The following is a 72,089-nucleotide window of genomic DNA, read 5'->3' as shown; positions in this document are numbered from 1 at the left end:
AACAAGTGTATGAAGATCAACTCAAAATGAGGAGTTCGATTGAAAAATCAAAAGAAATCGAGAGAGAGCAAAAAATTAAAAGAATAAAGAAAAGAGTGAAGAAAATAAGAAAAACAAAAAGATGAGTGATAAAAAAAGAGAGAGTGATTCAAAAGAAAAAGAAATGAGTGATGAGATTGAAAAAAAGAATTTGTTTGTAAAAGAGAGGGAAGTTCGAAAATCGATGCTATTGAAACAACCATTGTTGGTTCTTTTTGATGCAATCGAGCCCCATGAGTTACCAAGTGCGAACGATGTTTCCCTCGAGCTGCCTAAAGGACCTATTACCAGAGCTAGGGCTAAGAAGTTTAAAGACACAATTTTAGCTTTGGTTGATCGGGTTTGGGGTGAATCCGTGGCCAGTCTACTTGAAAACTCATGGACCAGCAAGATGAGCAAACCGTGCACTTTACTTCAAGCTCTTCCAGCTTAATTTTAACAAGCTCGTTTTTAGCTTGTTCATTTTTTTTTGAAATAATTAATTAAATTGTCTTAGTTGCTGTTGAGTTTAATTTGAGTCTTAGTTAAGTATTTCTTGGTTCAGCCGAATTAATGTGTGAGATTTAAGCTAAGTAAATTTGTTGAATTTGCTAGGACAACGTACATGGACGGCAAAGAAGAGGTGAACTGCAACATGCATAAAAGCCGAATTGATGTGGAGGTGAACGGCATGAAATTAAGGAAGCATTTGACCAACATCATGCATAATTCATGGGAGAATTTGAGGAAGCATTTGACCAACATCATGCATAATTCATGGAAGAATTTAAGGAAGCATTTGACCAACATCATGCATAATTCATGGAAGAATTTGAGGAAGCATTTGACCAACATCATGCATAATTCATGGAAGAATTTAAGGAAGCATTTGGCCAACATCATGCATAATTTATGGAACAAATTGAGGAAGCACCATGGCCGAATTTGGCTTCCAATTTTGCCCATTCGGCTACCCTTTTGTTTTGCCTATAAATATGTGTTAAATTTCATTGTAAAGCATCAAGAACCTTGAATTAATGTTTTTACATTTTGTGAGATTGTTTACAACTCTCATTGTTCTCCAAAGACTCGTTTGACTTATCAAGTAACCCTTGTGGCGTCAACCCATTCTTCTTATCCGAACTTATCACTTTGCACCCAAAGTGTGGCGTTCAAGTTATACCGAGGTTCCTATCATACTTGATAGTGGGTCAAGGTTCCATTCTATACTTCCGCAAATCCACCTTAACCAAATAGATATCGGGGTGATACTCTCTAGTGTTGAATCATTTCTAGAGTTAAGTCCATTTTTCTCCATTCCCACAAGTTACCGCAAAAATTAACTATCCATTTTATTCGTTTTTCTCTATCCTTTACTCCCATTCACGATCGGGCAATACGTGCGGCTCGACACATTCGTAACCGGGTTCGTATCACTTTTGTACAAGGAGAGCTTGCTTGGCACTAACGAATTTGATGACAAATTGCCTTCTTCTGTTTTGTCTGTGTTGCAGGAATTTCAAGACGTATTCCCTGAAGAAATCCCGAGTGGGTTACCACCTATTCGTGGAATTGAACACCAAATCGATCTTGTGCCGGGAGCCGCAATTCCAAACCGACCTGCTTACCGGAGCAATCCTGAAGAGACGAAAGAATTACAAAAGCAAGTAAATGAACTCCTTGAAAAGGGCTATGTGCGTGAAAGCCTTAGTCCATGCGCCGTGCCTGTTTTACTAGTTCCGAAGAAGGATGGAACGTGGAGGATGTGCGTGGACTGCCGTGCTATAAACAAAATAACTATCAAGTATCGTCATCCTATACCACGATTGGATGATATGCTTGACGAGCTAAGTGGCGCGAGTTTATTTTCAAAAATCGACCTTAAGAGCGGTTATCACCAAATACGGATGCGTGAGGGAGATGAGTGGAAGACTGCGTTCAAAACGAAGCATGAGCTTTACGAATGGCTCGTTATGCCATTTGGCTTAACGAACGCCCCAAGCACATTCATGAGGCTTATGAATCACGTTTTAAGACCTTTTATTGGTAGATTTTGCGTAGTATACTTCGACGATATATTGATCTATAGTAAAAATTTGGATGAACATGTTTTACATTTAAAATCTGTTTTGGAAGTATTGAGAAAAGAAACCTTGTATGCTAATTTGAAGAAATGTGATTTCTGCACTAACAAGGTTGTGTTTTTAGGTTTTGTTGTTAGCTCGGAGGGTCTTGAAGTCGATCAAGAGAAGATCAAGGCGATCCAAGAATGGCCCTGTCGACGAATGTCTCCCAAGTTCAAGTTTCCATGGACTAGCAAGTTTTACCGTCGATTCGTGCCAAATTTCAGACCTTAGCCGCACCTTTAACCGAGGTTATTCGTAAGAATTCCAACTTCATTTGGGGAGAGGAACAAGAAAATCCTTTTGAAAATTAAAGATTGTCTAACTCATGCACCGTTATTAGCTTTGCCTAACTTTGATAAAACTTTTGAGTTAGAATGTGATGCATCGAGTTTAGGTATTGGAGCCGTGTTGATGCAAGATGGTCGCCCCTATTGCCTATTTTAGCGAGAAACTCAATGGTACTTGTCTTAAACTATCCAACATATGACAAGGAGCTCTATTCGTTGATCCGAGCCTTAGAAACGTGGCAACACTATCTTTGGCCCAAGGAATTATACACACCGATCATGAGTCCTTGAAGTATTTAAAGGGCAACACAAGTTGAATAAGCGGCACGCTAAGTGGGTAGAATTTCTAATCTTTTCCCTACGTTATTAAATATAAGAAAGGTAAGGAAAACGTAGTGGTGATGCACTATCTCAAGGTATGCGTTGCTAAATATTTTGGATGCTAAGTTAATGGGGTTTGTATTTCTTAAAGATTTATATGTCAACGATGCTGACTTTGGTGAATTCTTTAGATTATGTGCAAAGGGAGCCTACGAGAAGTACTATCGACATGATGGGTACTTATTCCGAGAAGGAAAGCTTTGTATACCCCAAGGTTCCGTACGAGAAGTGTTGATCGAAGAAGCCCATAGCGAAGGATTAATGGTGCACTTTGGTGTCGCTAAGACATTAGCTACACTCCACGAACATTTCTTTTGGCCTAAGATGCGACGAGATGTCGAACGATTTTGTAATCGATGCATTGCGTGCAAACGGGCTAAGTCGCGAATAAAGCCCCACGGGTTGTATAAACCATTGCCCATTCCCGAAACCCCTTGGTCTGATATCTCAATGGATTTGTGCTAGGTTTACCAAGGAGTAAGAATGGCCGAGATTCAATATTTGTGGTTGTAGATAGGTTCTCAAAAATGGCCCATTTTATAGCATGTCATAAAACTGATGATGCCGTTAATATTGCTAACTTATTTTTCAAAGAGGTGGTCAGGTTGCATGGCATGCCTAGAACGATCGTGTCCGACCGTGACGCAAAATTCCTTAGCCATTTTTGGAGGACACTATGGGGGCGTCTTGGAATGAAGTTGATGTGCGCACGCTCACACCAACAAAGCAAACTGATCCGGAGGTCTTACCATTAGGACCTATTACTCGATCTAGGGCAAAAAAATTCAGGGAAGCCTTGTTCCTTACTTGTGCTACGATTCCAGATTTATTCGATCATGTTCATGCCTTAGAACATAGGCTTTATAAGATGTTGCATGCTAATATGTGACGTATTTAGGTTCTACTATGTATTATGTGTGTATTTAAGTATGTTTTGGTATTGATTTGATGTTGTTTGTGTTTTAATGAATAAGTTTGCATTATGTTTACAGCTTGTTAATAAGTTTTCAATAAGTTTGCATTACTTTAATGCATGTTTGTTTTGTTTACCATAAGGAACTGTAATGGACAGCAGCTTAAGATATCATTTCTAGCTTGGTTGAAGCTCAAATATGTGCATGCAGCTCATCTCAGCTCGAAATAGTTCTGAAAGATTGTTTCTAGCTCATTTCAGCTCAATACATTTCTAGCTAGCTCAAACACAGCTCCACCAGCTCAACTCCAAATGATTTAATCCGTAGCGGTGAAACGTGTCCTATGTAATGGCAAGTGTCCTATGCATTTGTGGCAGCCCATGAGGCATCCAAACATGTGAGGAGCACATGACCGCTTGTGCACAAGAGTGTGTGTGTGCATGTGTAGCCGAATATACAAGGATAAGAACAAGGGAGGTTGTCGTTAGAAATTTAAATGTATGGCTGTTATTAAAATGACGCCAAAAGGAGTTATAACTCTTTATTTTAAACCCTTTTGATTACAGCCACGAATTTCCATTCAACACCCCTCTTTTGTACTTATAAATACATATTAAAATGATGTATTCAGGTAAGATGATTTATGAAAACAATTACATTTGAGAATTTCTCTCAATTTTGGTTCTTCATTGAACTTTCCTTGGCATTTTAGACTTAGTTTGTTGTGTCAAATTTTCTTGATACTTCGGGTTCCTAGATCGCTATCTAGAGGGTCCAAGTCCTTTTTGACGTTGAACAGATTCGATTCGGGTTTGCTCAGTAGATTGTGCAAGTTCTTTCGAGTTTAACGTTATTCTATTCCAACGATTACTTTGCCATTGTTGAACACTCAAGTTGCTGCCTTGGCCGTTCATGAAGCGTTCAACTTCACCGATTGAATTTCTTTTTGTTTTAAACGCCAACAACTTCATTTTCCTTCCATTTTCGTTCTTTTATTTTACCCATATTTTACCATGATTATTTCTTTAATTCCTTGCTGTTTTCTTGTTGCAGGAACGTGCTTACAACATTCCTAGATCCGTAACATACGAAGATAGTCTGTTTCGTTAGGCTACATCGTATCAGAAGTTGTTGTTTTCAACCACTTGCCATCCGCAAACGGACGGCCAAACCGAAGTGGTCAATCGAATTTTGCCTACATTGCTTCGAGCTATCATTAGGAAAAATTTGAAGGCTTGGGAAGAATGTCTACCACATGTGGAGTTTGCGTATAATCGAGCTGTTCACTCAGCTACTAAATTTTCTCCTTTTGAAATCGTTTATGGTTTCAATCCATTAACACCACTTGATTTAATGCCATTGCCTTCTAACCAATTTGTGCATGTAGATGGAAAGCGTAAGGCTGATTTCGTCAAGCAATTGCACCAACGAGTTCGAGACAACATTGAGGCAAAGACCAAGAACTATGAACAACATGCTAACAAAGGTCGTAAATGAGTTGTGTTCGAGCCGGGAGATTGGGTGTGGTTGCATATGCGCAAGGAGAGATTTCCTATGCAACGACGATCTAAACTTCTTCCGAGAGGGGATGGACCGTTTCAAGTTCTTGAACGAATTAATGATAATTGCTATAAATTGGATTTTCCTGGAGATTATAATGTTAGTGCGACCTTTAATGTTTCTGATTTGTCTCCGTTTGATGCAGAATTCGATTTGAGGACAAATCGTTTTGAAGAGGAGGGGAATGATGTGAGCTTGCCTACAAACCAAATGGAGAACGAACAAGAAGCCATCAAGCTACCCATTGGTCCAATAACGTGAGCTAGAGCTAAACGATTCAAAGATGCTATTTTAGCGATGGTGGAACGGATTGAGGAAAATGATAGCAAGGAGTTTAAAAACGAGCTGAACATATTCAACTTCTTTGAAGCTGAATTTCGTTCTAGCTAATTAATTTGATGCTGGAATTTAGACCATTTAAATAAACATTTAAATAAGTTTCATTACAGCTTTTAAATATGTCTTAATTAATTTAAGTGTTTAATATGTCTTGATTTAGTTAAATTAAAGATGTCTTGATGTCATTTAGTTTGTCTAAATTATTACATGTTTTAAATTTGTCTAGCCGAATTTATGTGTTATGATTTGTTAATATTTAAGTTGTCTCAATGTTATTTAGGATGTTCACATTATATTTTAATTTAGTTCGATGAATTTGCTTGAAATTAATTAAGTTCATGTTTATTTTTAGGTGCAAATTAATTTGGAGATGAATTGGGCGATTCATGCATGGAGATTCAATTAATTTGAAGATGCATGTGCAATGAATTAATGCATTAAAAGCTGATTAATTTTGGTGTTCTTCAAGGCAACTATTCGGCCAAGAGTGATCAAGCTTTTCATCCTTTCAAGCTTGGCCGATTCTCTTCCCAAGGGCGTATAAAAGCTGTTCACACTTCAAGGCTCTTCAAAACCGTCCATTCACACTTCTAAATGGCTGTTCAAGTTGCCAATTAATGCTGGTAATTTTTCATCAATAGTTGCTTCATGAATGACCTCATTAAACTCCATTGGCCGAATGTAGCTGCTGCCATTTTTCCAAGTCCATTGAAAGCTCTTCCTTGGTCTCTATTCAGCCGAACCTTGATGCAAGCATATACATGAATTTAAGCTGAATTTTTGTTCAATTTTTGCTTAGAAATTAAGTCTAGAATATGTCCATTCGGCTACTAGACATTAGACTATAAATAGTTGCTCAATTTCTTGTAAAAGGACTTTTGACAAATTTCTGAATGAAATATCATTTTAGTGAGGCAATTCACTCTCTTTATTCTCCAAAGCTCAAATAGACTTATCTTCAACAAGTGGCGTCAATCTGACTTTGTTCCGAACTTATCACCATTGGTGTGGCGTTCTTCATACCATAGGTTCCTATTTTGCTAAATAGAGGGTCTCGGTTTTATCCCAAATTCTTTCTTTCTTTGAAACCTTAAGCCTCGGGTCCTTATTTGCTAATAAGGGTTCGACTTGTTTTCATTGAAATATCCAGCAAACAACACTCCATCAAACTCCCTTGTTTCCCCAAAGCCATTTAATTTTAAACACCAAGACTTGAATTTATTTTAAAGCCGACACTACCTAATTTCGATCGGGAAATATTACGACTCGTTATTTCATACGAAACGAGCTCGTATCACTTCTAGAACTCCCATTGAACCTTGGTCACTTTGAATGGTGCATGAAGGAGTTAGATTCGGCCAATGTACATAAATGAGCTTATTTAAGTTGTATCTTTTGCTGAAAAGTGACCAGCCATTAAGAGGGATTTGAATGGCCAAATGAAGTGTGAACACTCGGTTTCAAAGAGTCCTTGTGTGTGAACATTCCAAACCGAAAAGCCAAGAGTGTGAACTTCATTTGTGAACGGCAATATGCTGGTTCTTGAATCATTTAAAATCAGCTGAACATTCCTCATGCATGTAACTCCACATTCATTGAACCTATGATGCATGCACCTAGCTTAAATGCTTCCATCCACATTCGGCCAACCTACACAACATGAACAAATGAATTTAGTTGATCATTATTCAGCTGAATCATATTAAAAACGAAATTTAGACAACATTAATCCAAATAATTAAAACAAAACTCAATTAATTAAACTAAGTCTAATTAATTCGGTTTGGACAAGACACATTAAAAACATGTATTAAGACTTATATATAAGCTGTAGGAAATTAATTTGACTTAATAACATGTAGGAAAAACACAATTAATCATGCATAATTAAATCTGACCAGATTTGAGACAAATTAAATAGCAAAAATTATTTGAGCTGAATTTGCAAGTTTTGAGCTAAATTGAGCTGATTTGAGCTCATTGAGCTAAATTGGAAGTTAATTCAGCTCGTAGTAAAATGCATGGAGTGTTCTTCGAGTTGGTCCAAGCTTCTTCGATGTGCCCAACCAAAGTCTCGCCCCAAACTTTGTTAACTAGAGCCGAAACAGCCTCCTTGAATTGTTTGGCTCGTGATCGGGTGATGGGACCTTGAGGCAGCTCCAAAGGCCCCTTGCTCGAGCTAGATTGGACTTGAGGCGTGGCCGTATCAGAATAGCCCTTAGTGTGTGGAAGCTCTCAACCGAATGGTCATTAGTTTCAGCAAGTGTAAAAGCTTTTAAAACTGGTTGGAGATCGGGCCGGTTATTTTGGAATTAGGAAGCATCAGCTCCTTTGGTCTTTGAACTCCACGAGGAGATGCTTAGAAAATAGTAATCAGCAACCCATCTCTTTAATGCCGTCCTATGTCATGCACATATTAAATTCGCAGTAGCCTCCTCTTTAATGCATTTCATGCATCTTTTCTTCAAAAGCTCATTAAATGGCCGTCCATTGCATGTGGAATAGCCCATTTAATATCTGTCTTTGCTGCACATTAAATCCTTCCAGCATGCCTCCTTTAATGTCGTCCAAGGGAGTGTACCTGCAGACAATAAATACGGTCAAATAATTCATGCACATTACAATTAATTTCGGCAGCCCTTTTTTAACATAATTAATCTCATGCTTGAACCAAGACAAATTAATTAGCCATATTAATTCGGCTGGACATGAATTAATTTAACATTAAATTCGGCAGCCACAAGACACATTAAAGTGGTTCATTAATTCGGCTGAATTCAAGCATATTAAGTCAACAATAAGACATATTAAATTCGGCACTTTAAAGCACTTAAGACACATCAAACAACAGCAACAAAAACACATTAAGTAGCAGCATTAAATTCGACAAAACACATTAAATAGACTTAAGACAAATTAAAGCATGCATTAAAACAAATAAAACATATTTATCATGGAAATTAATATGTTCAGATTTTAAAACAAATTTATTAACTTAAACTAAGTAACTAATTTAACTAGCAGCAATATTTATTCTAGCAAATTAAATTAAATGAGCTAAAAAGCTAGTATCGAGCTTAATGAGTTGAATTGAGCTCGAATGAGCTGAATCGAAAATGTTTCCGGGGCGGGGTCGTATCAATGTGCTCACATCATTCCCCCTTCTTGAAAAGGATTTGTCCTCAAATCTGTAGAATCATCGTAAGGGGTTAAATCAGAAACATTAAATGTGGCACTCACATTGTATTCTCCTGGCAAGTCTAACTTGTAGGCATTGCAATTCACTTTCTCCAACACCTGAAAAGGACCATCTCCGCGCGGTAACAGCTTGGACCGCCTTTGGGCTGGAAAACGTTCCTTTCGAAAATGAACCCATACCCAATCACCAACATCAAAGGTGACTCGATTTCTACCCTTATTTGCATGCTTTTCGTACTGCTGAGTCCTTCGTTCGAGGTTCTCCTTAACCTGTTGATGCAATTTCTTTACGTATTCCTCTTTTGCTTTATCGTCCCTGTTCATCACCCGTTCTTGTGGCAAAGGCAACATATCTAGAGGCGTAATAGGGTTAAAGCCATAAACAACCTCAAAAGGTGACATCTTAGTAGCAGAATGTACAGCATGGTTATAAGCGAATTCAACATGTGGCAAACAATCTTCCTAAGTTTTGACGTTCTTTTTAATGATGGAACGAAGTAAAGTAGATAAAACTCTATTAACAACCTCAGTTTGTCCATCAGTCTGGGGATGACAAGTAGTAGAAAACATAAGTTTTGTACCTAATTTGCTCCAAAGAGTCCTCCAGAAATGACTCAAAAACTTCACATCCTTGTCAGAAACAATCGACCTAGGGATACCATGTAATCGTACAACATCTCTAAAGAACAAGTTAGCCACATTAACAGCATCATCAGTCTTATGGCATGAAAAGAAATGTGCCATCTTCGAGAACCTATCAACCACAACAAATATGCTATCCCTACCTGTTCTAGTTCGAGGCAATCCCAAAACAAAGTCCATTGAAATATCCGTCCAAGGGGATTCAAGAATAGGTAAAGGTAAGTACATACCATGTGGTGAAACATTCGATTTTGCTTTCCGACAAGTCACACAACGTTCACAATACCTTTCAACGTCCCTGCGCATCTTAGGCCAAAAAAGATGCTCTTTTAAGGTGTGTAACGTTTTAGTGACCCCAAAATGACCCATCAATCCACCTTCATGTGCTTCACGGATCAGTATATCACGCATTGAACCCTGTGGAATGCATATCCTATTTTCTTTGAAAAGATATCCATCATGCCTGTAGAATTTTCCATCTGCTCCTTTCTCACAAGCATTATACTTATCTCTAAAATCAGGATCTTCAGAATATAATTCTCTAATATATGCAAATCCGATCAACTGTGAATCAAGGTAACTCAAAAGGGTATATCTACGTGATAATGCATCAGCAACGACATTGTCTTTTCCCTTTTTGTAACGAATGACATAAGGAAAAGATTCCAAAAATTCAACCCATTTAGCATGCCGTTTATTCAATTTATGCTGACCTGTAATATACCGCAAAGCCTCATGGTCAGTGTGGATGACAAACTCTTTAGGCAACAAATAATGTTGCCACGTTTCCAAAGCCCGGATCAGTGCGTACATTTCCTTGTCATAAACAGGATAATTCAACGTTGCTCCGCTAAGTTTCTCACTAAAATATGCAACGGGCCTCTTTTCTTGTGACAAAACAGCACCTATACCAACTCCAGAAGCATCACATTTAATTTCAAACATTTTATCAAAATCAGGTAATGCTAAAACAGGGGCTTTTGTCAAATAATCTTTTATTTTTAAAAAGGCATCTTCTTGTTCTTTACCCCAAGAGAAGACGGAATTCTTCTTTATAATCTTGGTTAAGGGAGCGGTAATAGAACTGAATTGGGGAACAAACCGACGGTAAAAACTGGCTAAATGATGGAACGATCTAACCTGACTAATGGATGTAGGTCGTGGCCAATTTTGAATCGCCTTTATCTTCTCAGGATCAACCTCAACTCCCTGAGAACTAACAATATAACCAAGAAATGTAAGTTTGTTAGTACAAAACACACATTTCTCCAAGTTACCGAACAATTTCTCTTCTCGTAAAGTCTGTAAAATAGCTCGTAAATGTTCTATATGATCCTGCAAAGTCTTGCTATAAATTAGTATGTCATCAAAGTGTACAACACAAAATTTGCCTATAAAAGATCGCAGAACATGATTCATCAGTCTCATAAAAGTACTAGGTGCATTCGTTAATCCAAATGGCATCACTAACCATTCGTACAAACCTAGCTTCGTTTTGAAAGCTGTCTTCCACTCGTCGCCTTCTTTCATGCGAATCTGGTGATATCCACTCTTCAAATCAATTTTGGAGAAGATAGTCGCTCCGCATAATTCATCCAACATGTCATCGAGTCGAGGAATGGGGTGTCGATACTTGATTGTGATTTGATTTACTGCTCGACAATCAACACACATCCTCCAAGTCCCATCTTTCTTAGGTACCAATAGCACTTTGATGCAGTAGACGGCTTAAACTCTCTCGAATGTAACCTTTACCCAACAACTCTAAAATCTGTCTTTGAAGTTCCTTTGTCTCTTCGGGGTTACTTCGATAGGCTGGTCTATTTGGAATTGTGGCTCCAGGAATGAAATCAATCTGGTGCTCAATGCCACGAAGAGGGGGTAAACCCTTGGGTGTGTCATCCGGAAACACATCCTGAAATTCCTGCAAAAGAGATGAAATGGAAGTAGGCAAAACATTAGAAGTTTCAGACAATAAACAAGAATCTTTAAACAACAAAATGAGCAAAGATTGTTGAGAGGAAAGACATTTCCTGATTTCTTTGCTACTTGCATACACATTCATCTTGTTTTTCCCACGAATTTCTTCAGTATTCTTTCGCAATCTCTCCTGATCTTCTTGCACTTGACTCGGTGTCAAAGGTGCTAAGATGAACTTCTTTCCTTTGTGCATAAAAGAATATCTGTTTGTAAAACCATCATGCGTTGTCCTCTTATCAAACTGCCACGGACGACCTAATAGCAAATGGCTCGCATCCATTGAAACGACATCGCAAAGTACTTTATCCTTGTACTTTCCAATGGCAAACGGAACTAACACCTGCTTGTTTACTTTAATCTCTCCTCCATTATTCAGCCACTGCAATTTATAGGGATTGGGATGCTTTGTAGTCTTCAGTCCTAACTTTTCAACCATCACGGAACTAGCAACATTAGTGCAATTACCACCATCGATAATTACAACACATACCTTGTCATTGACGAGACATCTTGTATGAAAGATGTTCTCTCGCTGCTGTTCTTCTTGAGTTGGTTGAGTGTTCAAACTTCTCTTGATAACAAGTGCTTCACCGGTTGCAAATGTCTGCACGTTGTCATCATCTTCATCAACATCTGCTGTATGGAGTTCTGGCTCTTCTTCTTCTGTCTTGGACTCAATCTCGCCACTCTCTAATAGTATCATGGTCCTCCGATTTGGACATTGACTGGCAATATGTCCTCTGCCAAGGCACTTAAAGCACAAAATGTCTCTTGAACGTTCTGGTTGCATTTGTTGTTTCCCACGCCCAACATCAACAACTGGAGCCTTGGGTTTGCTCGTTTCACCCTTTTCTTTAATTTGGAATGGTGTTTGCCTCCTGAAATTGTTAGGAGTACCCAAAGGATTGGAAAATGATTTAAATGGAGTATTACCTCTATTAGAAGACTTTCTACGTTGCTGTCTTTCAACTTTAATCGCCATATGCACCATGTCCTCCAACTCAACATAATGTTGCAACTCAACAACGTTAGAAATTTCAGAGTTTAATCTTGCAAGGAATCGTGCCATAGTAGCCTCTCGATCCTCAACAATGTTGGCTCGCATCATGGACACCTCTATCTCCTTGTAGTAGTCTTCTACACTCCTATTTCCCTGTTTTATCGATTGTAATTTCTGGAATAAATCACGATGATAGTGAGAAGGAACAAATCTCTTGCGCATGATTTGCTTCATTTCTGCCCAAGTTCTCACGGACCTTCACCGGTACGTCTTCGACTTATCAATAATTGATCCCACCAAATCAAAGCGTAGTCTATGAATTCCATCACAGCCAAATGAACCTTCTTCTGTTCTGAGTAATTATAACACTCGAAAACATGTTCTACCCTGCTTTCCCAAGCAAGATATGCATCAGGATCTGTTCGTCCCTGAAAAGAAGGTATAGCAACTTTTATGTTAGAAATATTATCATCAACTGCGCGTCCTAATCATTGATTCACCCTTGGTGAATGTTCGACATCATTTTCATCATTCTGTTCATTATGGACAGATTGGGAACCACCCCCATCGATCTTGTCCAAACGAGAATGTATAGGCTCTAATGCATTTTCTAACAGACGTTGTAAGGTGCGAGTAAAAGCCTGTATTTGCAAATCTGGTGGCTAATTTTCATCACGAATACGATCTTCTGATCCCGTCATACTTAAACAACACAAAGAATACTGATAAAAAGTTAAGTAAAATAATAATAATAATAAAAATCCTCACAGCACACTCACAAAACCTCTCAGTTTTCACTCCAAAGAACGGTGCACTCAAAATACACTCAGCGCTCGTGTTTCACTTGAGAGAATGCTTGAATGGCTTTTTTTTGTCTCCCCTTCTATTCTCACAACGCTCAATGCCTTTTTCCGATCCTTTGGACTTATTAACTGTGTCAAACTTACAAGAGAAAGGGAAAAGAAAGAAAAAAAATAAAGGTTAAAGAAACAAATAGTTAAAGAAAGATATAAGACTGGCAAAGAAAGAGAAAAAAAATGAAGAAACGAGGATGACAACAAGAAAGAAAAAAACTCAACAACTTACTACAAAAGAAATGCTTACAATAATTCTATCACCGAATCAAATAAGAAAAGTTGTTTCAGATGATTTTCACGCAATTCAAGGTGTAATTTGAGCAGTTTCCAACATGTCACACACAATTCAACACTGTTCTTTTGTAATTTCCACAAAATGTCAAAAACTGATTTTATTATATATATTTTTCGAAATTTTTTTAAACTTTGATATTCGAAATTTTTTTTGTTTTTTTTTTGCTTTTTTTAAACTTTGATCAATATATAATTTTTTTATTTTTTTGTTTGTTTTCTTTTGGTGCAGAACGTGCCAAAATCCAACCTAAGCTCTGATTACCACTTGATAAGGCATTTCTTATCGAAACAACGAACCTTAAAGGATTGCGGATCTAGGATTATAGCAACATCCTTTCTGCGGCATAAACAGCACACAAACAAAACAAAAGAAAGGGAACAAAATTCAACATATAAAAAAATAAAATTGGAGACGAAAAACTCGAAAGAACCTGCACAATAGACTATGCAAACTCGAATCGAATATGTTTCACGTCGAAGGACTTGGACCCTCTAGATAGCAATCTAGGAAACCTAAGTATCAAGGAAGTTTTGACACGACAAACTAAGTCTGAAATGTCAAAAGAAAGTTCAATGAAGAACCGAAATTAAGAGAAAAATTCTCACAAGTATTTGTTTAATAAAAATCATCTAACCAGATTACATTATTTGAACATCTATTTATAAGTACAAGGAAGGGGTTGTCGAATTTGAATTAGTGGCTGTAAATAAAGAATTCAAATTTGAATATGAAGGAGTTATATCCTCTCTTGGCGCCATCAAATACCAGCCACACATTGAATATGTGTGAAACGTTTGAAATTCAAACATTTGAACTCTTGTTCTTATCCCTTTGAATTTGGCGTCATATGTAGAGAAGAGGGCTGATTTCGGCCACACATGCACACACATGTGTCAAGGCTGATACGTGTGTGCTGTTCATACTGGGATGCCACCTAGGCTACCTGATACGAGTCACAGAGGCCCAACCCAAATTCTTGAAGGCAAGGCCCAATAAGAAGATTCCAAGCCCAATCAAGAAATCCACCCATACTTAGTTAAAAATCAGGCCAAATTGTCAAAGTGGCCCAAGTTGTAAAGTTTTGTTTTTATTTTTATTTATTTATTTTTTTACTTTTACTTAGTTTAATTTTTATGTAAATATTCAGTCCCAGAGTCCCAAATAAAGACCCTTGGCTGAATTTCCATATTAAAATAATTAGGAGTTTTTTTATTTTAGTTTTCTAATTAGATTAGGACTAGTTATAAGGCCTATTTAAAGGCATGGCTAGCCACCTTGTAAACAACTTCCCAAATATATATTAAATTTCAGATTTGTTGAGTGCAGAATTTTCTTTGAGGTTTTCTCCAAGAATTCTCTCTTGAGCTTTCTTTAGAAGTTGTTTTAACAATCTTTTGATTGTGGGAGCCATCTTCAACCTTCTTCTTGCCATTGATATTCTTTGGAGGGGAGATTAGAGCCGTTTGAAGGGAGTTGTGAGATCTTTCGGGATTTCAAGGCTTCTTAGGACTTATCTTTTAATTTCTTACTGTCAATTCTTTCTTTATTTCTGCTTGTGCCGAATCTTTATCTAATTTATTTTCTGTTCTTATTGTGTTTTCAGCCTTTTTCTATCTTAAGGAATTAGCCCAAAAATCCCCAATTTCTAGGGTTCTTGCCGATTCATCCATACTCTTTTTGGGAGAAATTAGATTGCTGAAATTTAGGGAAAACTATCTGGGTGTTCAATTGGGCAGAATCGCAATCTCTTTTAGGGTTTCAAGAACCCTTATTAACACTTATTTCTATTCTCAATTTGATTCTTTGCTGATTTGGGGATTTTATTTCAGATCTGGAAATTCAAAATTCTAATCTTTTAATTTTCTGTTTCGTTTCAGATCTGATTGTTTAGGGTTTTTCGTAGGAGTTTCCCATGACTTGGCAACTCGATCTTGGTCCGCGCGCAACCCCCGTATCATTTGGTATCAGATTTTTGGTGGTTTATGTGTTCTTGGTTGATTTCTAAACTGATCTCTATTTTTTAAATTACAAATAGCAGTTTTACCCAGAAAAATTTTCAAAAAAAAATTCATTTGAGTGGGTAAACGTTTTCTAATTGATCTGAAATTTTACATACATATTTGTGGCACTGTTATTGAATATACAAAAATATTTCCCACAAAAAAATAAGTCGAAAAAGTCAAAAAATCGAAAAAAAACGAAATCCAATAAAAAAATTAAAAAAATATTCAGCGGGTTGAATTTGGTGCCCAAATTTTCCAGATAAAAAATTCAATATTTGAAGACATTCCAGATTTAATTTTGTGATTTTTTGAGATCGGGAACACCTCGAACGAAGTTGTCAAGTTACTCCGCAGTTTTTCGGGTTTTCTGTTTTCAACAATTTTTATTGATTCTTAGCTATAGGTTTTCATTTGTTTGCTTTTTATTCTCCCTTTACAATATCTAACACCTTCTTGTTTCTTGTGTTATTAGGATTTAAACGTGTGCACAATCCTTCCTCGGTGCAACACAAATCAATTGGTGTCTCGTCAGTTTTTGGCATCCTAGTGCAAATTAGGATTCTTTGGTAGTTTGGTTCACACTCTCTAATTGGTTGATATAAACTCCGATAAAGAACTCACAAGATTGAATTCTACCTCATTGAGAATTTGAATTTTTCTTTTTGAGTGATTAACGGTGAGGTTTGCTAATTTTTCTTTTTGAGTGTTGAGTGTTTGTTTTGCGGGTAGTCCAAAAAATAATAACAAGATGCTCCGCACCCTTAACATCCAAGTGGGAGACGATTGTGATAACCAAAGGACCAATATTTTCCATTCTAGGTGTTTTATAAAAGGTAACTTATGTTCACTTATGATTGATAGTGGGAGTTGTTCAAATGTAGTTAGCGTTATTTGGTGGATTCCTTAAAGTTACCTTGTATCGAGCGCCTAAGTCGTATCACCTTCAAAGTGGCTTAATGAATGCTCGAAGTTAAGGTTACAAAATAGTCCTTGATCACTTTTAAGCTCGGAATTACGAGGATGAGGTATGGTGTGATGTGGTCCCAATGCATGTGGCACACTTGCTCCTTGGACGGCCTTGGCAATTTGATCGTGATGTTACACACCAAGGCAAGCTCAATAGATACTCTCTTGTGTTTAAAGGCCGAAAATTCACTCTTGCTCCTTTAAATCCCAATGATGTATATAAAGATCAATTAAAAATGATGAAATTTTGTGAGGGGGTGAGGGAGAAAGGAAAAATAAAAAAAACAGAGAGAAAAGAGGCTAGTAGTGAAAAAAGTCAAAATTTAAATGGCCCAAAGGTGAGTGAATCCGCAAGTGGCAAAACTAGAGAGAAAAAATTGATTGCAGCAAAAAAAGATGTGCGGAGAGCCGTACTCAATAAACAACCTTGTATCCTTATGAGGTTTAGGCAAAACTATCTATCTCTATCTAACATTAATGGATATTTGCCTAGTGTGTTTCAATGTCTTTTGCAGGATTAAGTGGATGTTTTTAGTGAGTCCCCTAAAGGTTTACCACCTTTACGTGGGATAGAACACTTCCATTGGCCACATATGAAGAAGGATGTCGAAAAGGTATGTTCTAAGTGCATCAAATGTAAACAAGCAAAATCTAAGGTAACGCCTCATGGCCTTTACACTCCTTTGCCGATTCCTACTTCACCATGGGGAGACTTATCCATGGATTTTATTCTAGGATTGCCACGAACTAAGAAAGGAAGCGTGAGTTGTTATTCTCTTGATTTGCCTTGTGTAAAATCTACGAATTTGTGCAAATCTATTTTGGTGAATAAAAAAAGTTTTGAATGTAAGTTGGTACGTATGCGAAAACCCTCATGGTTTAACTTGATTGGTTTAATGAAATCTTTGTTACACTTTGGCATGACTAATCAAAATCAAGTTTTTAAACCTGGAATCTATTTTGGTATATTTTGTTGGAAAATCAAGCATCATCTATTGTGTGCAAATACTTTCTATTGTTTTGATACTTGGTTTTTGAATAAGGTAACGAAATTTACCAAATTTGTTTTCAATTTATATTCGTGCCTTAAACAGTTTCTGTGGTTATACATGAAGTTTGAGTTGCATTTGACAAAGGTTAACTCAACAACGGAGTTTCGACTACACTATGCCCCCGATGAGCGAAGGTTTGTATTAAATGGAAAAGGTAAAATCGACCCTTATTCTTCTCATTATAAAGGTAAGATGCTTGAAACTTTTGAAACACCTTTGTACTCCTCGGATAGTGACAAAGATCATGTTGATGATTTAATTTTTGTAAAACACTTAGATCGAAACATGCTTGACTGTCCTATTTTATTTATTGATGATCTATCTGTTTTGATGGTTGATAAAAAGATTATTGTTTTTGATAATTTTTATGATGCATGTGTGAGTGAATCTATAGTCCGTCAATTAATGCAAGGTATGATTGTGCAACTCTGTGAACCGTGTGAACCTTTTCAAATACCTACTTGTGACGATTACGTTTACCATTTGATTTATTACTCGCGATTTATTCATGGTTTGTGGAAACAATTTGAAAGGATTGAATGCTTTAAAACATGTCCATCTTTCAATGTGGCTGACTTGTCCCCATTTAATTTTTCAGATTCGAGGACAAATCTTTTTGAGGAAGGGGGGAATGATACGAGTCACAGAGGCCCAACCCAAATTCTTGAAGGCAAGGCCCAATAAGAAGATTCCAAGCCCAATCAAGAAATCCACCCATACTTAGTTGAAAATCAGGCCAAATTGTCAAAGTGGCCCAAGTTGTAAAGTTTTATTTTTATTTTTTTTTATTTATTTATTTATTTTTACTTAGTTTAATTTTTATGTAAACATTCAGTCCTAGAGTCCCAAATAAAGACCCTTGGCTGAATTTCCATATTAAAATAATTAGGAGTTTTTTTATTTTAGTTTTCTAATTAGATTAGGACTAGTTATAAGGCCTATTTAAAGGCATGGCTAGCCACCTTGTAAACAACTTCCCAAATATATATTAAATTTCAGATTTGTTGAGTGCAGAATTTTCTTTGAGGTTTTCTCCAAGAATTCTCTCTTGAGCTTTCTTTAGAAGTTGTTTTAACAATCTTTTGATTGTGGGAGCCATCTTCAACCTTCTTCTTGCCATTGATATTCTTTGGAGGGGAGATTAGAGCTGTTTGAAGGGAGTTGTGAGATCTTTCGGGATTTCAAGGCTTCCTAGGACTTATCTTTTAATTTCTTACTGTCAATTCTTTCTTTATTTCTGCTTGTGCCGAATCTTTATCTAATTTATTTTCTGTTCTTATTGTGTTTTCAGCCTTTTTCTATCTTTAGGAATTAGCCCAAAAATCCCCAATTTCTAAGTTCTTGCCGATTCATCCATACTCTTTTTGGGAGAAATTAGATTGCCGAAATTTGGGGAAAACTATCTGGGTGTTCAATTGGGCAGAATCGCAATCTCTTTTAGGGTTTCAAGAACCCTTATTAACACTTATTTCTATTCTCAATTTGATTCTTTGCTGATTTGGGGATTTTATTTCAGATCTGGAAATTAAAAATTCTAATCTTTTAATTTTCTGTTTCGTTTTAGATCTGATTGTTTAGGGTTTTTCGTAGGAGTTTCCCATGACTTGGCAACTCAATCTTGGTCCGCGCGCAACCCCCGTATCACTACCACATGTGTATAGGACACTCCCCGACATGTAGGACACCTTCTAGCTACATCTGGACTTGTTAGCTAGAGTTGAGCTGGTGGAGCTGAAATGAGCTGGAAACGAACTTCCAGAACTATTTCGAGCTGAGAGGAGCTGCACGCATGATATGAGCTCGCCCATGAAGATAGGTGCCGAATCCATGGAGTTGCCTTTGGGGCCAATTACTCGAGCACGTGCCAAGAAGTTCCAAGGTGCTGTAGCAAGCTATATTGCTCGATTGTGGAGTGATGGGTTGATTGCCCATAAAATGCCTAGCTCAACTAGCTTGATTCGCACCATCCTACAAGCTGATTTTAGCTCGTGTCAGCTTAATTCAGCTCAATTCGGCACTTAATTAGTTCAAGGAGCTGATTATATTTATTTTGAATAAATTTAATTAGTTGTGTTAGTTAGAATCACTCAAAATCATTTAATTAAATAAATGTGTCTTAATCGGACATTCTTAATTCAGCTTATTAAATATGTTTTATATTAATACATGCCTTTAATATGTCCATATTAAGTCATAAATTAAATGTGTTTAGTTTAATTACAAAGTTTTAATGTGTCTTGACTTAGACAAATTTATTAGTGGTCGCTAGTTAATTTGTCTTAGTTAAATTAATGTGAAGATTTTAATATGTCCATTGATGATTTCATGAGTATTAAACTTGTCTTAACCACATTTATTTGATGTTTTCAGCTAGCTTAATGGCAAAGGAAGCTCATAAAAAGGAGCATGTATTTGGGCACATGCATGGATGGCATTTAAAGTGCAGCTACCTTGTGTTTCCAATGATTTTTTGTGTAGCTCAATGGACTTCAAGATGATATATTGAGCTTCTCCAAGGGTCAATTTCGTGGAGAGCAATGGCCAAAAGGTGCTTCATAAATTCCAGCAACTAATTCACTTGGTGGCTACTCATATTCGGCCAAAGAAGCATAATTCTTGAAGCTGTCCATTTCTCTTCTCCATAGCAGCAATTAAGCTATTTTAAAACATTAGTTGAATGTGAATTATCATCCTTAAAGGGGCCAGCTGAATCATCTCTTCTAGAAGGTTATTATTCAGATTTTTTTTGTTGTTGTTTATGAATGCATCTAGGAAATTGTTAGGAAGTTTCCTAAAGAAGCTTAAGGCTTAAGAGTCTGATTAGACTATTCCGCTACCTTAGTCCATCCTATAAATAGGCCATGTAATTCACATTTTGAGGTTAATGAACAATTTGATAGCTTTGCTATATTGTGAGGTTGTTTTCAACTCTCGTTATTCTCCAAAAACTTGTGAGACTTATCAAACTTCTTTGTGGCGTCAAACTTGTTTTTGTTTCTACCCGAACTTATCACTTTAATCCCAAAAGTGTGGCATTCAATTCATACTAAGGTTCCTATCATTTTTGATAGCGGGTCGAAGTTTTTATCCATTCAACCAACTATCCATCCACACCTTACCAACCTAAGCATTCTCCTAAGTTACGGGTTAACACATTCCTATTGTGTTAGTTCGGCTTTCGAATCCTTAGCCAAATTGCTTCCATTGTTTTCTGATTCATTTCCTAAACCAACAAACTCTTTTGAGCCTAAATAAACCTCTTTCTTCTAGCCTATTTTGTAAAGCCTCAATTTACTCCTAATTCACGATCGAGCAATCTTTACGACTCAATTCAATCTCGAGGTGAGGGCATATCAAGTTGGTATCAAAGCTAGCTAAATCGGAGTAAGAATCGTCGTATTCGGTATTACGAGATTGTAAAAAAAATAAAAAAAAATTTTAAAAAAAAGTTTGTATTCAATTTATTTTTCCTTTGTGTATTCAGTATTGAAAAAAAAATCGGAATTAAAAAAAAAGTGATTGAAATTCATTTTGAGCTTGTAAAAGCATTGCTTGCTGCCCGAAGGACCACATCTATACAGCCACACTAATTTCCTTCTATTTTCTTTGTTTGTTACCCTACCCAATCCTAAAATATTACCCTACCAAGCCACATCTATTTTGTAAGCCGACCCCAAATGATTTTGATTTGTCAAACTTAGTTTGCGAAGAATTTTGAGAAGTGAAAACCGAGTGGTAAAAGGTAAGAGAGATTAGTGAGACTATTAGAGAGTAGAAAAGCCAAAGTGAGTGATTATTCTTTGTGAGTGATTGGTGAGTTCTTGCTGTGAGTCTTTAAAGAATTTAAAAATGTCACGAAGTCTGGAAAGGAATCTAAATGAGGTAGGTGGATTTCGTCCCATAAGAAATGTTGGAGAAGGAGTGCCGGATCTCACTTTGCAAGCCATTATGCGAGAAATGGAGCTATTGTTTGATCGCAAGCTTGAACCAATCGAAGACCGCTTATATCGAGTTGAAACCTGAGGACAACGCGAAGCGACTCTGGAAGATGCAAGGCGAGAACGAGAGCAACCAATTGACAACTTTGATGAAGGAGAATCCGAAGGTGACCACTTGTCTGAACAAGGAAACCCTCAACGGTTCCAACGAAATCAAGTCCCAAGAAATCGAGACCGTCCGGATGACAATCTCAAAAATATTAAGATGTCTATTCCGCCGTTTCAAGGGAAGAATGATCCCGAATCTTACTTGGAGTGGGAAAAGAAAATGGAACTCGTCTTTGAGTGCCATAACTACTCGGAAAATAAAAAGGTAAAGCTCGCTGCCATTGAATTCTCGGACTATGCGATCGTGTGGTGGGATCAATTGGTGACTAGCCGAAGGAGGAATGAGGAGAGGCCTATCTCTACGTGGGCCGAAATGAAGGCCGTTATGCGCAAGCGTTTTGTTCCCTCCTATTACCATCGGGAGTTGTACCAACGATTGCAAAATCTCACACAAGGCAACCGAAGTGTCGAGGACTACTATAAAGACATGGAAATTGCTATGATAAGAGCCGACGTGGAGGAGGATCGTGAAGCAACAATGGCGAGATTTTTAGCCGGCCTAAATCGGGATATTGCCAATATCGTCGAGCTTCAACACTATGTAGAAGTTATGGACATGGTGCATATGGCAATAAAAGTTGAAAAACAATTGAAACGGAAAGGACCCACGCGGACATATCCAATGACTTCTACCAACAAGTGGGCTCAAGGGACTAGCAAAGCCCCCAATCGGCCTAAGGAGCCTTTCGTTGCTGCCAAACCCAATCAAGTAAGTGCCGATGCTAGCAAAAATAAAAACGAGGCTGTCTCAAATCATTCTCGCGATATCAAGTGTTTCAAGTGTCAAGGAAGAGGCCACATTGCGAGTCAATGTCCTAATCGACGAGTGATGGTGGTTCGTTCAAATGGCGAGATTGAGTCTGAAGATGAACAAGAGGAGGAGCCTGAAATTCCCATGGAGGAAGGTGAAGAGCTCGAGCTACCCGTTGAAGGAGAATTACTTGTTGTCAAAAGGAGTTTGAATATCCAAGTAGCCGAGGAAGAACAACAACGAGACAACATCTTTCACACCCGTTGCCATGTTCAGGGCAAGGTGTGTAGTTTGATTATTGACGGAGGGAGTTGCACCAATGTCGCAAGCTCTTTGCTTGTTGAAAAACTTGGTTTAGCCACCACAAAGCATCCAACTCCTTACAAGCTACAATGGCTAAATGACGGAGGCGAACTCAAGGTGACGAAGCAAGCAAGGGTGGCGTTTTCCATAGGCAAGTACCAAGATGAGGTGGTTTGTGATGTCGTACCAATGCACGCGGGACATTTGCTATTGGGGCGTCCTTGGCAATTTGACCAGCGAGTAGTCCACGACGGCTATACAAACTGATATTCATTTAAGCACCTTGGAAGGAATGTTACATTAGCTCCTCTCACACCGAAGCAAGTGCATGAAGACCAACTCAAAATGAAGCAATCTATTGAGCGAGAAAAGAAAAGAGAAAACAAAAGAGTGAAAAGAAAAAGAAAGAAAAGAATGATGAGAGCGAGATAAAAACAAGAGTGACCAAAGAAAAAGAACAAGAGTGTGAAAATGAAAAAACAAGTGTTTTTGCTAGAAAAAGAGAGATTCGGAAATTGATGTTAGCGAGGCAACCCATCTTTGTACTTATGTACAAAGAGTGTTTATTTGAAACTAACGAACTTGAAAATACTTTGCCTACTCCTATCGTTTCTTTGTTGCAGGAATTTGGAGATATTTTTCCCGAAGAAGTGCCAAATGGCCTACCTCCCATTCGAGGAATCGAGCACCAAATCGACTTTGTGCCCGGTGCTGCAATTCCAAATAGGCCAGCATATAGAAGTAATCCTGAGGAAATGAAGGAATTGGAAAAACAAGTAGCCGAATTAATGGAGAAGGGCTACATCCGTGAAAGCTTAAGTCTGTGCGCGGTTCCGGTATTGTTGGTTCCTAAAAAGGATGGATCTTGGCGAATGTGCGTTGACTGCCGCGCTATCAACAAAATCACAATAAAATATCGCCATCCTATTCCCCGCCTCGACGACATGCTTGATGAACTTAGTGGAGCCCAATTGTTTTCGAAGATCGATTTAAAAAGTGGGTATCATCAAATCAGAATGCGGGAGGGAGACGAATGGAAAACTGCATTCAAAACGAAGTATGGTTTGTATGAATGGTTGGTAATGCCATTCGGACTTACCAACGCTCCTAGTACTTTCATGCGTCTCATGAATTATGTTTTACGTTTGTTCATTGGGAGATTTTGTGTTGTGTATTTTGATGATATTTTAGTATATAGCAAAAGTTTAGAAGATCATATTCAACATCTACGTGCGGTGCTTGAAGTGTTGCGAAAAGAGGTACTTTATGCCAATTTAAAAAAATGTTCTTTTTGCACTAATGAAGTTGTTTTCCTAGGTTTCGTTGTGAGTACTCGTGGTTTAGAAGTTGACCAAGAAAAGGTCAAGGCGATCAACAAATGGCCGCGTCCAACAAACATCAGCCAAGTGAGGAGTTTTCACGGGTTGGCAAGCTTCTACCGAAGGTTTGTGCCTAATTTTAGTTCTGTTGCTTTGCCTTGGCGGTATAATTAAGAAAAATTCTCCTTTTGTGTGGACTGATGAACAAGAAAATTCTTTTAATAAGCTTAAAGAATGTCTAACTAATGCACCATTGTTGTCTTTACCTGATTTTAACAAAACATTCGAGATAGAGTGTGACGCTTCAGGTATCGGCATTGGCGCTGCTTTGATGCAAGACGGACGGCCTATTGCATACTTTAGTGAAAAGCTTAACGGAGCTACGTTGAATTATCCAACGTATGATAAGGAACTATATGCGTTGGTCTGAGCTCTCGAAACATGGCAACACTATTTATGGCCGAAGGAATTCGTAATCCATTCGGACCACGAGGCTCTAAAGCATTTGAAGGGACAAACCAAGCTCAATAAACGTCATGCCAAGTGGGTGGAGTATTTGGAGTCATTTCCGTACGTGATCAAGTATAAAAAGGGTAAGGAAAATGTTGTAGCCGACGCCCTATCACGAAGGTACGCACTTGTCAATTTAATGGATTCTAAATTGCTTGGTTTTGAATTTATCAAAGATCTTTATAAATCCGATGCTGACTTTGGTGAAATTTATGAGTCTTGTTCGCATGGTGCTTGTGAAAAGTACTTTCAGCATGAGGGCTATTTATTTCGTGAAGGCAAGCTTTGTGTGCCTCAAAGTTTTATGAGAAACGTCCTTGTAGAAGAAGCTCATAGCGGAGGACTTATGGGCCACTTCGGAATTGCTAAAACTTTAGCAATATTGCATGAACATTTCTATTGGCCCAAAATGAGACGTGACATAATAAGGAAATGTGATCGTTGCATCACTTGTAAGAAGGTAAAGTCACGAATCAAACCGCATGGTTTATACACCCCGTTGCCTATTCCTGATGCTCCGTGGGTAGATATTTCAATGGACTTCGTTCTAGGCCTTCCAAGAACCAAAAGAGGGAGAGATTCAATATTTGTTGTTGTAGACCGTTTTTCAAAAATGGCCCATTTTATACCTTGTAATAAAATTGATGATGCTACTAACGTTGCTAATCTGTTTTTCAAGGAAGTTGTTAGGTTGCATGGAATCCCTCGAACCATTGTCTCCGATCGCGACACAAAGTTTCTAAGTCATTTTTGGAGGACGTTGTGGGGGAAATTGGGCACCAAACTTCTATTTTCGACGACATGCCACCCTCAAACGGATGGCCAAACCGAAGTAGTCAACCGTGTGTTATCAACATTGCTTCGAGCTATTTTGAAAAAGAATTTGAAGATGTGGGAAGATTGCTTACCTCATGTGGAGTTCGCATACAATCGAACCGTTCATTCTGCTACGAAATTTTCTCCTTTTGAGGTAGTATATGGTTTTAACCCCATTACTCCTTTTGATTTGATTCCTATGCCTTCTAATGAATTAGTACATGTAGATGGCAAAAAGAAGGCCAAATTTGTTAAACAATTGCACAAAAATGTTAAGGATAATATTGAGAGGAGAACCGAACAATATGTTCGAGGGGCAAATAAAGGGCGCAAACGAGTCGTGTTCGAACCCGGTGACTGGGTTTGGATCCACATGCGCAAAGAACGGTTTCCCGATCAAAGGAAATCCAAGCTTCAATCAAGGGGTGATGGCCCTTTTCAAGTATTGGAAAGGATCAATGACAACGTCTACAAGATTGACCTCTACGGGTGAGTATGGAGTGAGTGCAAGTTTTAACGTTCTTGATCTTTCTCCTTTTGATGTAGGTGACGATTCGAGGACTAATCGCTCAAGAGAGGAGGATGATATGAGCTCGCCCATGAAGATAGGTGCCGAATCCATGGAGTTGCCTTTGGGGCCAATTACTCGAGCACGTGCCAAGAAGTTCCAAGATGCTGTAGCAAGCTATATTGCTCGATTGTGGAGTGATGGGTTGATTGCCCATAAAATGCCCAGCTCAACTAGCTTGATTCGCACCATCCTACAAGCTAATTTTAGCTCGTGTCATCTTAATTCAGCTCAATTCAGCACTTAATTAGTTCAAGGAGCTGATTATATTTATTTTGAATAAATTTAACTAGTTGTGTTAGTTAGAATCAGCTCAAAATCATTTAATTAAATAAATGTGTCTTAATCTGGACATTCTTAATTCAGCTTATTAAATATGTTTTATATTAATACATGCCTTTAATATGTCCATATTAAGTCATAAATTAAATGTGTTTAGTTTAATTACAAAGTTTTAATGTGTCTTGACTTAGACAAATTTATTAGTGGTCGCTAGTTAATTTGTCTTAGTTAAATTAATGTGAAGATTTTTAATATGTCCATTGATGATTTCATGAGTATTAAACTTGTCTTAACCACATTTATTTGATGTTTTCAGCTAGCTTAATGGCAAAGGAAGCTCATAAAGAAGGAGCATGTATTTGGGCACATGCATGGACGGCATTTAAAGTGCAGCTACCTTGTGTTTCCAGCTGATTTTTTTTGTGTAGCTCAATGGACTTCAAGATGATATTTTGAGCTTCTCCAAGGGTCAATTTCGTGGAGAGCAATGGCCAAAAGGTGCTTCATAAATTCCAGCAACTAATTCACTTGGTGGCTACTCATATTCGGCCAAAGAAGCATAATTCTTGAAGCTGTCCATTTCTCTTCTCCATAGCAGCAATTAAGCTATTTTAAAACATTAGTTGAATGTGAATTATCATCCTTAAAGGGGCCAGCCGAATCATCTCTTCTAGAAGGTTATTATTCAGATTTTTTTTTGTTGTTGTTTATGAATGCATCTAGGAAATTGTTAGGAAGTTTCCTAAAGAAGAAGCTTAAGGCTTAAGAATCTGATTAGACTATTCCGCTACCTTAGTCCATCCTATAAATAGGCCATGTAATTCACATTTTGAGGTTAATGAACAATTTGATAGCTTTGCTATATTGTGAGGTTGTTTTCAACTCTCATTATTCTCCAAAAACTTGTGAGACTTATCAAACTTCTTTGTGGCGTCAAACTTGTTTTTGTTTCTACCCGAACTTATCACTTTAATCCCAAAAGTGTGGCGTTCGATTCATACTAAGGTTCCTATCATTTTTGATAATGGGTCGAAGTTTTTATCCATTCAACCAACTATCCATCCACACCTTACCAACCTAAGCATTCTCCTAAGTTACGGGTTAACACATTCCTATTGTGTTAGTTCGGCTTTCGAATCCTTAGCCAAATTGCTTCCATTGTTTTCTGATTCATTTCCTAAACCAACAAAATATTTTGAGCCTAAATAAACCTCTTTCTTCTAGCCTATTTTGTAAAGCCTCAATTTACTCCTAATTCACGATCGGGCAATCTTTACGACTCAATTCGATCTCGAGGTGAGGGCGTATCAACGCACATATTTGAGCTTCAACTGAGATAGAAATGAGGCCTTAAGCTGCTGTCCATTATTGTACCTATATCAAAACATATCAAACTTCCATCAAAGTCTTGTAAATTTAATGGAAATCACAATTACAAGCTGGACCACTTGCAATTCTTATTCTTTAACACACTTACAATTTAGAAAGAACTTAGAAACAATACAAATACTATCAACCCAATTGCAGAAACGTACTTAGCATAACATATACATACTTAAACGCATGAACTAGTAATATAACAGAGATATGTCACATATCAGCATGCAACATGTTATAAAGCCTATGTTCAAAGGCATGAACATGATCGAATGAATCTGGAATCGTTGCACAAGTAAGGAACAAGACTTCCTTGAATTTCTTTGCCTTAGAACGGGTAATAGGTCCTAATGGTAAGACCTCCGGATCGGTTTGCTTTGTTGGCGTAAATGTGCTCACATCACAAGATCATGAGTAGGATAATTTCTTTCATGCGGCTTTAACTGTCGAGAACCATAAGCTACTACTTTCTATGTCTGTATCAACACACAACCTTAAACATTGAGAGATGCATCACTATAAACAACATATGTCATTCCAGATTCAGGTTGAGTTAATACTGGAGCTTCTGTTAACATGTTTTTTAGATGATCAAAACTTTGTTGACATTTATCAGACCAAGCAAATTTGACATTTTTCTATAATAACCTTGTCATAGGTGATGTAACACTCCTAACCCATATCCATCGCCGAAATAAGGTTACGGAGCATTACCATGAAAACGTAACTTAAAACATTCATTTCCAAGCATTTCATTAACCATAGTATAAATCATTCATACATATGCATATCATCCCTTTTTCGAGCCCTCGAGGCCTTAGAAACACATTAGAAATAATTCGGGACTAAATCAGAAATAATTGAAACATTGAGGAAAAAGTTAGGAAAATTCACACTATAAGGGTCACACGGCTGAGACACACACCCGTGTCTCAGGTCGTGTAACATTCAAAATAAGGACACACGGTCGTGTCGCAGTCCCTGTCCGTGCTCGTGTAACTTTTAAAGTTTGGTCACACGACTGTGTCCTAGTCTGTTCTCATGTAACTTTCGAAATGGCCTCACACGGCCGTGTGCTAGGCCTTGTGCTAGGCTGTGTAACTTTCAAAAAGTAACCTTTAAAACCTACAGGGGACACAGGGTCGTGTAGCATGGTCGTGAGTCACACACAACTGGGACACACGTCCGTGTCTTAGGTAGTGTGGACAAGAAATTGGCCAAAATCAAGCCATTTCCATCACCTTTACAAGAAATTTGCATCCATAGTCATAAAAACATACCAAAATATGCATAAAACAACCAATTCAAATGACCAAACAACCAACATATATATATACCATATTTATTTCCATCATGCACATCTAATTCAAAACCTTTCCAAAGCAAACCATATCTTGACCATGTTGAGGTCCATTCATCACAAACTGATGCGATCCCGGTCGCATCATGTTACGACACAACTCGATGCTACAGAGATTGGCCCAAACTCGAGGGGCCCAAGTGCAAAATGAAGCTTTTAATTTTAGTTTGTTAATTTGGCTGCTGGAAAATACGGACTTTGATTCATTAATTTTTAGTTATTTTAGTTTGTGTTTTTAATTATGTCATAGTTTGCACATCATTAATATGTGTTCTGCATTTAATAAAGTCATGCATTATGTAACTTTCATGTTAGTTGATTTTTGCATCATTAAATTAAGTCAAGTTAGTTTAATTATGTAACTTTCATGTTAGTTAAATTTGCATTTCAAAACCATGCATTTAAGCATCTTAGTTTAATAAATGAGTTGCTGAACATTTATTCAACTCATCTTAGTTTTAATTAATAAGTGTTTTTGTTTAACTTTATTTAATAAGTGTTTTTCTTAATTAATCTAGTTCCTAGGATTATTTATTGATGCATGAGTTAAGTTCATTTAATTATGCTTCTTTAATTAAACTAGTTGCTGGAATAATTATTGCATATATGTTTTAGTTTATTTATTTAAGTTTAGTGTGAGTTATGATTAATAAGTGTTTTCATGTGTTTAATAAACTCATTTTAATGTGTTTATTGCAGGTGACTTTTTAGCTTATAGTGGTTACAATTCAAGGCTGTTACACATTTAATAAGTGGCTGTTCAAGTTCTTTTGAGTTACAATTAAAGGGGCTGTTAAAAAAAGGAGCTTAAAGATCATTAAAAGGAGATTTTAAAGAGCATTTTATGCCCTTTAAAATTCAGCAGCAACTCTTCCACTTCCAGCCGTTTTTGGAGCTTTCAAGAGAAATTAATCAAGCCTTTGAATGTCATTAAGGAGCTGGTTAAGAGATGGTGTCTATTCAACTAGCCAAGGACAACTCAAGAGTCATTTTTTTAGCCATTAAAGACATTCAAATCAGCTGAATTGAAGTGATTTTATGGAAGGAGTTACTTGACTCAAAGCATAAGAAAAGACATCAGTTTTTATGGAACATTTAGTTGGATATTTTTTTTGACCATTCGGTTACCTTGTTCTAGTATTATAATTAGTTGTAATCAGCCTTAGAGAAGAAAACTTTTTGCTGAATATAGATGAAATATTTGAATTGTGAGCTATCCAATTCTCTTTGTTCTTTCGGAATTGATTTGACTTATCAAGCATAGCTTGTGGCGTCCATCTTTTCTTTGTTGCTGAACTTATCACCTTTGGTGTGGCGTTCAATATACCTTTGGTTCCTATCATAGTTGATAGTGGGTCAAGGTTCCTTTCCTATTTCCTTTAACCGAAAAACACCTAAAGACCATTTTGAGATTCGGGTCAACAATTCGTTATTGTTGGTTCATTTTCGGTCTTAGCCAATTAATTTGTTATTGTTTCCTCTTTATTTTGTTTATTACCTTTGTTTGAAGCCATTATCTCTATTTTGTTTCATTTTAAAACCGAAACGAATCCATCCTTACTCAATTCACGATTGCACAACACATACGACTCAAAACATCACGAGACGAGTTCGTATCACAAACAACTTTGGCCAAACAAACATGCATTAACACATTGTCAAAATATCACACATCAACAAGGCACCAAAATATCAAGGTTACGTCAACCAAAAAGAAATGTACATGTCGAACTCATCAACTAATATACAACCAATCATCAACCATATGTCCACCTATACATGCCATTATAACCTTAACCAACATATCAAATTTGCCGATATAATCGCTGGATAGTGTGATAGATCCCCGACGAGCTTCCAAACTGATTGAGCTTTCGATAACCTGTAAAATAAGAGAAATATGACTATATAAGCAATGAATGCTTAGTAAGCTTGTATAAAGTTAAACGTAACATTTCATTTCAATAGTGAATTTTATAGGTGAATATAAACCTATACCAATGCTACAAGATTTATCAAACCATAATCATCAACTCACAAATAAGCAAGTCCATCAATATCACATATATTTTTCATTCCTAACATCATGGGATTTATAAGACCTATTACACAATCATTAACCTTTTCTTAAACTATGTACCACTCCATTTACTTTCTTACCATTCCATTTACTTACTTTCCATTTCATTTACTTAGCATAAACTTAAATAACAACATCACTTCACTAATTAGTATATTTGTTCATGAACTAGGTAAATTCATCCATAGCATACATAAGTTTCTCACATATAAGCACATCATTCAACTTATCAATTCCTTTTTCATCATATTACATCTCAATTCAAAACTTACAGTTTCATTACCTTTTTTTACTTGCTTCATTTGCTGATACGAACTGGCCTCGGTGATGATTCCAATTGTTTAGATGCCCGATCGTGAAATTAAGTAAATGTTGAATTAAATCAAAATAGGTTGGAAAAAAATGGAAAGATAAGTTTGAAAAGGCTGGAAGTTAGATTCGAATAAATGTCTCAAAGATAATTTAAAAGATGGATGGAATGTGTTCGGCTAAGGCAAAGGCTGAAACAACAATATATAGGATTGTTAACCCAAGTCTTAAAAGCACTTAGATGGATAATGGTAGGTAAAAATAGAAATAAAACCTTGACCCGCTATCTATCGAGATAGGAACCAAAGGTATAAAGAACGCCACACTTTGATAAGTGATAAGTTTGGATAACAAGGAAACAATGACGCCACAAATTGAGCTTGATAAGTCATTTCAGTCCAAAAGAAAACAGTGAGAGTTGAATTCTCACAAAGAACAAAAGTTCATATACTCTGTAAAAAGTCCTTTTTAAAATAATTACAAAAAACACTATTTATAGGCAGAACATGTTCCAGTTGAATGGACACAAACTAGTCAGCTTAAATGAGTTATTGATGAACTTAATTAAGCTAATTAAAACTAAAAGTGATGCGAACTCGGTCGCATCATGTTTCGATACATCTCGACGACATCGGGATTGGCCTAAACTCGAGGGGCCCAAGTGCAAAATGAGACGTTCAATTTCAGTTTGTTAATAAATTGAGTTGTTGGACTTTATTTTTAACTAAGTTGCTTGAATAAATTACTCATCATAGTTAATTGAGTTCATCTTGGTTAGTAATTCATCTTAGATTAATAAATGAGTTGTTGGTCATTAATTCAACTCATCTTAGTTTTAGTAATTGAGTTATTATTGAACTTCATTTAATAGATGCTTCTTAATTAATCTAGTTCCTACAATTATTTATTAATGCATAAGTTAAGTTCATTTAATTATGCTTCTTTAATTAACTAGTTGATGGAATTGTTGATGCATATGTTTTAGTTCATTTACTTAAGTATTAATGTGTGTTATGTTAAATAAGTGTTTACATGTGTTTAATAAGCTCATTTTAATGTGTTTATTGCAGGAGTCTTTTTAAGTCATAACCATTACAATTCAAGGCTGTTACAAATTAAATAAAGATGTTGTTCAAGTCATTTGTGGTTACAAAGTAAAGGGGCTGTTACAATGGAGGTTAAACACATCATTTAAAGGAGTTTAAAGAGTAGATTATTGCTTCTTTAAATTCGGCATCAAGCTTTTCAACTATCTACCATTTTTGCTGCTTCAAAAGAATTAATTCAAGCATTCAAAACACCATTAAGGTGCTAGTGACTATTCAGCTAACCAAAGGACATTTCAAGAGTCACTTTTCAAGCATTCAATGTTAATTATGTAGCTGAATTGAAGTGAATTAAATGATGAGTTATTTGGTTCAAGAATTCCAAGAGATTTGAGCTTTATTTTAGCTTTTAAGATGAATACTTGTGACCATTCAACTATCCTTTTTCTAGCCTTATAAATATGTGTGTAATCAGCGTTTTGAAGGGACTTTTTGGAACTTTGATAAAATTTTATGAACATTTTGTTCACGAGTGAGTTTACCTCCTCTCCTATTTCGTACAAGTCTTGTTCGACTTATCTAGGGTTGCTAGTGGCATCTTCCCGACTTCTTTGAACTTATCACTCATCACCGAGTGTGGAATTCTCCAAAATATACCTTTGGTTCCTAACTTCCTAGTTAGTGGGTCAAGGTCCACCTTAAGTGACGTATACGTCTTGGGTCAGCACTTTGGTATAGTGTTGGTTCTTTCTTGTCCTTGAGATCGTTTAACCGAATTCCAATAATCCTCATTCATTTAACCATTTTTCCAACATCATTCTACTTAACCAAACCTTTCCCAACACATTCATAACCTCTGAACCATCTAGCCAACCTTTGTCTAAAGTCTTACTTAGCCAAATTCAACCATTATTCTGTTCAAGAATGATACTTCTCCATTTTAACAATCGGGTAACAAACGACTCGAATCAACCCACGAAACGAGTTCATATCATTTGGAATCATAGCTAGCCAAAATTGAGGGGTACGGACGTTCTTGAAGTGCTAGAGTAAGTATTTGGAAAAAAATTCAAAACAAATTCAAAAAAAATCATGAACTTGATTGTACAAGTATTGAATGTATTTGTATTTGTATTGAAAAAAGTTACGAAATTTAAAAAAAAAAGAGAAATTTCAGAGATAAAAAAAATGCTTGAAAAGAGTTCATAAGTTACCCAATCTTCAAAGTTGTTTCTCCATCAAATTCAAACCCAAACGCCATACGCATACTCGAAAATTACTTTTGTTCAGCCTACGTTACACCAAATACTTATCCTTTGTTAAACTCTTTGAAATCGACCTGAAGCAAGCAAATAGGTCTTTCGAGATGAAATATGAAATTACGAGAGAGATGATGCAAACCCAGTGGCATCATGTTTCGATACATCTCGATGACATCAGGATTGGCCTAAACACGAAGGGCTCAAGTGCAAAATGAGACGTTTAATTTTAGTTTGTTAATAAATTGAGTTGTTGGACATTATTTTTAATTAAGTTGCTTGAATAAATTACTCAACTTAGTTAATTAAGTTCATCTTAGTTAATAACTCATCTTAGCTTAATAAATGAGTTGCTGGTCATTAATTCAACTCATCTTAGTTTTAATAATTGAGTTATTATTGAACTTCATTTAATAGATGCTTCTTAATTAATCTAGTTCCTAGGATTATTTATTGATGCATGAGTTAAGTTCATTTAATTATGCTTCTTCAATTAACTAGTTGTTGGAATAGTTGATGCATATGTTTTAGTTCATTTACTTAAGTATTAATGTGTGTTATGTTTAATAAGTGTTTACATGTGTTTAATAAGCTCATTTTAATGTGTGTATTGTAGGAGCCTTTTCAAGTCATTACTGTTACAATTCAAGGCTGTTACAAATTAAATAAAGTGGTTGTTCAAGTTATTTTCGGTCACAAAGTAAAGGGGCTGTTACAATGGTGGTTAAACACATCATTTAAAAGAGTTTAAAGAGTGGATTATTGCTTCTTTAAATTCGGCAGCAAGCTTTTCAACTATCTACCGTTTTTGCTACTTCAAAAGAATTAATTCAAGCAGTCAAAAGATCATTAAGGTGCTGGTGACTATTCAGCTAACCAAAGGACATTTCAAGAGTCACTTTTCAAGCATTCAATGTCAATTATGTAGCTAAATTAAAGTGAATTAAATGATGGGTTATTCGGTTCAAGAATTCCAAGAGATGATGTGAGCTTGCCTACGAACCAAATGGAGAACGAACAAGAAGCCATCAAGCTGCCCATTGGTCCAATAACGCGAGCTAGAGCTAAACGATTCAAAGATGCTATTTTAGCAATGGTGGAACGGGTTGAGGAAAATGATAGCAAGGTGTTTAAAAATGAGCTGAACATATTCAACTTCTTTGAAGCTGAATTTCGTTCTAGCTAATTAATTTGATGCTGGAATTTAGACCATTTAAATAAACATTTAAATAAGTTTCATTACAGTTTTTAAATATGTCTTAATTAATTTAAGTGTTTAATATGTCTTGATTTAGTTAAATTAAAGATGTCTTGATGTCATTTAGTTTGTCTAAATTATTACATGTTTTAAATTTGTCCAAATAGAATTTATGTGTTATGATTTGTTAATATTTAAGTTGTCTCAATTTATTTAGGATGTTCACATTATACTTTAATTTAGTTCAGCTGAATTTGCTTGAAATTAATTAAGTTCATGTGTGTTTTAGGTGCAAATTAATTTGAAGATGAATTAGGCGATTCATGTATGGAGATTCAATGAATTTGAAGATGCATGTGCAGCAGATTTAATGCATTAAAGTGATTAATTTTGGAGTTTTTCAAGGCAACTATTCGCCAAAGTGACCAAGCTTTTCATCCTTTCAAGATTGGCGATTCTCTTCTCAAGGAAGTATAAAGGCTGTTCACACTATGGCTGTTCGGTTCAGCCATGTTCACACCTCATGGCCTTTCAAAACCATCCGTTCACACTTCTAAATGGCTGTTCAAATTGCCAATTAATGCTGGTAATTTTTCAGCAATAGTTGCTTCATGAATGACCCCATTATGTTCATTGACCGAACCTAGCCTATTCATGCACATCCAAGATGTTCAAGGTGCATTTGCCCATCTAGAAGATGACCATTGGAGCTCTCATTCAGCCGAATCTACATGGGCTAATAATTTTGCATTCATGCTGAATTTTAGTTCATTGTTTACTTAGAAACTAAGTCTTGAATTTGTCCATTCGGTTACTAGTAGAAAGGCTATAAATAGTTGTTGAATTTCTTGTAAAAGGACTTTTGACGAATTTCTGAATGAAATATCATTTTAGTGAGGCAATTCACTCTCTTTATTCTTCAAAGCTCAATTGACTTATCTTTACGAGTGGCGTCAATCTGACTTTGTTTTCGAACTTATCACCATAAGGTGTGGCGTTCCAACTATACCGAAGGTTCCTATTTTGCTAAATAGAGGGTCTCAGTTTTATCTACCATGTCTTTCTTTTTCCTTTGAAACCTTTAAGCCCGGGTCCTTATTTGCTAATAAGGGTTCGTTCTTGTTTCATTGGAAACCACTTATCCCCATTTTGCTTTCATTTAAAACCAATATAACTCATCTTATTGAATTTGAACTAAATCGACACTACCTAGATTCGATCAGGAACATAATACGACTCGTCACATCATTCGAATCAAGCTCGTATCAGTTGGTATCAGAGCTAGTTAATTTAGGTACGTAAATTGTAGTTTCAAAAAAAAATTCGAAAAAAAATCAAAAAATATTGAAAAGAAAAAAAATTGAAAAAAAATTGCATACGGTCTAGGTGCGGACGAAAAGACGTGAAAGATCCGTAAAAAAAAAAGAGTCTGGAGACACTTCAATAGAAATTTTTCCAAAATCACATTCTACATTCCTTAATATCCCTCTTGGTGAAATTTCACGTTATTAAAAAAAAATTCTTCGCTTCCAATTAGTGAATCCATTTTATACGCCACATCTTTGAACCTTTCTTTCTTTCGAGCCTACCCTTGCAAACCCCTTGAAGCTGACCCACAAGTGTGGATAAATCTAAGTAGCTTTTCAGAATATCGAGAGTTGGATTTGAGAGGTAAAAGGCAAGAGAGTACATCAAGATAAGAGCCGGAAATAGAGTGAAACACGAAAGGAGTGAATTCTTTTCCTGTGAGAGAAATTGTGAGGTTTTTGTGGTGAGGATAATTTCTTAATTTTAATCTTCATGTCTAGGAGCCCGGAACGACGAGCAACAAGTGGAGCTGGTGGAGGAGTTAATCTTCAACCAAGGAGAAACGTTCCCGGAGGCGGAGTGCCCGATCTACAAGTTCAAGCAATCGTGCGAGAAATTTCTCGTTTGTTCCAACCTCAATTCGATTCCCTTCATGAACGAATGGAACAAATGGAGGAACGAAGCCAACGTGCGAACACCCCTCCTATTCTGAGAAGAGAGCGAGAACGTCCATGGCAACATGCAAATGATCTATATGAAGTAAGTGACGTTGAAAGTGATCGAGCTTCGCGACAAAGTGCAAGGCGACAAGGCCAACGAGCACGGGGACCAAGAGATCGAGAGAGGACCGATGATGATTTAAAGAGCATTAAAATGGCAATTCCTACTTTTCAAGGAAGGTCGGATTCCGAGGCCTATCTTGAATGGGAGAAGAAGGTGGAGTTAGTTTTCGAGTGCCACAATTACTCGGAAAGCAAGAAGGTGAAGTTAGCTGCTATAGAATTCTCCGAATACGCCATAATATGGTGGGATCAACTCACGATGAGCCAAAGACGCAATGGCGAACGTCCCGTGTCTACATGGGCGGAAATGAAAGCCATAATGAGAAAGCCATTCATTCCTGCTTACTATCACCGAGAGTTGTATCAAAAGCTCCAAAGCTTAACTCAAGGCCAACAAAGCATGGAGGATTACTACAAGGAAATGGAAGTGGCCATGATCCGCGCTGATGTGGAGGAAGATCGAGAAGCCACCATGGCTCGATTTCTCGTCGGCCTTAATCGAGATATTGCAAATATTGTGGAGCTACACCATTATGTCAAGGTCATTGATATGGTCCATATGGCCATAAAGGTTGAAAAACAATTAAAGAGAAAAGGTACGTTCCGTTCTTTCCCTAATACTTCTTCTACAACTAGGTGGGGGCAAGGGTCCAACAAACGAGACTTGCCGAGTCGAAATAAAGAAGTAAGTGGAGCTACCAAATTCAACAAACCAATGGCCGAATCGAGTAAAGGAAAGATGGATGCCCAACCAAATAGATCCCGAGACATCAAATGCTTCAAATGTCTTGGAAGGGGCCACATCGCAAGCCAATGCCCGAACCAGAATGCGATGTTTGTTCGAGATGATGGTGAAATTGAATCCGAAAGTGAACAAGAGAACGAGGCTGTTGAACAACTCAAAGAAGAGGAAGACATCGAACAAGCCGAGAATGGAGAAATCTTGGTTGTGAAAAGAAGCCTTACTTTGCAAGGTGTCGAAAATGATCAACAACGCGAAACCATCTTCCATACGCGATGTCAAGTGCAAGGTAAGATTTGTTGCGTGATAATCGATGGGGAAAGTTGTACAAATGTGGCTAGTACGTTGATGGTGGAGAAACTCGGATTGGCCACCACCAAACATCCCCATCCGTATAAACTCCAATGGCTTAACGATGGTGGAGAATTGAAGGTAACAAAACAAGTGCTCATTTCATTCACAATCGGAAAATATCAAGATGAAGTGATGTGCGACGTTGTACCGATGCATGCGGGGCATCTTCTTTTGGGACGTTCGTGGTAATTCGACAAGCGAGCAATTCATGATGGTTACACAAATCGATTCTCTTTCAAACATATGGGACGAATGGTGACTCTAGCTCCGTTATCACCGAAACAAGTTTACGAGGATCAGCTCAAAATGAGGAATTCAATTGAAAAATCAAAAGAAAATGAGAGAGAGCAAAAGATTGAAAAGAAGAAAAACAAAAAGATGAGTGATAAAAAAAGAGAGAGTGATTCAAAAGAAAAAGAAATTAGTGATGAGAGTGAAAAAAAGAATTTGTTTGTAAAAGAGAGGGAAGTTCGAAAATCGATGTTATTGAAACAACCATTGTTGGTTCTTTTGTACAAGGAGAGCTTGCTTGGCATTAACAAATTTGATGACAAATTGCCTTCTTCTGTTTTGTCTGTGTTGCAGGAATTTCAAGACGTATTCCCGGAAGAAATCCCGAGTGGGTTACCACCTATTTGTGGAATTGAACACCAAATCGATCTTGTGCCGGGAGCTGCAATTCCAAACCGACCTGCTTACCGGAGCAATCCTGAAGAGACGAAAGAATTACAAAAGCAAGTAAATGAACTCCTTGAAAAGGGCTATGTGCGTGAAAGCCTTAGTCCATGCGCCGTGCCTGTTTTACTAGTTCCGAAGAAGGATGGAACGTGGAGGATGTGCGTGGACTGTCGTGCTATAAACAAAATAACTATCAAGTGTCGTCATCCTATACCACGATTGGATGATATGCTTGACGAGCTAAGTGGCGCGAGTTTATTTTCAAAAATCGACCTTAAGAGCGGTTATCACCAAATACGGATGCGTGAGGGAGATGAGTGGAAGACTGCGTTCAAAACGAAGCATGGGCTTTACGAATGGCTCGTTATGCCATTTGGCTTAACGAACGCCCCAAGCACATTCATGAGGCTTATGAATCACGTTTTAAGACCTTTTATTGGTAGATTTTGCATAGTATACTTCGACGATATATTGATCTATAGTAAAAATTTGGATGAACATGTTTTACATTTAAAATCTGTTTTGGAAGTATTGAGAAAAGAAACCTTGTATGCTAATTTGAAGAAATGTGATTTCTGCACTAACAAGGTTGTGTTTTTAGGTTTTGTTGTTAGCTCGGAGGGTCTTGAAGTCGATCAAGAGAAGATCAAGGCGATCCAAGAATGGCCTCGTCTGACGAATGTCTCCCAAGTTCGAAGTTTCCATGGACTAGCAAGTTTTTACCGTCGATTCGTGCCAAATTTCAGCACCTTAGCCGCACCTTTAACCGGGGTTATTCGTAAGAATTCCAACTTCATTTGGGGAGAGGAACAAGAAAAATCCTTTTTGAAAATTAAAGATTGTCTAACTCATGCACCGTTATTAGCTTAGCCTAACTTTGATAAAACTTTCGAGTTAGAATGTGATGCATCAGGTTTAGGCATTGGAGCTGTGTTGATGCAAGATGGTCGTCCTATTGCCTATTTTAGCGAGAAACTCAATGGTGCTGTCTTAAACTATCCAACATATGACAAGGAGCTCTATTCGTTGATCCGAGCCTTAGAAACGTGGCAACACTATCTTTGGCCCAAGGAATTCGTCATACACACCGATCATGAGTCCTTGAAGTATTTAAAGGGGCAACACAAGTTGAATAAGCGGCACGCTAAGTGGGTAGAATTTCTCGAATCTTTTCCCTACGTTATTAAATATAAGAAAGGTAAGGAAAACGTAGTGGCTGATGCACTATCTCGAAGGTATGCGTTACTAAATATTTTGGATGCTAAGTTAATGGGGTTTGTATTTCTTAAAGATTTATATGTCAACGATGCTGACTTTGGTGAATTCTTTAGATTATGTGCAAAGGGAGCCTACGAGAAGTACTATCGACATGATGGGTACTTATTCCGAGAAGGAAAGCTTTGTATACCCCAAGGTTTTGTACGAGAAGTGTTGATCGAAGAAGCCCATAGCGGAGGATTAATGGGGCACTTTGGTGTCGCTAAGACATTAGCTACACTCCACAAACATTTCTTTTGGCCTAAGATGCGACGAGATGTCGAACGATTTTGTAATCGATGCATTGCGTGCAAACGGGCTAAGTCGCGAATAAAGCCCCACGGGTTGTATAAACCATTGCCCATTCCCGAAACCCCTTGGTCCGATATCTCAATGGATTTCGTGCTAGGTTTACCAAGGAGTAAGAATGGCCGAGATTCAATATTTGTGGTTGTAGATAGGTTCTCAAAAATGGCCCATTTTATAGCATGTCATAAAACTGATGATGCCGTTAATATTGCTAACTTATTTTTCAAAGAGGTGGTCAGGTTGCATGGCATGCCTAGAACGATCGTGTCCGACCGAGACGCAAAATTCCTTAGCCATTTTTGGAGGACGCTATGGGGGCGTCTTGGAACGAAGTTGCTGTTTTCAACCACTTGCCATCCGCAAACGGACGGCCAAACCGAAGTGGTCAATCTAATTTTGTCTACATTGCTTCTAGCTATCATTAGGAAAAATTTGAAGGCTTGGGAAGAATGTCTACCACATGTGGAGTTTGCGTATAATCGAGCTGTTCACTCAGCTACTAAATTTTCTCCTTTTGAAATCGTTTATGGTTTCAATCCATTAACACCACTTGATTTAATGCCATTGCCTTCTAACCAATTTGTGCATGTAGATGGAAAGCGTAAGGCTGATTTCGTCAAGCAATTGCACCAACGAGTTCGAGACAATATTGAGGCCAAGACCAAGAACTATGAGCAACATGCTAACAAAGGTCGTAAGCGAGTTGTGTTCGAACCAGGAGATTGGGTTTGGTTGCATATGCGCAAGGAGAGATTTCCTATGCAAAGGCGATCCAAACTTCTTCCGAGAGGGGATGGACCGTTTCAAGTCCTTGAGTGAATTAATGATAACTCCTATAAATTGGACTTGCCTGGTGAATATAATGTTAGCGCGACTTTTAACGTTTCTGATTTGTCTCCGTTTGATGCAGATTCTGATTTGAGGACAAATCGTTCTGAAGAGGAGGGGAATGATGTGAGCTTGCCTACGATCCAAATGGAGAACGAACAAGAAGCCATCAAGCTGCCCATTGGTCCAATAACGCGAGCTAGAGCTAAATGATTCAAAGATGCTATTTTAGCAATGGTGGAACGGGTTGAGGAAAATGATAGCAAGGAGTTTAAAAATGAGCTGAACATATTCAACTTCTTTGAAGCTGAATTTCGTTCTAGCTAATTAATTTGATGCTGGAATTTAGACCATTTAAATAAACATTTAAATAAGTTTCATTACGCTTTTAAATATGTCTTAATTAATTTAAGTGTTTAATATGTCTTGATTTAGTTAAATTAAAGATGTCTTGATGTCATTTAGTTTGTCTAAATTATTACACGTTTTAAATTTGTCCAGCCGAATTTATGTGTTATGATTTGTTAATATTTAAGTTGTCTCAATTTATTTAGGATGTTCACATTATACTTTAATTTAGTTCAGCTGAATTTGCTTGAAATTAATTAAGTTCATGTGTGTTTTAGGTGCAAATTAATTTGAAGATGAATTAGGCGATTCATGTATGGAGATTCAATGAATTTGAAGATGCATGTGCAGCAGATTTAATGCATTAAAGCTGATTAATTTTGGAGTTTTTTCAAGGCAACTATTCGGCCAAAGTGACCAAGCTTTTCATCCTTTCAAGATTGGCCGATTCTCTTCTCAAGGAAGTATAAAGGCTGTTCACACTATGGCTGTTCGGTTCAGCCATGTTCACACCTCATGGCCTTTCAAAACCATCCGTTCACACTTCTAAATGGCTGTTCAAATTGCCAATTAATGCTGGTAATTTTTCAGCAATAGTTGCTTCATGAATGACCCCATTATGTTCATTGACCGAACCTAGCCTATTCATGCACATCCAAGATGTTCAAGGTGCATTTGCCCATCTAGAAGATGACCATTGGAGCTCTCATTCAGCCGAATCTACATGGGCTAATAATTTTGCATTCATGCTGAATTTTAGTTCATTGTTTACTTAGAAACTAAGTCTTGAATTTGTCCATTCGGTTACTAGTAGAAAGGCTATAAATAGTTGTTGAATTTCTTGTAAAAGGACTTTTGACGAATTTCTGAATGAAATATCATTTTAGTGAGGCAATTCACTCTCTTTATTTTTCAAAGCTCAATTGACTTATCTTTACGAGTGGCGTCAATCTGACTTTGTTTTCGAACTTATCACCATAAGGTGTGGCGTTCCAACTATATCGAAGGTTCCTATTTGACCCAATACTTAGAGCAAAAGAACTATTGCCAAATTCAAAAATATAGATAAGCCTTACCTTTTCACATTGATTTTCCAAATTCATCAAGGAACTAGACATGGGAAATAATTCTACGAATATGGACAGTTCATTCAAATAAACACATATCCCACAACACACTCTATCAAATTGATTCGAAGACTCATGAATCAAACAATTAAATCGATTTGTCAAATCTTCACCATGGAAAATCCCATCCAATGGACGAATGGATTTTAACGAATAACCACAAATCAACAAAAATTCTTTTAAACAAATATGTGAAAAAAATATTAATCGGCCAAAAGAAACAAGATCACTTAGTCGAATCAAGTTTTGCAAATTTAAACTTAGTAGTGGCCAATAATCTTCCACTTCTTCATCAAACTTGTCATATTCACGAATGTCATCACCTTTTGAACAAGATAGAGATGTTTTTAGTTCTTCAGAAACCAAACCTTGTCTATCCTTGAGATTATGGATTTGAGGATCGGTTTTACCGTATTCTCGCAATATGAACCTTCTCTCCTCAGGAATATAATGTAATCGTAATTCCTTGCTTGGTTTAACCTGAAAAAATGAAGAGACATGAAGACAATGATTAATCAAAACATTTTTCTTTCTCTCACTCAAATTTCTTTCACTTTCTTTTTCTTTGATCTTGTTTTTCTCACAATCTCGATTCTTTTCTTTTGAATCATTTGTCTTTTCTTTTTCACTCTCTCTCAATTTCTTTTTTTGCTCTTTCAAATCCACCAAGGATTGCTTTATGCGTTGTTGATCGTCCATCACTTGTTGTGGAGACAATGGGGCCAAAGTGACGTTTTTGCCTTTGTGCTTGAACGAGTATTGGTTAGAAAACCCATCGTGCTTGACTCGCCGATCAAACTGCCACGGCCTCCCAAGCAGTAGGTGGCCCGCATGCATAGGTACAACGTCGCACAAAATCTCGTCTTGGTATTTTCCAATTGAAAAGGGAATCATTGCTTGTTTGGTTACCTTAAGTTCGACTCCTTCATTGAGCCATTGTAACTTGTAAGGACTCGGGTGCTTGAGGGTCGGCATAGACAACTTCTCGATCATAAGTGTGCTTGCAACATTTGTGCAACTCCCGCCATTGATTACAATGCTACAAACCTTTCCATGAACATAACATCGGGTATGAAACAAATTCTCGCGTTGCGGTTCACCTATAGAGCTTTGCGCACTAAGACTTCTTTTTACAACGAGCATTTCGCCTTCAACAGCAAACTCTACTTCTTCTTCATTTTCGGATGGATGTTGAACTTCTTCTTCGTTTTTGTCTACTTCATCCTCCGATTCAATCTCACCATTGGGAAGCATGATCATTGTGTTACGATTTGAGCATTGGCTTGCGATGTGCCCTCTCCCTTGGCATTTAAAACACTTAATATCACGTGTTCGGGATTGAGTATTTTCAATGGCCTTACCTTTGCTAGATTCGACCATAGACTTGTTGGACTTCATGGGCACCGCAATTTCTTTTGATTGATTCATTGAAACATTCTTACTTGTCCCTTGGTTCCATTTGGATGCATTCGAAGAGGAATAACCTCGTACGGCTCCTTTCATCTTGAGTTGCTTTTCGACTTTGATCGCCATGTGAACCATATCAACGATCTCCACGTAGTGTTGCAACTCAACTATGTTGGCTATTTCACGGTTAAGTTCGGCTAAGAAACGAGCCATAGTTGCCTCTCGATCTTCCTCCACATCCGCTGAAATCATGGCTACTTCCATCTCCTTGAAGTAATCCTCCACGCTTCTCGTCCCTTGTGTAAGATTTTGAAGTTTTTGGTACAACTCCCGGTGGTAGTACGAAGGGATAAAATGTCGTCGCATTACAGCCTTCATCTCGGACCATGTTTGGATAAGACGCTCGCCATTTCGCCTTCGGCTAGTTGTAAGTTGGTCCCACCACACCATTGCGTAGTCCGAAAATTTGATAGCAGCCAACTTAACTTTCTTGGTCTCAGAATAGTTATGGCATTCAAATATAAGCTCTATCTTTTTCTCCCACTCGAGATAAGCTTCGGGATCCGATCGGCCTTGGAATGAAGGGATTGACAACTTAATGCTTTTCAAGTCATCATCGAACCTCTCTCGATTTCGTTATCCTCGATTGCGTAAGCCTCTTCGTTGGACATTCGCATTGGACCCTCGATCACTTTCGTGTTCATTCGACTCGGAAGATTCATCATCGACATCAGATTGCCGTCCTCGATTTCTCGGAGGGCTTAAGGGAGTTCTCCTTCGTTGGGCTCTTCCTTCCACATGATCAAGTCTATCTTGAATCGGTTCTAACTTTTGATCGAACAATCGTTCCACCTCGCGTAGCAATGCTTGCAAATTCAAGTCCGGCACATTCCGAATAGGTTGCCTTTCCGCCATGTTTATTGTAGGGCTTCTTGATATATGAAATTATAACCTCACAACAAAACTCACAAGTCACTCAAAAAGAAAATAATTCGGCACTCCACTCGTGTTTACACTCTTTAATGGCTTTTTCTTCTCTCTAATATTCTCACAACACTCGTGCCTTTTTCCACTCAATTTCCTCTCGTGATTTCTTAAGCGACTCGTCGTGACCTTATCGTAGTTCAATGGGTCGGCTTCAAATGGCTTTACAAGGATTTGATGTTAGGTTACGGGTAGGCTAAAAGAAACAAGAAAGGCTTTAGGCTAAGTGTGGCTTAGAAGATGAATAGAAGAGAATGGCAACTTACAAACTCGAAACACTTTTTTTTATATATCGAAATTTTTTTTTTCAGTAGCGTGAAATTTCACTACGAGGGATATAAAAGAGTGTAGAATGAGATTTTGGAAAAATTTCTATTGAAGTGTCTCCAGACTCTTTTTTTTTTACGGATCTTTCACGTTCTTTTCGTCCGCACCTAAACCGTATACAATTTTTTTCTTTCAATTTTTTTTCTCTCGAATTTTTTTTCAAATTTTTTTTCGAACTTTTTTTTACGTACCTATTTCAAAATGTTTTCAAATGCTCGTCTCGTTTTAACCAACTCTGATACCAAATGATACGATCTCGATTTAGGAATAATTCAAGAATGGTCTTTAGTTTTGGTACGATTTGGTATTCGGAAAATGGTACGAAATGGTATGGGATTTGGTACGAAATGGTAATGGTTCAAAAAGGTCAAGAAAGAACCAACACTAAAAAGAGTGTCGACCCGAAACTTATAGGACCTAAATGAATTGGAATTGGGGTGATAAGGACCTTGACCCAATACTTAGGAAAGTATGAACCAAAGGTATCAATGGTGAACGCCACACTCGGGTTGGGGAGTGATAAGTTCAAAAGAAAGACTCGGAAAGACGCCACTAGAAGCTAGATAAGTCTTACGGGTCTCGAACGAAATTTGAGAGAAAATGCCTCACAAATTTGGCAGCAATTCGTTACTTAAAATGTCAAAAGTTCCTTACAAAGTGAAGTTTTCAGCTATTTATAGGTAGCAATTAAACTAGACAAATAGTCACATACAACCCTTAAGAATTAAGCAAAATGAACCAATTAATTGAGCTGATCAGATTCGGCTGAATGGGAGCTCCAATGGTCAGCTTCTAGATGGATAATTGAACCTTGAACAACTTGGATGGTGCATGGATGAGCTAGGTTCGGCCAATGAGCATAAATAGGCTCATTTAAGTTGGATCTTTTGGCTGAAAAGTGACCAGCAATAAAGGTGAAAGTGAATAGCCAAAATAAGTGTGAAAAGTCAGCTTTGAAGAGTCATTGAGTGTGAACATTATGAACCGAACAGCCAAGAGTGTGAACTTCATGTGTGAACGACATTATGATGGTTCTTGAATCATTTAAAATCAGCTGAACATTCTTCATGCATGTAACGCCATATTCATTGAACCTATGGTTCATGCACCTAGCTTAAATGCTTCCATCCACATTCGGCCAACCTACACAACATGAACAAATGAATTTAGTTAATCATTATTCAGCTGAATCATATTAGAAACATAATTTAGACAACATTAATCCATATAATTAAAACAAGACACAATTAATTAAACTAAGCCTAATTAATTCGGTTTGAACAAGACAAATTAAAAACATGTATTAAGACATATTTATAAGCTGTAGGAAAATAATTTGACTTAATAACATGTAAGAAACACACAACTAATCATGCATAATTAAATCCGACCAGATTTGAGACAAATTAAATAGCAAAAATTATTTGAGCTGAATTTGCAAGTTTTGAGCTAAATTGAGCTGATTTGAGCTCATTGAACTTGAAAGGAGCTGGAAACGAGCTAAATGAAGCTCCACAAAATAAGATTGAGCTACGTCCAGCTTGCAAACACAACGAGCCTCGCTTGTAGGCTGAAGCAATGGCCGTTCCCAAGGGCGGGTCGTATCAACGATACTTCTACATTTTAATGACCAGGCAACAAACGACTCAAATCATCACCGAGACGAGATTGTATTAAGAGAGGTCAAGTGAAAAAAGGCAAGAGAGTGTTCAAAAAAAATGTTTAAAAATGAGAGAAAACACAAGCGAAGTGAAAAATCATCTATTTTCTTTCCGAGTGAATTTGTGAGGTTTTTTTGGTGAGGAATCATTTTCTGCTTTTGTTATTAACATTTCTTCTTTCTAGTAAATAATCATGTCTCGAGACGAGTTTCCAGCATTTGAGTTTCAATACTTATTGAAAGAAATGGAGAATATGCTCGACCGAAAGATTAAGCTGATACGCCCCAGCCTCGGTGATGAGAGTCGAGTCGTTGATGTGCCCGATCGTTAAAATTAAGGAGTATGAGTTGAGGTTTTCAAGTCGGGTTGAAAAGAACAAATTGGCTGGAAACAAGAAAGAACCAACGATATTATATGCAATATCGACCCAAATCTTACGTTAGCTTGAAATGATGAAAAATTGTTAATCGTGACCCAATATCTATGAGAGATAAGAACCAACGATATAGGATTGAACGCCACACTTTAGTAAAGTGATAAGTTTGAAATTGACAGGATTGACGCCACAAGAATGTCTTGATAAGTCAATGGAGTCAAGAGAGAACAAAGGGAGTTGAAATACTCACCAATTGAACAAAAGTTCATAATTGATCAAAGTCTCAAAATTAGTAACCTTCAAATGATTACAAAAACAACAATTTATAGGCTGGATATGTTCCAAATTAATGGTCTCAAAGCAATCAGCTTAATTACACTTAATTGAACTCAAATGGTCATTGAAATAACCAAAAGTCATTTGGAAGCTTCTATGCATAGGTGACACCAATGGGCAGGTTGTTTAGTCTTCCAATTCAGCTAATAATTGCACTAATGAGCTGAAATGATTTTGGTCAATGTTTGTTTAGCTGAAAACATTATGAGCAGCCTTTAATTCCTCCTTGGGCAACCAAATAAGCAGCAGCCAAATTAATGGTAGTTTAAGCACACGAACAGCCCAAGTGTGTGAACACTTGATCTCCAACAGCCTCCAAGTGTGGATGAACGAAAATGAATAGCTCTCATGGTGTGAAAATGTTTTGAGAGATGAATGGTCTTGTGTGAACAACTCTTTGTCCATTGCTCTTCACGAACAGCCACTTGGAGAAGCTAAAAACTACTGCTGGATTTTCAATTCAGCTCATGGTCCATTGAGCTTTACGAATAGTCACATGAGGAAAAGGAATCATCAACTCTCTTCATGGCCAATCCATGCATGTACCTGAAAGTAATTTAATTCAGCAACTTAATTCATATTAGGACACATTTAAATTGACAGCAACAAGACACATTAAATCTGCTCATTAATTCAATTTGGACTAAGAAACATTAAAATGATGTAATAAGTGAATAAATTCATGTCATGTGCTAACTAAGACATATTAAAAACATGTAATTAATTTGCCTAATCTAAGACACATTAAAACAAACAATAACTTAGACACAAATTTAATTCAACAAATACTAAGACAAATTAATTAGAATATGAAATTAATTTGTCTCCACTTTAGACACAATTTAATCACTTCTAATTAAAAGTCCAGAATTAAAATGCAATTTAATTATTTAAGCTGAATAAACTAATTTGCATTTATTTTATTCCAGCAACTAAAATTATAAAATGCAAAGTAAGCTCAAACAAGCAAATGAGCTCAATGAGCTGGAAACGAGCTGAATTGAGCTCAACGAGCTAAGATTAGGCATCATTTTGCACTTGGGCCCCTCAAGCTTTAGCCACTCTTGATGACATCGAGTTGTGTTGAAACATGATGCGACCAGGTTTGCATCATAAGCCCATTCAAGGCAAGTTTGAATCTCGAGCAAGTGCTCGACGGAAGCAAACTCCACCAAGTTGGAAAACAGAGTCACGACCATCACGAAGACACCTTCTCGATGACTATTTGAGAAGAGATTATTATTGGGAGTCCTACTCAATAAAGCTTTCGAGACAACGAGAAATAAACTTCGAGTCAGAAATCATTCGAGATGTCGAACGAGAAAGCACGAGTTATTCTTCGTATGCTTCAAAGATGTCACGCACGAAGAATCAGTTACAAAGAATTGATCGTGATATCTATGAGAATATTTCCTCTTTCTTTGAGCCAAACACTTATATTTTCGATTCCTATGTATCATTCACAAGTTGTAATCCAATCGAAAAAGAAAAAGAAAAAGAAGTTGAAAAAGAAGTTAAAAAAGAAATTAAAAAAGAAAAAAAGAAAAAGAAGTTGAAAAAGAGACTGAATTTGAGAAAGAAATAAGAGTGAGATAAAGAAAGACGAGATTGAGACCAAACGAAAGTGTGAGGAAAAAGAGAAGATTGAAAAGGAAAAAGAAATGAGAGAAAAAGAGGCAAGTGAACAAGAAAAGGTGAGGAGTGATTCAACTAACCCACATGAAATCTGTTCTTGTTCTATTCTTTCTTTTCAGGTTTCTGAAAGGCCTAGTGTCGAGTATCAACTTCAATACCTTCCTGATGATGATACGACCACGCCCCGGGTACATTTTTCGATCAGCTCCATAAGTATTTCTTGCACACCCATGTGAGCTAAATTAGCTCAATTGCATCTCACTGAGCTTCGTTTAGCTTGTTTCCAGCTCAATGGGATCATTTTGCTCAATTTGAGTTTATTTTAATTCTTATAATTTCATTTGCTGAAACAAATTGAATAAGTTAGTTTATTTATTTATTCCAACACAAATAAGTGTTAGTATTAAATTTATTATGCCTGGACGAATTTAATGCTGCCACTACATGTTATAAATATGTCTGGACGAATTTAATGCTGCTACTACATGTTTGGCCGAATTTAATGTAAGTTTTTAAGGATGTCCAGCTGAATTTAATTGTCATTACATCATTTAAGTTGTTTTGCTACAACCGAATTTAATGAGGTTTAATTTATGTCTTGACCGAATTTATTTTGTGTCTGCAGGTAATTAATTCAGCTGGAAACAACTACTTAATGGCAAAGGAGACATGCATTTAAGTTGCTATTCTACATGCAAGGAACGGCATTAATTAGTTGCTGGTGCTTTTTCATGTGGCCATTTAATGGACAGATTTAATGGGTGCATGCTTACCGAATTTAATGTGTAGTAAAGATAAGCATTCAATGAGATGTTGAAGAAAGTACATGGACGGCATTAAAGATAGGTTGCTAACTTAGTTAGCATTTAAGGAGGCATGCGTGGACGGCAATAAAGGAGCTGCCGAATTCTTCTTTCCATGCATGGACATTATTTAATTCTCTACAATATCATCAAGGTGCCGCCCAATTGAGAGAATGAATGAGCAACATTTAAAGAAGACTTGCATTAAAGAGAGTGGGCTGCTGGTTGCTATTTTCCAAGCATCCCTTCGTGCATTGCAAGGGTGAAAATTCCCTTTCATAAATTCACATTGCATGGCCGGTGGAGTCTCCAAAACTGCTCATTAAAGCTTCCAAGACTTTTCAGCTAATCAAAGCAATTTTTAATAGCTCATCAATTGTTGGCCGAACTTAGCTTGTCCCATTCAGCTCCCAATGTAGCTCATTACTTTCCAGCTGATTCCAAGGCCTCTAGAAGCTGGCTGTTGACATCCCCAACACATAAGAAGCTACCTGGAATTTTCCTTTAACTTTTAGTTCATTAAGGCTAAATCGAATTGACCATTCATGTTCTCTAATGACTATTCGGCTAGCCCTTGTTTTTGGCTATAAATAGTTGTTTTGTAATCATTTTTAGGTTAGACAATATATTTTTAAAACTTATATGAAATTTGTTTACTTTGTGAGTTCGTGTTCAACTCTCATTGTTCTTCAAGGACTGGTTAGACTTATCAAGTAACCCTTGTGGCGTCAACCCGTTTTTGTATTTCGAACTTATCACTTTGCACCCAAAGTGTGGCGTTCAAGTTATACCGAGGCTCCTATCAATATTGATAGTGGGTCGAGGTTGCGTTTCTATTACCTACCTTCCTAACCGTTACCATCTCAACCTAAGCATTCGTATAAGTTTCGGGATAACACACTTATATTGTGTTAGATCAACTTGAATACTTGGTTTACGTTCACCTAACAATCTCCATTCATTCCATAACCTCTTTGAACCAATTTGAGCCTTTATCTCTTCTTTCTTAACTTATTTTTGACAAACCTTAATATTACTCCAATTCACGATCGGGCACATCAACGACTCGGATTCATCAACGAGGCCGGGGTCGTATCAGATGGAAGATGCTTTCGTATGACCAAAAAATGTAAGGTTGAAGATGAAATCAAACCACACAAGCTCGAAGGTAAGCGAGGTAAGGAAATTCTAACAACCAAGTCACGACAGACATGTTTAAAAGTTATCGATAACATTTTTGGTGACTTAGTTTTTAGAAGATTCCCTTACTTGCATCCGATTAATTGCTATTCCTTGACTGTGGTTAATGAACTCATTGCAAAAGAAAGCACAAGGAGTTTTTTCTCTTGATTTGCATTGTGAAGAAAACTTTGTTGATGTTGTTCGGTCTAATCGACAAACCAAAAATTTGATTCTGTGTGATGACGATTTTTCACGAAAAGCGATTACAATTTTTGATTGTGATAATTTTGTGCATCAATTACTACCTTGTGAAAATTCCATGATTTGGTGCAAATCTGCTTTGAAGAATGTAAAGAGTTTTGATTGTATGTATCTGTGTATGCAAAATTCCTTTTGTCTCAGCATGTTTGATTTACTAAAACCTTTGCTACACTTTGGCATAAGTAATCAAAATCATGTTTTTAAACTCGGAATCTGTTTTGGTTCATGTTGTGGGAAAAACCAACAACTTGAATTTCGCGCGAATAATTTCCATTTGTTTGATACTTGGTTTTTGAATAAGGTAACGAAATTTTCAAAATTTGTTTTCAATTTAAATTCGTTCATTAATCCATTTCTATGGTTCTACGTGTAGTTCACATTTTAGTCCGACAAAGTTAACTCAACCACGAAGTTTCGACTATACTACCTTCTCGAGGAAAGAAGGTTTTTGTTGGCTAAAAAAGGTACTGTCCAATACAACTTTTGGTCACTTGTTTCTAAAGGAGAGCAAGGTAAGATTCTATTATTCCTTAAACCATTTCAATCAACTCGAACTGATGATTTTGCTCACGAATTGAATTTTGAAAAGGTAAAGTACTTTGGTGGTGTTAATTTCCATTCTTTGATTGGTGAAAGAATGTTTGTTTTGAATGATGACATCAAGACTTTCGTTTTTGAAAAATATGATGCGTCTGTTGGAAAATCCATGTTTAAACTTCCTTTTCCAAGATTTCTCCACGTTCCTGATTTTGATCGAAATGTGTGTTTTATGAATTGTTATGTGACGTTGATTTGTTTGAACCATGCCCAACTCAAGGTGTTTGAGCGACGCACTTTTGGCTTCCAAGATTATATCTTCATAGTACGTTGTGGTTCTGGTTTGTTTCCATTAAAGAACATTTTGATTCATTATGAGAAGGTGAGATCAATTTCTATTTTTGATCCTGGTATCGGTTTAAGCATTCCAAGTTTGAATGGGTTGTCGAAAAGTTATTTTCTATTCAAAATTCAAAGTGTCACAAATTTATTCTATTATTCTGTAGGTGACAATTTGAAATGGTATCCTACTGAAAAGGGGGGTTCATAAACAAAGGTGTTCGTGACGATGAAAAATATTTCGCGAGCAAATGACCCGATTTGAGGACAAATCGTCTTCAAGGGGGAGGGTATGATGTGAACCCGATTGCATCACGTTTCGATACATCTCGATGACATCGGGATTGGCCTAAACTCGAGGAGCCCAAGTGCAAAATGAGACGTTTAATTTCAGTTTGTTAATAAATTGAGTTGTTGGACTTTATTTTTAATAAAGTTGCTTGAATAAATTACTCATCTTAGTTAATTGAGTTCATCTTGGTTAGTAATTCATCTTAGATTAATAAATGAGTTGTTGGTTATTAATTCAACTCATCTTAGTTTTAATAATTGAGTTATTATTGAACGTCATTTAATAGATGCTTCTTAATTAATCTATTTCCTAGGATTATTTATTGATGCATAAGTTAAGTTCATTTAATTATGCTTCTTTAATTAACTAGTTGCTGGAATACTTGATGCATATGTTTTAGTACATTTACTTAAGTATTAATGTGTGTTATGTTTAATAAGTGTTTACATGTGTTTAATAAGCTTATTTTAATGTGTTTATTGCAGGAGTCTTTTTAAGTCATAATCGTTACAATTCAAGGCTGTTACAAATTAAATAAAGTGGTTGTTCAAGCCATTTTCGATTACAAAGTAAAGGGGTTGTTACAATAGAGGTTAAACACATCATTTAAAAGAGTTTAAAGAGTGGATTATTGCTTCTTTAAATTCGGCAGCAAGCTTTTCAACTATCTACCATTTTTACTACTTCAAAAGAATTAATTCAAGCATTCAAAACACCATTAAGGTTCTGGTGACTATTCATGATACGACCACGCCTCGGGTTCATGAACGGATTGGTGCAATGTATGGGAGTGTGCATGCACAATTGAGGTTCAATGGATGGCATTTAAAGTAACACATGCATTTGGGACGTTCATGCAAGAGGGAGTTGCTGAAAGTTCATGTATTTGAAGATTCATGGATCATATTTATGGGGGAAAGTACATGGGACGTTTCATGCATGATTCATGCATTTTCAAGATGACCATTCAAGTATTTTAGGCACATTAATGCCTCATTCAGCCAAGGGAGATGTAGGATCATTAAAGGGCTGCACATTCATAGAATTATGGAGATTCTTCAAGGCTAAGGATGCATGAATGCATCTAGTGAAGCAACATGATGATTCGGTCAATCCATGCATCATCTCCAGACATGAACCGAATTTTTAATGCTTCATTCATGCACATTCAGCAAATTAATTATTTCTTTCTAGAAATTTCTAGCAATTTCATGGCTGAATTCTTAGCCATTAAGTTGCCCATTCGGCTAGGTTAGTCTTTGCCTATAAATGCACAAAGGAACTTTCCAAAATTTGATTCACAATTCGAACAAATAAACCGATACCAGGGTCAAAAATAGAAATTGTTCTTACCGTTTTTTCGATAGAAACAAACCTAAATCACAAAACAATCGAAAGGCATAATCTCGAAGGTCAGAATTACAAAATCCTAGCCCTTTTAACAAGAACAAAGAATAATAATCTCCGGGGTCAAAAACAAAATTTTCTCTTGCCATTTCAATTTGATTTGGCAATTTCATGACAGACTTCATAGAAAGAACACTAAGCAACTCAAAATCATTATCATGCAAAACATGTTCGGATCTTTTAGACCACAGTTGAGAACAACCTCCGAAAACAAAATTTTAATTTTGACTTAACAAACCAACAAGATTCACATGTCTCATTTTCAAACTTAAAGACAAAGCATCATACAAACAAAGATTGTTTACACATTCATTCAAACAAAATTTACGATGCTTGCTTTCTTTCATGGATGATTCATAATAACAAACTCCAGGATTAAACAAATGATTTTGACTACTCGATCCAAATGGCAACGAGGGTGTTAGCATACTCAAATTCAAACAAGCAAACCCTTTAAATTTTGTTCGAAAAGATTTACGAAAACATGGAAATTTCACACCACCAATTAGATAATTCACATGATCAACACAACCAAACAGATGATATGTCGACTTTTGATCACACAATTCCATATTTTGTTGGTGCTGTTTTATTCGTTCTTCATCAAAAATCTTGCTGATGCCATACTCATCAATACATTTCCATTCCTTTTCAACAGGATCAATTAGAATGAACAATTTATACAGACTTTCATCTCGAGCATCCAAAACATGCATTCCATTGCTAGTTAAAGATAAACAACCAATACCATCAAGAAAATAATATTTTTCAAAAACAAAGAATCTTCTTATCATCAGAAAAAACAAATGGATCATCATCAATCAAAGAATGACAAGTAGCCACGTCAAAGTTTAGATTTTTTCTAAAGACCAAATCATCAACAAAGTGTCCACCAACAATCGAAAAAGGCAGAGGTGCTTTAAAATTTTCAACATTCATACCTTGCTTACCTTGAAACATTGGAAGAATGATATCTTGCAATTGATCGTGATGGAAATCAGTAGGAAACAAATGATGATTAGAGCATTGCAAGACTCCTTTCAAGGAAAAATCAACATTTCGATCCAAGGTTAAACAACAAAACAAATGTTTGAATGGGCTTTCTCTAAGACCAACAAAATGGCCGAATTATCGATAGAAAACAAATCACAATCAGAATAAAGACCAAAAAGATTCTTACGACTTACCTTGAAAGTTTGAAAATTATTCACAACATCCAACTTACCTTTTCAATTAATTGAAAACGTCAGATGTCGAAAGATAATGAAGTTGGAACCAAATTGTGGGTGAAATTTTGCAAACCCGAACGAAGAAGAATCAAAAGGCAAACTCAAACAGGGGTTAGCAAAAATTTTCCTTACTTTTTCTTGCTTGCTTTCTTCACCCGTTTCTTTTGCGAACTCTTTTTCTTTTCCACTCGATTTCTTTTCAAGCTCTCTTTCAATTTCTTTTTCCACTCTTTCTTTTTCTTCTCTTTCAATTTCTTTTTCAATCTCTTTTTGCTTTTCACTCTCTTTTATTTTTGAAATCTCATTTTCATATTTTTCTTTTTCATTTCTTTCATTTTCATTTTCTTTATTCTTTTCTCGCTCAAAATCTTTTACAACCAAAATTTTCAATTTGATTTGGTCCTCATGGACTTGTTCCGGTGTGAGTGGTGCTAAGGTGATTTTCCTTCCTTGATGCTTGAAGGAATACCTATTGGTACGTTCATCGTGAGTGACCTTGTGATCCAATTGCCATGGTGCTCCCAGCAACAAATGGCAAGCTTGAATAGGTACCACATCACAAACGACTTCGTCTTGGTATCTGCCGATGGAATATGCATCACGCACTTGTTGAGTAACTTCAAATTCACCTTTGTCGTTAAACCACCGCAGCTTATAAGGTTGGGGATTCTTGGTAACGAGTAAGCCAAGTTTTTCCACCATTCTAGTGCTGGCCACATTTGAACTAATGTCACCATTAAAATGATGCAACAAATTTTATCGTGGACTCGGCATCGAGTATGAAATAGATTCTTATGTTGTGGTTCGTTCTCCAATTGTTGAAGACTTGAACTCATTTTGATGTCAATGTTAACAGGTGTCAAATCTTCTTTATCTTTGTCGGATATTACTTGGAGTTCTCCTTTTTGTATTCGTCGGAATTCAGATCGTATTATCCTTTGCATTTCTCGCTTCCATACTTGGAATTTACATTCAGAAAATTCTTCGGACATGTTTCAACAAAATGTTAGAAAACAAAAGATAAATTAGAAAGAAAAATAATCCTCACCACAAAATCTCACAAGTTCTCTCGTAAAGAAAATAATAAATGGCACACCACTCGTGTTTCACTCTTATTTGGCTTTTCTTCTCTCGAATGAACTCATGCTCTCTTGCCTTTTACCACTCGACCTCGTCTCACAAATTCGTAATTCGTCTCAGTAGACTTAATTTACTGCTTGAGGGTCGGTTTCAAAATGGGTTACAAGGGATAATGTCAGGTGTAAGGTAGGCTGAACAAAGAAAAAAATTGGTTTAAAGTGTGGCGTTGGGATGGATAAATAATGGTAGGAAGGGATACTTGATGATCGGAGTAATAAGAGATGAAAATAAAACTCGCAAGACTTTTCACTTCTTTTTTTTTCTTCTTTTTTTTACTCCTTTTTTTTTGCTCACTTCTTTTTTTTCTTTTTTTTTTGAATTTTTTTTCACTTTAAATACAATTGAATAATACCAAAATATCTTCAAAATTCACGAAATCCTCTTTTTTTTTTGTGATACTCCAATACAATAGTAAGGTAAATACAAGGAAGGAAAAAAAAATTAAATTACAACTTGAAATTTCTTTTTGATTTTTTTCACGTTCCGAACCTACTTGCGGCCTTGTTACGAACGTCGGTGCTCCTCGTTTTGCAAGCTCTGATACCAAATGATGTGATCCGGCTCGATGATGTAGAGTTGAGTCACTTGTTTGCCCGATCGTCGACGAGAAGAGTCGTTCGTTTGGTGAGAAAAATGGATTTTGATTAACTTTAAGCGGAAGTTGGAAAAAGGGTTCAAAGGATAGGTGAAGTTTGATGATTGATGTTAGGTTCGGGTTTTACAAGAAAAATAAAGTTTATAATTTTAAAGTTAAAATGGAGATGGTAAAGTGAACTCAAGCTGAAGAATAATTCAATACTATATGAAGTATTGCCCCGGGACTTATGTTGCTTAAGGTGAATTTGATGGATAGTCGAAGATGGACCTTGACCGTTACCTATATTGAGGTAAGAACCAAAGGTATAAAAAGGTGGGGAGCATACACGAAATGGTGATAAGTTCAAGGAGTCGAGTTGGCGCCACTAGCGAGCTAGATAAGTCGAATCATCATGTTATGCTAGGATGCATGAATGCATCTAGTGAAGCAACATGATGATTCGGTCAATCCATGCATCATCTCCAGACATGAACCGAATTTTTAATGCTTCATTCATGCACATTCAGCAAATTAATTATTTCTTTCTAGAAATTTCTAGCATATTCATGGCTGAATTCTTAGCCATTAAGTTGCCCAATCGGCTAGGTTAGTCTTTGCCTATAAATAGCTTACTTGTTTATTGTAAAAGGTTACAGAATTTGATTATTGAAAACTTTATTGAGAGGTATCCTCCTATCCTATTTCGTACGAGTCTTGTTCTGACTTATCTAGCTCGCTAGTGGCGTCAACGGTATCCTCCTATCCTATTTCGTACGAGTCTTGTTCTGACTTATCTAGCTCGCTAGTGGCGTCAACTCGACTCCTTGAACTTATCACCATTCTGGTGTGGCGTTCCCCACCTTTTTTATACCTTTGGTTCTTACCTCAATATAGGTAACGGGTCAAGGTCCATCTTCGACTATCCATCAAATTCACCTTAAGCAACATAAGTCATAAATGGCAGCAGCTACATTCGGTTGATGTGCTTAAAGGAGCTCATTTAATTGGCAACCATTGCTGAAAAATTACCAGCAATTAAGGAGATGCCGAATAGTCACTTTGAGTGTGAAAACCAAGTTTTGAAGAGTCCTTGAATATGAACACCTTGAACCGAACAGCCATGATGTATCCAAAGAATGTGTAAGCAATAAATTCACTGAATGGTCACCTAGGAAACTTCAAACAAGAGCCAACTTCATTTTCCCATTCATGCATGTGCCGTCCCCTTCATGTACCTTCTTTTAATTCATTCATGCACCAAGGATGTCCAAATGTGATGTACCTACAGCAAAATTTATTCAATAAATCAAATACATTTTAAACACATTAATTTGGTAGCAAATGACACAAAAATTATGCACATTAAATTCGCCACCTTAGGACATAATGAAAACATGTAATAAAATTGACACATTAAAACATGCATAAAAACATATTAATGAGCTGTAGAAATTAAGACAAATTAATAACATATAATTATAACTCAATTAACATGCATAATTAAATTTGTCCAGATTTTAAACCAAATAAAATGAATATTAATTGAGTGTAATAATCTAATTAAATGACTCAAATAATTTATTTCAGCTACTATAATAAGGTCTTAATGAAATTGAGCTAGTTCGAGCTCATTGAGCTTGAAAGGAGCTGAAAACGAGCTAAATGAAGTTCCACAAAATAAGATTGAGCTACGTCCAGCTTGCAAACACAACGAGCCTCGCTTGTAGGCTGAAGCAATGGCCGTTCCCAAGGGCGGGTTGTATCATCCCCTCCCTCTTTAGAGCGATTTGTCCCCAAATCGGGCCACTTGCTCGCGAAAAAACTTCTATTAACAAAGCCCCCTTGGTTGTTGAATTTGACAAACTTATGCCCAACAACCTGAAATTCATGAATAGAATAAAAATAGCACCGGGTAGTTACTTGCCCTCCCTCTTTAGGGCAATGCCGTTTCAGGGTGTCACCTACACAATAAAGAGAATTATGAATGACACAATGAACTAAAAACTTGCAAACTCTTTCCAAATTTTCAATCATAATTGGAACAAATAGGCTATTGTCAAATTCAAGAATATAGATAAGCCTTACCTTTCCACATTGATTTTCCAAATTCATCAAGGAACTAGACATGGGAAATAATTCTACGAATATGGACAGTTCATTCAAATAAACACATATCCCACAACACACTCTATCAAATGGATTCGAAGACTCATGAATCAAACAATTAAATCGATTTGTCAAATCTTCACCATGGAAAATCCCATCCAATGGACGAATGGATTTTAACGAATAACCACAAATCAACAAAAAGTCTTTTAAACAAATATGTGAAAAAATATTAATCGCCAAAAGAAACAAGATCACTTAGTCGAATCAAGTTTTGCAAATTTAAACTTAGTAGTGGCCAATAATCTTCCACTTCTTCATCAAACTTGTCATATTCACGAATGTCATCAGCTTTTGAACAAGATAGAGATGTTTTTAGTTCTTCAGAAACCAAACCTTGTCTATCCTTGAGATTATGGATTTGAGGATCGATTTTACCGTATTCTCGCAATATGAACCTTCTCTCCTCAGGAATATAATGTAATCGTAATTCCTTGCTTGGTTTAACCTGAAAATATGAAGAGACATGAAGACAATGATTATTAATCAAAACATTTTTCTTTCTCTCACTCAAATTTTTTTCACTTTCTTTTTCTTTGATCTTGTTTTTCTCACAATCTCGATTCTTTTCTTTTGAATCATTTGTCTTTTCTTTTTCACTCTCTCTCAATTTCTTTTTTTGTTCTTTCAAATCCTCCAAGGATTGCTTTATGCGTTGTTGATCGTCCATCACTTGTTGTGGAGACAATGGGGCCAAAGTGACGTTTTTGCCTTTGTGCTTGAACGAGTATTGGTTAGAAAACCCATCGTACTTGACTCGCCGATCAAACTGCCACGGCCTCCCAAGCAGTAAGTGGCCCGCATGCATAGGTACAACGTCGCACAAAATCTCGTCTTGGTATTTTCCAATTGAAAAGGGAATCATTGCTTGTTTGGTTACCTTAAGTTCGACTACTTCATTGAGCCATTGTAACTTGTAAGGACTCGGGTGCTTGAGGGTCGAAATAGACAACTTCTCGATCATAAGTGTGCTTGCAACATTTGTGCAACTCCCGCCATCGATTATGATACGGGGTGGCGCGCGGACCAAGATCGAGTTGCCAAGTCACGAGAAACTCCTACGAAAGCTCTAAACGAACAGATCTGAAATTAAAACAAAGAACAAGATTAAACTAATCAGATCTGGAATTAAATCCCCAAATTCAATTAAATGAACAGCAAGACACAAAGAACGAATGAATAGATGTTTTCGTAGTTCAAGAAGACAAAATCGAACTCCAAGATCAATTCTCCACAAGTTTAATCTGCTCAAGAACACTAAACAAGAACGAATTAAATCAATCGATCTTTAATAGAAAATTAGGATTTGGGCGACAAAAGAAAAGAAAGAAATTAATGAAATTGAACGAATTTGGAAGTAAAGAAAGAGTGCTAATCATTAATAACTTGAATCGCCAAGAATGCCCAAATTCCAGCAAATTAATTTCACCCAACAAGAAGAAATAAAAAATGGCAAGAACCCTAAATTTTGGGGATTTTGGATCGAATAGTTGCTGCCAATAAAAGGGTCGATTAAACGAAGAGTTCTTGGAGTTTAATCAAGGCTGAAACACAAACAAAAACAGCAAAGAAAATTAGAAGAAGAATCGGCACAAGCAATAATAAAGAAAATAAATTGAACAGCAAGGAATTAAAGAAAAGTCCTAAGAACCCTTGAATTCCCAATAGGACAGAACAGCACAAGGGCTTAGGCTTTCACGAATGTACCCTTTGTCTAGTAACTCTTCAACTTGCCTTTGCAATTCCTTTGTCTCCTGGGATTGCATCTATAGGCTGGTCGATTAGGAATCGAAGCTCCGGTACTAAGTCAATTTGATGTTCTATCCTCGTAAAGGTGGTAAATCTTTAGGGCCTCACTAAAACATCCTCATAATCCTGCAAAAGAGATTGAAACATACTAGGCAGATTTTCGTTAATGTTAGATAAAGATAAATAATTTTGCCTAAACCTCACAAGGATACAAGGCTGTTTATTAAGTAGGGCTCTCTTCACATCTTTTTGTTGCCAAAAAACAAGAAACAAGAAGGTGTTAGATAACGTAACAGAAGAATAAAAAGCAAACAAATGAAAACCTACAGCTAAGAATCAATAAAATTGCTAAAACCAGAAAACCGAAAAACTGCAGAGTAACTTGACAACTTCGTTCGAGGTGTTCCCGATCTCTAAAAATCACGAAATTAAATCTGGAATGTCCTTAAATATTTAATTTTTGATCTGGAAATTTTGGGCACCAAATTCAACCCGCTGAATCTTTTTTTTAATTTTTTATTGAATTTCGTCTTTTTTGATTTTTTGACTTTTTTGACTGATTTTTTTGCGGGAATAATTTTTTTATATTCAACCACAGTACCACAAATATGTATGTAAAATTTCAGATCAATCGGACAACGTTTACCCACCCAAATGAATTTTTTTTGAACAATTTTTCTGGGTAAAACTGCTGTTTGTGCTTTAAAAAATAGAGATCAGTTTAGAAATCAACCAAGAACACCCAAAACGCCCAAAATCTGATACCAGATGATACGGGATGGCGCGCGGACCAAGATCGAGTTGCCAAGTCACGAGAAACTCCTACGAAAGCTCTAAACGAACAGATCTGAAATTAAAACAAAGAACAAGATTAAACTAATCAGATCTGGAATTAAATCCCCAAATTCAATTAAATGAACAGCAAGACACAAAGAACGAATGAATAGATGTTTTCGTAGTTCAAGAAGACAAAATCGAACTCCAAGATCAATTCTCCACAAGCCGAATCTGTTCAAGAACACTAAACAGCAACGAATTAAATCAATCAGATCTTTAATAGAAAATTAGGGATTTGGGCGACAAAAGAAAAGAAAGAAATTAATGAAATTGAACGAATTTGGAAGTAAAGAAAGAGTGCTAATCTGTCAATAACTTGAATCGGCCAAGAATGCCCAAATTCCAGCAGCCTAATTTCACCCAACAAGAAGAAATAAAAAATGGCAAGAACCCTAAATTTTGGGGATTTTGGATCGAATAGTTGCTGCCAATAAAAGGGTCGATTAAACGAAGAGTTCTTGGAGTTTAATCAAGGCTGAAACACAAACAAAAACAGCAAAGAAAATTAGAAGAAGAATCGGCACAAGCAATAATAAAGAAAATAAATTGAACAGCAAGGAATTAAAGAAAAGTCCTAAGAACCCTTGAATTCCGAAAGAATTCACAAATTCCTTCAAACGGCTCTAATCTCCCTCCAAAGAATATCGATGGCAAGAAGAAGGTTGAAGATGGCTCCCACAATCAAAAGATTGTTAAAACAACTTCTAAAGAAAACTCAAGAGAGAATTCTTGGAGAAAACCCCAAAGAAAATTCTGCACTCAACAAATCTGAAATTTGATAGAAAAATAATAATAAGATGATTTTTACAAAGGGTGGCTGGCCAATGCTTATATAGGCCTCCAACAAATCCTAATCTCACAAGTAACTAATAAAAATTAAACCTAATTAATAAAATAACAAGGTAAATTCGGCCATGCACTTATATGGGTTGTTTTAAATAATTTTACATGTAATGCTCCTAAAGATTAAAAAATTAAATTAAACAAGTAAGATGTTTACAAATTGGGCCCTTTAACATTTTGGCCTGATTTTTCAACTAAGTATGAAGAAATTTCTTGATTGGGCTAAATTTTGGTTATTGGGCCTCGCCTTCAAGAATTTGGGCTCGTGATCCATCTCCTACCAAAATTGGGTCGTTGACGTCGTAATGGAGATCCAATGCGTTTGGCTGCAAGATTTGGTTTCTTGGACCAAGATTTCCAAGATTTGAAATCTTGATTTTCTTGATTCTTGAAATCTCTTCGAACAGCAAAATTGGGCCAAGATTCGGTTTCTTGATTTTCTTGAAAACAAGAAAGTGAATCTTGATTTTCTTGTTCTCTCGTATGCATCTAAGGCCTTGCTAACAAGCTCTTGAATGGTCCCATTTAGTTTGGACCGCATTTGTCGGGCCTTTGATCTTGTTATTGGGCCTTGTGGCAATTTGAGCCCATCACGTTCTTGAACTTGGATTGGGCCTTTATGACTCGTATCATTCCCCCCTTCCTCAAAAAGATTCGTCCTCGAATCTGAAAAATCAAATGGGGACAAGTCAGCCACATTAAAAGTAGAACTTACATTGTACTCACCAGGTAGATCAATTTTATAGGCATTATCGTTGATCCGCTCGAGTACTTGGAAAGGCCCATCGCCCCTTGGGTCCAACTTAGTCTTCCTTTTTGTAGGAAATCGTTCTTTCCTCAAATGGACCCAAACCCAATCTCCGGGTTCTAGTACAACCCGTTTGCGCCCCTTGTTTGCTTTGTTGGTGTTGGCGTCATTTGTTTTGGCTATTCGCTGTCTAGCCTTCTCATGTAAGGATTTCACCAACTCAGCTTTCTGTTCGCCATCTAAATTCGTAACATGTTCAAGAGGTAATGGCGCAAGATCAAGTACTGTTAGTGGGTTAAAACCATAAACAAGTTCAAATGGGGAATAACCAGTTGTAGAATGAATAGATCTATTATATGCAAATTCAACGAATGGTAGGCATTCTTCCCAATTTCTAATGTTCTTTCCCACCATAGCTCGTAATAGAGTCCCTAAGATTCGATTAACTACTTCAGTTTGACCATCAGTTTGGGGGTGACATGTAGTAGAATAAAGCAATTTAGTACCAAGCTTACCCCACAATACCTTCCAAAAGTGGCTAAGGAATTTGACATCTCTATCAGAAACAATTGTTTTAGGGATGCCATGAAATCTTACCACTTCTTTAAAGAATAAGTCTGCCACATGTGTAGCATCATCTTGTTTTGTGACAAGGAATAAAATGTGACATCTTTGAAAACCTGTCAACAACAACAAATATACTATCTCTTCCTTTTTTGTTCGAGGCAAACCTAAAATAAAATCCATGGATAAATCTACCCAAGGTGAAGTAGGAATCGGTAGAGGAGTGTAAAGGCCATGAGGCATTACCTTAGATTTTGCTTGTTTGCATGTAATGCACTTGGAACATACCTTTTCCACATCCTTCTTCATATGTGGCCAATGAAAGTGTTCGTGCAAGATATCTAGTGTCTTGGCCACTCCAAAATGTCCCATTAAACCTCCACTGTGGGCTTCATGAATCAATAAGTCTCTCATGGAACACTTTGGTATGCATAACTGTTCATACGAAAAAGAAAGCCATCTACAAGATAAAATTTTTCAAAAGTAGTATGTCCACAATTCTTATAGATATGGCCGAAATCAGTATCAGCATCATATAATTCTTTAATGTGTTCAAACCCTAAGACTTTAGCATTCAATGTAGTCATTAAAGCATATCGTCGAGACAAAGCATCTGCAACTATTGTATCACATAAGGAAATGTTTCAATGAATTCTACCCATCGGGCATGTCTTTTACTCAACTTACCTTGTCCCTTTAACCATTTAAGAGACTCATGATCTGTATGTATGACAAACTCATTAGGCAGCAAATAATGTTGCCATACTTGAAGTGCACGAACTAATGCCAATAGTTCTTTGTCATAAGTCGAGTAATTTAACTGTGCACCGTTCAATTTCTCACTAAAATAAGCAATAGGTTGCTTATCTTGCATTAAAACGGCGCCGATTCCAATTCCTGAAGCATCACACTCAAGTTCAAAAGTTTTAGCAAAATCAGGTAATTTAAGCAAAGGAGCAGAACATAACTTAGCTTTTAGAGTTTGAAAGGCCTTTTCTTGGGTTTCACCCCATTTGAAACCCACTGATTTCTTTATAACCTCTGTCAATGGGGCAGCAATAGTAGAGAAATCTTTCACAAATCGTCTATAAAAACTAGCTAAACCATGGAAAGATCTCACCTCAGTTACCGATTTAGGAGTCGGCCACTCCTTAATTGCCTTGACTTTGTCCTCGTCGACATGAATACCTTGAGCACTAACTATGAAACCTAAGAATATTAGTTTATCACAACAGAATGTGCATTTATCAAGGTTGGCAAATAATCTTTCATTCATAGAATATCCAAAACGGTTCGAACATGGAAAACATGATCATCTAAAGTCTTTGAGTAAATTAAAATATCATCAAAATAAACCACTACAAATTTACCCAAGTGAAGCCTTAAAACATGATTCATTAATCTCATAAATGTGCTAGGTGCATTAGTAAGGCCGAAAGGCATAACTAACCATTCATACAATCCAAATTTTGTTTTAAAGGCTGTTTTCCATTCATCCCCTTCCCTCATTCGAATTTGATGATAACCGCTTTTTAAATCAATTTTAGTAAATATAACTGAACCATGTAATTCATCAAGCATATCATCAAGTCTAGGAATTGGGTGTCGATACTTTACCGTTATTTTGTTGATTGGGCGGCAATCAACACACATTCGATACGTACCATCTTTCTTTGGTACCAATAGGACAGGAACAGCACAAGGGCTTAGGCTTTCACGAATGTACCCTTTGTCTAGTAACTCTTCAACTTGCCTTTGCAATTCCTTTGTCTCCTCGGGATTGCATCTATAGGCTGGTCGATTAGGAATCGAAGCTCCGGGTACTAAGTCAATTTGATGTTCTATCCCTCGTAAAGGTGGTAAACCTTTAGGGCCTCACTAAAACATCCTCATAATCCTGCAAAAGAGATTGAAACATACTAGGCAGATTTTCGTTAATGTTAGATAAAGATAAATAATTTTGCCTAAACCTCACAAGGATACAAGGCTGTTTATTAAGTAGGGCTCTCTTCACATCTTTTTTTGTTGCCAAAAAAACAAGAAACAAGAAGGTGTTAGATAACGTAACAGAAGAATAAAAAGCAAACAAATGAAAACCTACAGCTAAGAATCAATAAAAATTGCTAAAACCAGAAAACCCGAAAAACTGCAGAGTAACTTGACAACTTCGTTCGAGGTGTTCCCGATCTCTAAAAATCACGAAATTAAATCTGGAATGTCCTTAAATATTTAATTTTTGATCTGGAAATTTTGGGCACCAAATTCAACCCGCTGAATCTTTTTTTTAATTTTTTATTGAATTTCGTCTTTTTTGATTTTTTGACTTTTTTGACTGATTTTTTTGCGGGAATAATTTTTTTATATTCAACCACAGTACCACAAATATGTATGTAAAATTTCAGATCAATCGGACAACGTTTACCCACCCAAATGAATTTTTTTTGAACAATTTTTCTGGGTAAAACTGCTGTTTGTGCTTTAAAAAATAGAGATCAGTTTAGAAATCAACCAAGAACACCCAAAACGCCCAAAATCTGATACCAGATGATACGGGTGGCCATGGACCAAGATCGAGTTGCCAAGTCACGAGAAACTCCTACGAAAGCTCTAAACGAACAGATCTGAAATTAAAACAAAGAACAAGATTAAACTAATCAGATCTGGAATTAAATCCCCAAATTCAATTAAATGAACAGCAAGACACAAAGAACGAATGAATAGATGTTTTCGTAGTTCAAGAAGACAAAATCGAACTCCAAGATCAATTCTCCACAAGCGAATCTGTTCAAGAACACTAAACAGCAACGAATTAAATCAATCAGATCTTTAATAGAAAATTAGGGATTTGGGCGACAAAAGAAAAGAAAGAAATTAATGAAATTGAACGAATTTGGAAGTAAAGAAAGAGTGCTAATCTGTCAATAACTTGAATCGGCCAAGAATGCCCAAATTCCAGCAGCCTAATTTCACCCAACAAGAAGAAATAAAAAATGGCAAGAACCCTAAATTTTGGGGATTTTGGATCGAATAGTTGCTGCCAATAAAAGGGTCGATTAAACGAAGAGTTCTTGGAGTTTAATCAAGGCTGAAACACAAACAAAAACAGCAAAGAAAATTAGAAGAAGAATCGGCACAAGCAATAATAAAGAAAATAAATTGAACAGCAAGGAATTAAAGAAAAGTCCTAAGAACCCTTGAATTCCCGAAAGAATTCACAAATTCCTTCAAACGGCTCTAATCTCCCTCCAAAGAATATCGATGGCAAGAAGAAGGTTGAAGATGGCTCCACAATCAAAAGATTGTTAAAACAACTTCTAAAGAAAACTCAAGAGAGAATTCTTGGAGAAAACCCCAAAGAAAATTCTGCACTCAACAAATCTGAAATTTGATAGAAAATAATAATAAGATGATTTTTACAAAGGGTGGCTGGCCAATGCTTATATAGGCCTCCAACAAATCCTAATCTCACAAGTAACTAATAAAAATTAAACCTAATTAATAAAATAACAAGGTAAATTCGGCCATGCACTTATATGGGTTGTTTTAAATAATTTTACATGTAATGCTCCTAAAGATTAAAAAATTAAATTAAACAAGTAAGATGTTTACAAATTGGGCCCTTTAACATTTTGGCCTGATTTTTCAACTAAGTATGAAGAAATTTCTTGATTGGGCTAAATTTTGGTTATTGGGCCTCGCCTTCAAGAATTTGGGCTCGTGATCCATCTCCTACCAAAATTGGGTCGTTGACGCTCGTAATGGAGATCCAATGCGTTTTGGCTGCAAGATTTGGTTTCTTGGACCAAGATTTCCAAGATTTGAAATCTTGATTTTCTTGATTCTTGAAATCTCTTCAACAAAAATTGGGCCAAGATTCGGTTTCTTGATTTTCTTGAAAACAAGAAAGTGAATCTTGATTTTCTTGTTCTCTCGTGTATGCATCTAAGGCCTTGCTAACAAGCTCTTGAATGGTCCCATTTAGTTTGGACCGCATTTGTCGGGCCTTTGATCTTGTTATTGGGCCTTGTGGCAATTTGAGCCCATCACGTTCTTGAACTTGGATTGGGCCTTTATGACTCGTATCATTCCCCCCTTCCTCAAAAAGATTCGTCCTCGAATCAAAAATCAAATGGGGACAAGTCACCACATTAAAAGTAGAACTTACATTGTACTCACCGGTAGATCAATTTTATAGGCATTATCGTTGATCCGCCGAGTACTTGAAAGGCCCATCGCCCTTGGGTCCAACTTAGTCTTCCTTTTGTAGGAAATCGTTCTTTCCTCAAATGGACCCAAACCCAATCTCCGGGTTCTAGTACAACCCGCTTTAGCCTTTGTTTGCTTTGTTGGTGTTGGCGTCATTTGTTTTGGCTATTCGCTGTCTAGCCTTCTCATGTAAGGATTTCACCAACTCAGCTTTCTGTTCGCCATCTAAATTCGTAACATGTTCAAGAGGTAATGGCGCAAGATCAAGTACTGTTAGTGGGTTAAAACCATAAACAAGTTCAAATGGGGAATAACCAGTTGTAGAATGAATAGATCTATTATATGCAAATTCAACGAATGGTAGGCATTCTTCCCAATTTCTAATGTTCTTTCCCACCATAGCTCGTAATAGAGTCCCTAAGATTCGATTAACTACTTGGTTTGACCATCGGTTTGGGGTGACATGTAGTAGAATAAAGCAATTTAGTACCAAGCTTACCCCACAATACCTTCCAAAAGTGGCTAAGGAATTTGACATCTCTATCAGAAACAATTGTTTTAGGGATGCCATGAAATCTTACCACTTCTTTAAAGAATAAGTCTGCCACATGTGTAGCATCATCTGTTTTGTGACAAGGAATAAAATGTGACATCTTTGAAAACCTGTCAACAACAACAAATATACTATCTCTTCCTTTTTTTGTTCGAGGCAAACCTAAAATAAAATCCATGGATAAATCTACCCAAGGTGAAGTAGGAATCGGTAGAGGAGTGTAAAGGCCATGAGGCATTACCTTAGATTTTGCTTGTTTGCATGTAATGCACTTGGAACATACCTTTTCCACATCCTTCTTCATATGTGGCCAATGAAAGTGTTCGTGCAAGATATCTAGTGTCTTGGCCACTCCAAAATGTCCCATTAAACCTCCACTGTGGGCTTCATGAATCAATAAGTCTCTCATGGAACACTTTGGTATGCATAACCTGTTCATACGAAAAAGAAAGCCATCTACAAGATAAAATTTTTCAAAAGTAGTATGTCCACAATTCTTATAGATATGGCCGAAATCAGTATCAGCATCATATAATTCTTTAATGTGTTCAAACCCTAAGACTTTAGCATTCAATGTAGTCATTAAAGCATATCGTCGAGACAAAGCATCTGCAACTATTGTATCACATAAGGAAATGTTTCAATGAATTCTACCCATCGGGCATGTCTTTTACTCAACTTACCTTGTCCCTTTAACCATTTAAGAGACTCATGATCTGTATGTATGACAAACTCATTAGGCAGCAAATAATGTTGCCATACTTGAAGTGCACGAACTAATGCCAATAGTTCTTTGTCATAAGTCGAGTAATTTAACTGTGCACCGTTCAATTTCTCACTAAAATAAGCAATAGGTTGCTTATCTTGCATTAAAACGCGCCGATTCCAATTCTCAAGCATCACACTCAAGTTCAAAAGTTTTAGCAAAATCGTAATTTAAGCAAAGGAGCGAACATAACTTAGCTTTTAGAGTTTGAAAGGCCTTTTCTTGGGTTTCACCCCATTTGAAACCCACCGATTTCTTTATAACCTCTCATCAATGGGGCAGCAATAGTAGAGAAATCTTTCACAAATCGTCTATAAAACTAGCTAAACCATGGAAAGATCTCACCTCGATTCGATTTAGAGTCGGCCACTCCTTAATTGCCTTGACTTTGTCCTCGTCGACATGAATACCTTGAGCACTAACTATGAAACCTAAGAATATTAGTTTATCACAACAGAATGTGCATTTATCAAGGTTGGCAAATAATCTTTCAGTTCGTAGAATATCCAAAACGGTTCGAACATGGAAAACATGATCATCTAAAGTCTTTGAGTAAATTAAAATATCATCAAAATAAACCACTACAAATTTACCCAAGTGAAGCCTTAAAACATGATTCATTAATCTCATAAATGTGCTAGGTGCATTAGTAAGGCCGAAAGGCATAACTAACCATTCATACAATCCAAATTTTGTTTTAAAGGCTGTTTTCCATTCATCCCCTTCCCTCATTCGAATTTGATGATAACCGCTTTTTAAATCAATTTTAGTAAATATAACTGAACCATGTAATTCATCAAGCATATCATCAAGTCTAGGAATTGGGTGTCGATACTTTACCGTTATTTTGTTGATTGGGCGGCAATCAACACACATTCGATACGTACCATCTTTCTTTGGTACCAATAGGACAGGAACAGCACAAGGGCTTAGGCTTTCACGAATGTACCCTTTGTCTAGTAACTCTTCAACTTGCCTTTGCAATTCCTTTGTCTCCTCGGGATTGCATCTATAGGCTGGTCGATTAGGAATCGAAGCTCCGGGTACTAAGTCAATTTGATGTTCTATCCCTCGTAAAGGTGGTAAACCTTTAGGGGCCTCACTAAAAACATCCTCATAATCCTGCAAAAGAGATTGAAACATACTAGGCAGATTTTCGTTAATGTTAGATAAAGATAAATAATTTTGCCTAAACCTCACAAGGATACAAGGCTGTTTATTAAGTAGGGCTCTCTTCACATCTTTTTTTGTTGCCAAAAAAACAAGAAACAAGAAGGTGTTAGATAACGTAACAGAAGAATAAAAAGCAAACAAATGAAAACCTACAGCTAAGAATCAATAAAAATTGCTAAAACCAGAAAACCCGAAAAACTGCAGAGTAACTTGACAACTTCGTTCGAGGTGTTCCCGATCTCTAAAAATCACGAAATTAAATCTGGAATGTCCTTAAATATTTAATTTTTGATCTGGAAATTTTGGGCACCAAATTCAACCCGCTGAATCTTTTTTTTAATTTTTTATTGAATTTCGTCTTTTTTGATTTTTTGACTTTTTTGACTGATTTTTTTGCGGGAATAATTTTTTTATATTCAACCACAGTACCACAAATATGTATGTAAAATTTCAGATCAATCGGACAACGTTTACCCACCCAAATGAATTTTTTTTGAACAATTTTTCTGGGTAAAACTGCTGTTTGTGCTTTAAAAAATAGAGATCAGTTTAGAAATCAACCAAGAACACCCAAAACGCCCAAAATCTGATACCAGATGATACGGGATGGCGCGCGGACCAAGATCGAGTTGCCAAGTCACGAGAAACTCCTCGAAAGCTCTAAACGAACAGATCTGAAATTAAAACAAAGAACAAGATTAAACTAATCAGATCTGGAATTAAATCCCCAAATTCAATTAAATGAACAGCAAGACACAAAGAACGAATGAATAGATGTTTTCGTAGTTCAAGAAGACAAAATCGAACTCCAAGATCAATTCTCCACAAGCCGAATCTGTTCAAGAACACTAAACAGCAACGAATTAAATCAATCAGATCTTTAATAGAAAATTAGGGATTTGGGCGACAAAAGAAAAGAAAGAAATTAATGAAATTGAACGAATTTGGAAGTAAAGAAAGAGTGCTAATCTGTCAATAACTTGAATCGGCCAAGAATGCCCAAATTCCAGCAGCCTAATTTCACCCAACAAGAAGAAATAAAAAAATGGCAAGAACCCTAAATTTTGGGGATTTTTGGATCGAATAGTTGCTGCCAATAAAAGGGATTAAACGAAGAGTTCTTGGAGTTTAATCAAGGCTGAAACACAAACAAAAATAGCAAAGAAAATTAGAAGAAGAATCGGCACAAGCAATGACATAAAACTTGTGATGTATGAGTGTTTAATTTATATGCATGTCCCATTATCGAATTTGATACTCAACTTGCAAAGGTAAAATTTGTCAATTATTTTGAATTCGCAATTGATCAAGTGCTCTAGTATACACCAAGGCCTCAAAAGGAATTGTTCATTCTTG

The 72,089-nt window shown here is 36.7% G+C and overlaps 2 protein-coding genes across 2 annotated transcripts; one reads left to right on the top strand and one right to left on the bottom strand.

Annotated features, from left to right (window-relative positions):
• Positions 1–26,043: 26,043 nt before the first annotated feature.
• On the top strand, positions 26,044–38,947 carry LOC128036161 (uncharacterized). The gene is made up of 4 exons (XM_052627055.1): positions 26,044–26,135; positions 36,711–38,166; positions 38,674–38,826; positions 38,897–38,947. The coding sequence occupies exons 1-4, from the start codon at positions 26,044–26,046 to the stop codon at positions 38,945–38,947; spliced, it is 1,752 nt and encodes a 583-aa protein (XP_052483015.1).
• Positions 38,948–42,046: 3,099 nt separating this feature from the next.
• LOC128036160 (uncharacterized) lies at positions 42,047–44,957 on the bottom strand. The gene is made up of 4 exons (XM_052627054.1): positions 44,735–44,957; positions 43,302–44,614; positions 42,934–43,115; positions 42,047–42,149 (listed from the first exon to the last, which is right to left on the bottom strand). Exons 1-4 carry the CDS (start codon positions 44,955–44,957, stop codon positions 42,047–42,049), a joined length of 1,821 nt encoding a protein of 606 aa, XP_052483014.1.
• Between the last annotated feature and the right edge of the window lie 27,132 nt (positions 44,958–72,089).

This window comes from Gossypium raimondii, chromosome 13 (genome assembly GCF_025698545.1).
Source record: "Gossypium raimondii isolate GPD5lz chromosome 13, ASM2569854v1, whole genome shotgun sequence".
Lineage (NCBI taxonomy): Eukaryota > Viridiplantae > Streptophyta > Magnoliopsida > Malvales > Malvaceae > Gossypium > Gossypium raimondii.
This window is presented reverse-complemented; position numbering and strand designations above follow the sequence as displayed.

Excerpts from the sequence above, each read along its gene's own strand:
- LOC128036160 (XM_052627054.1), bottom strand. The coding sequence starts at position 44,957 with ATGGCGGAAAGGCAACCTATTCGGAATGTGCCGGACTTGAATTTGCAA. Across the intron at positions 43,116-43,301 it reads AACGCATAAAGCAATCCTTG|GTTAAACCAAGCAAGGAATT; the intron begins GTGGATTTGAAA and ends TCATTTTTTCAG. Across the intron at positions 42,150-42,933 it reads GACATTCGTGAATATGACAA|GCTAGGTTCGGTCAATGAAC; the intron begins GTTTGATGAAGA and ends GTGCATGAATAG.
- LOC128036161 (XM_052627055.1), top strand. The coding sequence starts at position 26,044 with ATGGAGTTGCCTTTGGGGCCAATTACTCGAGCACGTGCCAAGAAGTTC. Across the intron at positions 26,136-36,710 it reads GCTCGATTGTGGAGTGATGG|GAGCCCGGAACGACGAGCAA; the intron begins GTTGATTGCCCA and ends CTTCATGTCTAG. Across the intron at positions 38,827-38,896 it reads CGAAAGAATTACAAAAGCAA|TTCCGAAGAAGGATGGAACG; the intron begins GTAAATGAACTC and ends CTGTTTTACTAG.